General features: G+C 46.1%; 1 protein-coding gene and 2 long non-coding RNA genes across 4 annotated transcripts in view; 2 read left to right on the forward strand and 1 right to left on the reverse strand.

Moving 5' to 3' along the window:
- Nucleotides 1-12811: 12811 nt before the first annotated feature.
- Nucleotides 12812-14565, forward strand: LOC142571242 (uncharacterized). The gene is made up of 2 exons (XR_012825810.1): nucleotides 12812-13270; nucleotides 14441-14565. It is a non-coding gene; the product is annotated as an uncharacterized LOC142571242 (long non-coding RNA).
- A 7427-nt stretch (nucleotides 14566-21992) lies between these two features.
- LOC142570750 (endothelin-converting enzyme 2-like) lies at nucleotides 21993-41584 on the forward strand. The gene is made up of 3 exons (XM_075679092.1): nucleotides 21993-22040; nucleotides 33506-35419; nucleotides 41152-41584. The coding sequence occupies exons 1-3, from the start codon at nucleotides 21993-21995 to the stop codon at nucleotides 41323-41325; spliced, it is 2136 nt and encodes a 711-aa protein (XP_075535207.1). The 3' UTR covers nucleotides 41326-41584.
- Nucleotides 41585-71206: 29622 nt separating this feature from the next.
- LOC142571243 (uncharacterized) overlaps nucleotides 71207-72089 on the reverse strand; it is a 4409-nt gene continuing 3526 nt past the window's right edge. For both annotated transcript variants that reach the window (XR_012825812.1, XR_012825811.1), the window contains exon 3: nucleotides 71207-71472. This is a non-coding gene — a long non-coding RNA (uncharacterized LOC142571243). The remainder of the gene's footprint in view (nucleotides 71473-72089) is intronic.

Genomic DNA, 72089 nt, shown 5'->3' on the forward strand with positions numbered 1-72089 from the left:
AAATAAAGATGAAGGTGCGTGGAGGAGGATTAAGGCGGATTGTGGTGGATTAAGGTGAAGCGTTGATGAAAGGGTATTAAAACCGATTAGGGTGGATTAGGGTGCATGAATGAGGATTAGGGTGGATTACGGTGGATAAAGGAAGATTAAGGTCGATTAATGTAGATAAGGTGAATTAGGGTTGATAACGGCGGATTAAGACCGATTTAGATGGACTAGGGTAGATTAAGGTGGATTAGGGACCATGGAGCTGGATTGGGTTTGATAGAAGCCTATTAGGGTGTATTAAGGTAGATTGGGACCATTAAGCAGGGTTAAGTCGGATTAAGGTGCGTGAATAAGGATTAAGGTGGATGAAGGAGGATTAAGACCGCATAGGGTAGGCTAAGGTGCATTAGGGGCGATGTAGGTTGATTACGGTGTATTAAGGTGGATGAAGGAGCATTAAGGCGGATTAGGGTGGACTAAGGGGAATTGGGGTTCATTGAGTATTAAGGCCGATTAGTCTACCATAATCCTCCTAATGCACATTCATCGACCTCAATCCTTCTTCATTCACTTTAATCCACCATAATCCACGACAGTCCTCCTTAATGCACCCTAATCCACCTTCATCGACCTTAATCTACTCTAACCCTCCTTAATGCACTTTAATCCTCCTTAATCAACCGTAATGCTCCCTCATTAACTTTAATCCACCCTAGCCCACCATAATCCCCCTTAATGCACCTTAATCTTTCTTAATCCACCCTTATCCTTCTTCGTGCACTTTAATCCACCATAATCCACTATAATCGTCCTCAATGCACATCAATGCACCTTCATCCACCCTAATTAACCTCATCGGCCTTAATCCAACATAGACCTCCTTTATGCACCTTAATCCATCTTCATTCACCCTAATGCACCTTCATTGACTTTAATCCACTTTAATTCACCTTAATACACCCGAATTCATCTTAATCCAATCACTAATCAATCATTACTTTGCTAATCATTAATCATCTCTTATACGCGGCTGCACATGCTTTGGTTCGCTTCCCGCCTTTCCTCGGTCACGTGATATTTTCTGTAGCTCACAACCGGACCTTCAAACAGAGGCCTAAGGCTTTCGCTTAATAATCCACACATAAAGGGATGTGTCACAAGCAATACTAGATCAGACGCACGAAGTAAAGCATCTGATCATGTGGCACAAAAATTGTATATCCAGAACTCGCCTCAAAGCTCCCTTTACATCGGTATGCCCCGTTCATACGGCTTTCAGAAAGAAACCAACCTCCTCGTAAACGTTGCCGCCAGCATTATCGATGCTGTTATTAGCATTTCTCAAAATTTTCAACCCCCCTGGGGCGCGCAACTGGCCCAAAATAACACGCCTCCATAGAATCCTGCGGCCCGTCCGCGGAAGCCCAGGAGGAATAGGGCACCATGCGCAGCCGGCGGGCGAGGAGAATCGAGGAGGGAAGCGCCGTGAGGAGGAGAGTGTCGCTACTTATTATCAAGGGGTTTTAGGTGGCAGTAGGTGGCAGTAATGTCCCTTGATGATTTGAAAGTAGCGACACTCTTTCAACTCTGCCGCCGCCCCGCGACCACCTCGCCTCCTCCTCGCCCCTTGCGCGTTCCCCCGCGGCAACCGGTTCGCGTATTTGGAATATCCAGAAAGTACAACGCATGACAACCGCAGCACCACGCTATTGGCTTACGAGCATGCGGGACGCCGTGATGTCACCCCTAGCAACGGCGCCAAGCGATAAATCTCGTTCCCGGTGCTCTCCGTATAAAAATACCTCACGTGACCTGATCATAGGTGCCTAGGGACAGGATCGTTTAGGGATTTTTGAGAAGGCATGATGGTGGCGCCGAGCGGCGCTGTGGTGTGTTCGTTCTCGGCGTGATCGTTCTCCGGCTCGCGCGGACGGTGCGTTGTTCAACGTTGCTTATGTGATCGTGCTTGCGTTGCTTGTGTGTTGGTGTTATGTTCTGTGTTACTTGGCGGTAAGCCGCGAGTAGTGGTGGTGCGGCAGTGCGACTTTCGCCTCGGTGAGCTCTGGCAGTACAAAATCTGCGTTGTGTGACCCGTGCTTCCTTGACAATTGAAATGTCGAACTGGCCTAGCGCCTCGGCAGCGAAGTTCTACGAACCGCGATGTGGCGTCGCCGTGTCCGACTTTGCTTAACGGACATCGAGGGATGTGCTGCTCGCTACAAGTCATGTAAATGCGACTGCGTCGACCGCCCATGCACTGTTCAGCGCTGAATGTGTGTTAGGTGTGCTGTGCTTGATACGAGTGGTGCAGCCGTGCAGCAGGCGGTGGTGGAAGAACAGAGTGGCTTAGGGGTCTCCATTTGCACGTTCACAGATATGTGCTCCCGTTTTGGTCTCATTAGCGGCTGTCGCGGGATTGTGGTGTGCTCCTTGCCTAGTATGAAGTTTACGATGCTAACACACAGCATGTTCACGTTTTTCCGTGCTATATGTCATTTGCATGACGGCCGAGTTGAAAACAAGGCATATGTCTGTGTTGTTCGCATTTGTGTGTTGTAAATTACTTCCTACTGTGGAGGTTCTGGTAGTCATTACGCAAGGAGTGCGAACGTAAACATATAAACATATTTCTGTGTGTCTGAAATTTTGAATTTCCTATAATAGCCCTTACGACTGATAAGCGGGCTACACAGCCTGTGTGAATCAGCTACCTTTTGTTGCGACCCTCTTCCATGTGGTAGACTGATGCATGGTGCGCGTTTATTTCTGTACTGTTGTAAAAACCATTGTTTATTCACCCAATACAAATGTACTGCTTCTTCGCCGCAGTACATTTTAGTTACGCGCTGAAGGATACTAAATGTGGGAGGGGACCGCTATCACCCAGCATAGTATGTCCACTCAGGCGACCTGAGAGGCGGCGGTTGCGCGAGTGTATAATTAAAGAACTCTTTTTATGTCCAGTGACAGTGGCCCCTTTCCACTTTTAGTATGCTTCACCGCAGTACATAGGTGTATTGCGAAAAAGGTAATCTTAAAAAGCTCAATTATGCAACGTTTCTTTCGTAGCTTGCTACACTGCAATACAGGGGTGTAGCATCGTGCAGTAAAGCATACTAAGAGTGGAAAGGGCACATAGGTTTACTCATTATTTTCAATTGTGATATAACTTGCAAGTGCATCTGTGCTCTTGGTAAGCTTTATTGACAATTCTTTGTACATTACAAATTCATATTGCCGGGAAGCTTACTAAGGCACATTCGCCATTTTGTAATGCATTATTCACCTTCAATGCAGGAGCACAATGCGGATTCATGCCTATGCTTCTGGCTGGACTGCACGTGCTCTTTGAGAATTGATTCGTTGTTCATAAGTGCACTGGTACTTTACTCTACACTGGAGGGCTGAAGTTGATACGGAAGCACAATTTTTATTAAGGGGACAAGATGTTGCCAAGGTGGTTGTAGCACAGTTTTTTTCTTCCAGGTACCTTTTCTAGTAGAAGCTTCCATTGCAGTGTTTCGAGCCTCTTTGAGCCAGCACATAGTGTATATAAAAATCGGACGCCGATTGGGAACATCACCTATGCTCTCTGCAGTAAGCTGCGCACAGGATAAGTTCATGCCTATCTATAGAAAAAAATGTAGCATGACCAGATAAAATAAAAGGGGGTGGGCTGCAGCAATACTAAGTGTTAAATGGTGCCTTATCCTTTCTGTTGAGTTTTCTGTTTTGTCCTTTTTATTATGGATCCTCCACAGTAACCATTAGATTGCCGAACGTGAGCTTGTTGGTCTCAGATCTCATGGTTGTTACTAACAAAACAGTGTGATAAATAAACAAGGGCTTGGAGGCATCCTGTCACCGTGCTTATCTCATGGTGTTGCTTCATGAGCACCGTGAGCCTCCAGACCAACTAGGAAGGGAAATTTGTTGCAATCACTTCTGAACTGTATTGCAACCAAACGAACAGTGCACTCAATGACAACTTTTGGACAGTAGAATGCTTGCACCCAGCAAAGTCTAAGAAGAAAGCATTCAGGATGTGCAAGTGGGCCTTTTGAAGCTGGCATCATTGCTGAAGGGGCTTTGCCTGCTGCCCTCTTTGTGGATACACAAAGATGATTTCCTCTTTGAGAGGGATTGTTTCACATGTCGTTACATGGCAACAATGCTGGGTGTATAGTAGCAGAGATGCTTGTCTTTGCCCACTGTCAATAATATGTTCCTTTTCCAGTGCCCCTGTGGAAGTGCCTACTTTTGGACACAAAGTGCTCTCCATGCATGCATGCATTTTTAGCTTTTAAAGATGTCTATTACCCCTTGCCTCAAGCTGGTCCTTGTTGATGTCACCCAAGAAGGCATTGCGGAGAATGGCGATGCTGACTTACATATCAGTGTTAATGCCAGTGAAACCAGATTAATAGAGCTGCCGTTTATTTCTGTCCACTCCATCTTCATCCAGTTACAATGAACAGTTCTTTGTCCAAACAGAAGGCATATGTAGTTGGTCTTGCATAGCCTGCGCACTAAGACTTGTTGGCGTGCCTGAGAACCTTAGCAGTGTCTATATGCAAAAGCATTCTGATGTGTTGATGACTTTCTTCTCTTTATCACACTTTGCCTGATGAAGCCAGCAACTTGGTCAATTAGATGTTCAACAGGCTTCCCATTAGTTTTCCCAGCGTCTCCTTTACCAGGGTGTTGCTCATAGATATCTGTTTTCTTGACCTTGCACTGCACTTAAACCATGGCCACACCTGCTGAACCCATAGTATGCGAACAGAAAAGTGCTATACATCACGTTGCTCCAAACTCATGACATGTGCTACAAGGCCTTGAGGAACACCCTCATTGATTTCCGCCCTCATCATACTGTATGAAGCTTCGCATGACAAGTGTGACAATTAACATCTGCTGGTTTTTCAGTGCTATTCCTGTCCAGCTTGCTAAAAGCTATCCCGAGTGTTTCAAAAGCAGGACTGCTGCCGGACAAGAAATGCATAAAGCAAGGGCAGCTATAACCATATATGTCACACAAAATGAAGAAGGCCACTGAGTGTACAGGTGGTTTAATTCTTATCCAACAAACTTGGTTCTCCCTTTGCAAGTGAGTAAACCAACTTGCCCCAAAGACATGGCCTGTGACAAACTATGTGCCAGATGCTGTGTCCCCTGCAAAGCCGAAGATGTGTACAACATCCTGATACCCGCAGTGGCTTCTACACTGGGCAAACAGGCTACTATAAGAACGACTGCCTCTACTAATATGCTAATAACATGAAAACGTGCAGAAATTTGGCTATTCATTGGGCCCAACTGCAGCTGAAGCCACTCTTCCACCATATGTGTGTTGTTCACAGGAACTGGAGCTATACAAATGCAGACAAAAACAATGACGTTTGAAAGTAGTTGAGTTGAACTATATCCTGCACAAACAGTGCTACTTGCAGCACTGGTACCTTGTAGCTACAATTCATGGCTGTCCCACCATGCAAAGGCACTATTCTTGAATTATTAACTTCTATTTATATTTATGGTGGCCATATACTGCAAGTACATATCCACATTGTGTGCAATATGGTTAAATGATGTCAACTATGATAGCCATTCCTAATCTGAGATGCAACAAAAGAACTAATATAGGCAAAAATTGTAATCCAAAAAGACAACCTGTGCACAGGATAAGTGACAGACTTCCTTTTATTGAACAAAAGTCACATGTGTCACACGTCACCAGCAGTGGGTAGCGAACTTGCAAGCTTGGGTGACAGAGGCAAAACTTAGCAAAATGCTACACTTATACTCAAATGTAAAACGGCCTATGACACAATAAACGACATTATATTGTACTGAATGAAAGGGCAAGACTCCATCCAAGAACACATTATGGCACCACATAATTGACATGGTGTAAAAGATGTTAACATGCCCTCCCCATAAAAAAAGAAACACTGAAAACATGCCTTAAAAGGCAATGTGCAGCGTCTGAAAGCAAGAAAAAACAACCCAAAAAAGGTTTAGCTAAGTCTTTCAATGATTAAAATTGTCAAACTGTCTTGTCACTTCCTAATGAATCTGCATTGTGTACTAGGGTGTTCTGATAAGGCAGTTTCAGCAAGTGTATTGGAAAACAGTGTTCCCAGTCTGTGTCCAATATTTCGAATTTAAAGAGGGTCAGGCTGCCTTTCAAAGATGTACATTTTAGTTTATAAAACAGAAAAAGGCAAGCAAAATTGCTGTGCTTTAGAAATTCACTTAAAGCAGTGCTCTTAAATTAAAGTATTAGCTTGCACAATGCCATTATAACAGCTTTCCACCTCTAACATTATTTATCCCAGTTGTAAAAAGATGGGAATTTCTTTTTGAACAGAACTTTTTAAACTATATTTAACAGGCGAACCAAATACATTATAAAAGTGGCATTTCGCATCTGCAACAACTTCAATGTACTTGAAATTTAGCATATTGGGACATGGAGGAAGCCATAAAAATGCAATAACGGCCAGAGAGGGTTCTCTGCAATTAGGTGAAGAAATTGGCACATACCTGCAACATTTATTGATATCTAGAGTGAACTTTAACTTCCAACACAATATAGGCTCTTTCGGGACTGTTTATAACGTTTTGTGCCAGAGCACGTGCTTTCAAAAACTATTCAGTGCTTTCACGCCGTGTCGATGTATGCCGAATTGAATTAACAGGACGTGAGCAGCACAGTAATCACAAGGGCGTTTTGTTTCCACTTGAGGGCATCGCGCTGCGTATCATTAGTAGTAGTGGTGGAATACGACTCCATCTCACAGGTTCCGATCTTGTCGGCATGGGTTTCGCCCAGCGATCCTCGCAGCTTAAACTGTCGCACCGGCGTAGGTCCCGATTCCTATCAATCGGCAGGGCGGAGAGGGCGCTTCGATGGATGGGACGGAAAGTCGCGTCACCCTCGGCTCGCGACCGCGCCAGCACACAGTTACGCCAGTTTCACGTAGCCGCGTCTGCGTGCCAGCCACGACAAAACGTTGGCCACGGCGTTGGCCACGACCCACAACAAGCTACGCGAAACCGCTGGTGATGAGAGTACGTTGTTAGGCATGGCGCCACGGCGCGTCCCCGCAGGCGGCAGCCAATAGCGTGGCGCTGCGGTTGCCATGCGTTGTCCCTTCTGGATTTTCCAAATACGCAACCGGTTCTGCCCCCGTTTTTCTGCACGACGATTGGTCTCCCCGTCGTTGCCCTTGGAAACGCGCGGATCTTGAGTTTTGCTTGTGTTTTTCTTTTTCGTTGGCGCCATTTTCCTCCTGAGCACGGCTGGCTCGGCGCTTTAGCTCGGCGTAGCGAACGTTGTACGCTGTGTTTCCTGCTCTATGTGCTAGCGCTATGCCGGGCTGTTGCGCATGTAACTGCAGCAAGAAGCTTCACGATGGTTATGCTGTTTTTATGATACCACAAGGAAAGCGTGACGGCTTGTGCGGGAAGCAATGGCTGCATAAAATTGGCCGAAAGAACTTTGTTCCGACAAAGAACAGCGTTGTTTGCGAGCTGAGGCGTTTCTTATAGCTCGTAGCAAAGCATCTCGTAATGCTGCATTTTTTTTCTCATTCTTCCGGCCTGCTCACCAACGTTTTGTTGTTTAATATTCTTAATATGCTTAATATTCTGGGGCGGCTCTATCACCTCGCACGTCGCTAACTGTTGTTATTCGGTCGGAAGTACAGCATTATAGACTGCTTTGCGCCCTGAAAAAAAAATTAGTGGCAAATATACCCGTGGTATTTCAGGTGATGAGCGTTAGCTGGTCAACATTGAATTTTTCTTTTAAATGGACACTAAAGGTTACTATTAAGTGAACGTAGACTGTTGAAATATCATCCCAGAAACCTCTAAACGCTTGTTTCGTGCCAAGGAGAGACTTATTTTAAGAGAAAATGCGTTCTGAAGCGTCCGCGTACCTCTAGCGCAGTTCAAATCGCCCGCCCTCCGATCGAGGAGTACTGACATCATGGTCTCATAGTGACGTTGCGCCATCGGTGAGTAGAACGGCGTCCGCAGACGGCGCTACGGATTTTCTGCGCAAAACGCAAACGCGCGGCCAGAAACAGAGCGAAGACAGAGCCGACAGCAGAGCGAAAGCGGGAGTATGGTGGCTAGCGGAAGGAGAAATGCGCGACCATAAGCTGTTACTTTATTCTATGACGCAAACTTCGACGCTCGACCCTGACAACGACAGAGTGGCTCGCGATGCTGGGCTCAACTTCAGCGATTTGAGCACTGACGAGCGCGACCTGCTGCTGAGGGCTCACGCTGCCGGCGTCGTTGCGTACTACGACGGCGGCCTCGACACCGGCTCTCCGGAGCGGGAAAGCAACGAGGGCTTCCCACGACATCACAAGGACGTGGCATTCGCACTGTTTGTTCGAAATGAAAGTTTCGCGAGCCAGCAGAACCCGCACAGCACGACGAAATAACGAAACTACTGAAACTCCAAAGCGTGCGCGGCGCAGAGTCGAGCGCGCAGAGTCGAGCGAAAACGAAACCTTTCGACCACCCATACTACAGAAGGGTAAAGTCAAAATGTTTTTTCTTAGAATCGAATAGACGTAGACAAGTAGCATTTTCTTCCGTCTTATAATCGAATGAAATTATATTTTTAATACGAGTAGTTGAGTATTGGTAACACAAATCATGAGGAGTGCTTTCGTCATCGGGCTAGTACCTGAATGTCGCTGGGGGGTCTCAAATAGTGTAATGCATTTACCTCAATTTCTCGGTTACTAAAGCTCTGTCCGCGATTAGATTGATGCCTTAGACGTTCTAGGACATTGCTCTACAACTTTAACTTGACTTTCTGGTAACCTTTAGTGTCCCTTTAAGTTTTAAGGCGAAAGCCTTTAGATCTCTATGTTTCAAGGTCGCGTCGTAAACTGGAAGTATCACGTGAGCCAAGGAAGGCCCGAGGTGTCCGAAAGCATGATTACCCAAGTTAATTAATGAATCATTAGTGATTGACATAAGGTCTATTAAGGAGGATTAAGGTTGATTAGAGTGCATTAAGCAGGATTAAGATGCATGAATAAAGATTAAGCTGGGTGGAGGAGGATTAAGGCGGATTAAGGTGAAGGGTTGATGAAATGATACTAAGACCGATTAGGGTGGATTAGGGTGCACGAACCAGGATTAGAGGGATTAAGGTGGATAAAGAAAAATTGATCTAGATTAAGGTGAATTATGGCTGATAAAGGAGAATTAAGACCGATTAGGATGGATTAGTGTAGATTAAGGTGAATTAGTGACCATGGAGTGCGATTAGACTTCATAGAGGTGGATTAGGGTGTATTAATGTAGATTGGGACTATTAAGCAGGATTCAGTTGTATTAAAGTGCATGAATAAGGATTAAGGTGGGTGAAGGAGCATTAAGGTGGATTAAGGTGAATTAGGGTTCATTGAGTATTAAGACCGATTAGTCTACCATAATCCTCCTAATGCACATTAATGCATCGAATCCACTATCATCGACCTTAATCCTCCTTCATTCGCTTTAATCCACCATAATACATGAAAGACCTCCTTAGTGCACCCTAATCAAGTTTCATCGACCTTAATCTACTCTAAGCTTCGTTTATGCACTTTAATCCTCCCTAATGACCCCTAATGCTTCCTCATTCACTTTAATCTACCCTAATCCGCTATAACCGTCGTTAATTCACCTTAATCCACCGGAATCCACATTCATCTACCTTAGTCCACCCCAATCTACCTTAATCCACCCTAATCCTCCTTCATTCACTTTAATTCACCTCCTTAATCCTTCTTAATCCACCTTTATCTTTCTTCATGTACTTTAATCCACCCTAATCCTCTATAATCGTCCTTAATGCACCTCAACGCACCTTCATCCACCCTAATCCACCTTCATCGACCTTAGTCTAACCCAGTCTTCCTTTATGCACCTGAATTCACCTTCATTCACCCTAATGCGCCTTCATCGACTTTAATTCACCTTAATACACTCGAATTCATCTTAATCCAATCACTAATCAATCATTACTTTGCTAATCATTAATCATCTCTTATACGCGGCTGCACATGCTTTGGTTCGCTTCCCGCCTTTCCTCGGTCACGTGATATTTTCTGTAGCTCACAACCGGACCTTCAAACAGAGGTCTGAGGCTTTCGCTGAATAAGCCACACACAAAGGGATGTGTCACAAGCAATATTAGATGAGACGCACGAAGTAAACCATCCGATCATGTGGCAGAAAGATTGCCTGGGGTATAGAACTCGCCTCAAAGCACCCTTTACATCGGTATAGCCCGTTCATACGGCTTTGAGAAAAGACCAACCTCCTCGTAAACGTTGCCTCCAGCATTATCGATGCTGTTATTAGCATTTCTCAAAATTTTCAACCCCACTGGGGCGCGCAACTGGCCCAAAGTAACACGCCTCCATAGAATCCTGCGGCCCGTCCGCGGGAGCCCAGAAGGAAAAGCGCTCCGTGTGCAGCCGGCGGGCGAGGAGAATCGAGGAGGAAAGCGCCGTGAGGAGGAGAGTGTCGCTACTTTCAAATTATCAAGGGGTTTTAGGTGGCAGCAGAGTTACTGTATATGCTACCGCAGGTAGCAGAGTTGCGCGTCTGTTTTATCACGCCGCTAGCGCCCCTATTGGCAGAGCGTCATCACGTGGTAGTCAAGCAACCGTGCATTGCGGAGAAGCAGATGCCCGGGCCAATTTTTGTATTTCCCGACGCCGCCGCTGCAGCGAACTGGATTGACACAAGTTATCGCCAGTCTAATTCAAAGCGAATCCGGCCGATCTTGGCGTTCGCTGTTCGCGTGCGCACTAGCTGCGGAGAAACAACACAACGTGCGCAGCGCATCTCACAGTTGGTTCATCGCAGTGTCCGCGCAGTCCCATCGGAATGATATAATGACCGGGTGCTCTGCTCCCGTCTGCACGAATCGCTCTGAAAGCGAAAAAGCTTTTTATTCGAACCCATTTAAACCCATGCACCACACTGCTTTCACAGAACTGTCATAAAAGATTCAGCTCACATTTTCAGGATAATGCACTGCTTTGGTTGCTGTTTCTGAACATAAAAAGGTTACACAACTAAGTAAAGATATTTCATCTACTACTGCTTATGTGAAGCAGGATGCAAGAGGAATTAATGTCGTTATTTACCATACGGTAAGGGCCTTTACTGTGTTTTGCATTATTACTCATATTGTAGACGCAATCCTGTGAGAAGAAAACTTCACTACACTCCCACAGAAGGTTACTTTTCGAATCCCTGCAGTAAAAAGGCACATAATGAAGTGGCACTTGAAGGTGTGGCTGATATCCAGTGCCTGCTAGTAGGTGGGTACATTTCTACAGCAAATTTAATGGGGTACCAGAGTCGAAACACTAATGGTTGGTCATTTATTCACCAGTAATATTTAAGACTGCCTACACGTTGAGAGCTTTGGCACATAAGCAGGTATGCCTATTGCAAAACCCAGTATCCAGTGTCCAGTTCAGCGCCAGATTATGGGCCCAGTGCCGCGCGCTAGATGCTGGGGTGCTGGGCAGGCGTCGAACCTGCAAATCCCAAGCCCGGTACTTAACCACTACGCCACGCCAGAAGCCGAGCATCGGCGCATGATTTTCTACATCAAGGACCAAGAAGCAGTTTTAGTTTCACAGAGAGAAGTCTCGCTCAGTCATGGTAGATGCGCTATCGCCCAGCAACTAAAGCTCACGCCAGTACCACAAAGAAATATTAGCTGTCCATATTCAGCAGCTTGCTCGGAAGTTCCACAACACCGATTTTCACTTGCGATTGGCATTTTAATTTCGAAAAAAGTCCTAAATGAACCACTGACCCGGGACGCTGTATGGGCTGTTACTACCGATTTGGATAGCCGTTTGTTGTTCTTCACGCGAAGGATATGCAACGTTTTATTAGTTCAGTGATGCCTTTCAGTCGACACGTCTGTCTATTCATATATCTTCGTCAGAGAAGCGCAGGCTAGGACTGTGATCCTTCGGCGACAGCACATATATACCTGTGTTCATCACGCGTCACATCGGCGCTCATCGCTACTTGTGCTGTTTGTGCGCTCATGCTACTTGTGTTTATTTAAGGACACTGATGCGAAAGCTGAAATATGGTGATTTATCCTTGTTAGACTTCTTGATTCCTGAGCCTAGACGCGCCGAGAGCGTGCAGATGGACTCGGCGGATACGCTTGGCATAAGCTTCGGTGGGGACCGATCTCGGCGCCTTTTCTTGACGATCTTATTCAGTCAGCTGTTTCGATGCACTTTGTTTGCGATTAGGCGGAAAAGCAGTCTACAAGCGATGCAATAGCGCCCACGGTCGATCGACAATACGGTAGGCAAGTCGCCTGCAAAAACAGAGTGCGGCGAAGCCGCATAGATTTGGTTGCTTGCCAGGCAAGATGGCGGACCTCCGTGCAACTCTGCTACCTGTGGTAGCATATACAGTAACTCTAGGTGGCAGAGGTAATTGGCGCCATCTATCAGGAAGGCGGGAAAGCAAATCCGCTTGCCTTGTATGAACTAGATCGACGCGCGGCCGCGCGTGCCCATCAAGCAAGCCATGCCCTTTCGCCCCTCCGCTCAACTTCTCTCCTTGCCCTTTCTCGCAACTCCCTCAACTTAGGCTGTCTCCATGTGCGCCCGCCGGCCCGGCGCCAGATTAGCCCGCTGCATCTCGTTTCATTTTTCGTTATCTGCTGTTATCAGGAAACGTGCGATGGGGGGGGGGGGAGGGGGCTGTGCGTTGACCGGCGTGGGCATTCAGTCATAGAGAAAGAAATTCAACAAGAGGGGACACTCTTCAAAAACTGGCAACAGGAAAGACGTCACGCCTAGTTTCAACAACATCCGTTAGTTGACGCGAGCATCAGAAAAAAAGAATGTGAAATAAACTTCCAGACAACGTCTTATTTTTTTTATTCCTTCCCACTAAATGTGATAAAGTTTTGCGTGTAAATGAACTGATACTTTGCAACTTTTTGTTGCGTTGCCTAGCAACAAGCTAGCGGCACGCCAGACGCGCGTGCATACGTCATACGCCAGACAAGCCGCAGGAGTGAGCGTGGCCGGCTGCGCATGTGAAGCTTGCGTGCTCGGCGACCCGTCTCTTTTGGATGTAGCCCGTTTTTTGGACTCCTGGCGTTCTCTTGTGTTCCGTCTGCATTTGGACACGGCACCGCTGCACTACTGGACTACTGCAAGGTGAGGAATTTTGTTTGACAGTCTGCGACGCACTTCAAGTACATTTAGGCTTACTGCACAAAACTGAACCTATATAGTGACGCAGTAATCGAAAAACAGCTCCGCAGTCCAAGCCTAGTTAACATGAGTTAATTACTCGTACTGGTGGATGTTTGCGACGCTTTCTATGAGCCCAAGCATAATTAGAACCTATTTCGGTAGTTTTTGGGCACGCTCTCCGCACCTGGCTTTCTGACGAAAAACACCTTGGCCGTGTGACGCAGTTTCGCGTGTACTGAATCTTACCGGGACAAGTTCTGACGCTTTCTCTGACCCAAGACATTATTGTAACTAATTTCACTACTTTTTGGGGTACTTTTCAAGCACAGTGGCCGCGCTCGGCGTAGTGGCGCAGTTAGCAAAAAGCAGCTCGGCTGTGTGCCGCAGTTAGTTTCGCGTGTACTGAATCTTACTGGTAGAAGTTCGTGACGCATTCTCTGACCCGAAAAAGTATTGTAATTTATTTGGTAACTGTTTGGGATATCTTGAGGCTTGCTCGCCGCGCCTGGGGTTGTGAAGCTGTTAGCTAAAGAGCAAGCCGGCAATAGTGAGTTAGTTTTGCGTGTACTGAACTTTAGTGGGACAAGTTTGTGACGCATTTTATAGCCCTGCAACAACATACACCTTATTTCGGTACTCACACTTCTCGAAAACGCGACGAGCGATTGCCGAGAGTGATAACACGGGAGTGTTGCATGCGCCGGCAGGACGCGTAAAACATAACACGGAGGAGCTCAAGAACATGACATTTATGTATTCTGAGCGACTGAAAACAGGCTTTGCACCCACGAATCCATCGTGAGTGCGACTAGAAGGCATTCTGCGAGCGTGTAACATGGTCTGGCTGCGCCTGTGTTGTAGCCATCTCTGTGTACTTGGCGTACCATCCGTCGACTGAGGCCAAATTGTTTTGGAAAGGCGCAGTCACCCGTGTATTTGCGCACTTAAGGTGCAGGAAATAATGCCCGGGAAGGGAGGGGTGCTTGAGATCGGATGTTCAGATTTTATGGCATTGTTTGGCAGGAGTCTTTGCTGCAAAATGTATGTAAAAGTGAATTTATCTTTAATGCCGCTCATTCACCACTTACGCACGTTTCGCCTCTACACGCAATACTCCTGTTAGGTGAATATACCAAAATGATACATGCTTGTAATTTACTTTCTTTCAGCTGATGGCATACGGTGGAGCTTCGTACGGCAACGACTGCTGCTTACCTGGTGCCACAACTTTGGATGAATGCAGAAGAAGCCCTGAACGAGCATTTATATAGAGCAAAATAAACATTTCATCATTTCAGAAGGCGTTTTTCGTTTTCTTTATGAAATTGCACCTGACAGATTCGGCGCAGTCTTGTAAAGGTCAATCGCAATCATTTCTACTTAATAATGAAACGGTTCCACGCCAAGGCCACGCGAGGTTCAGCAGAAGCGAAAAAAAAAATGAATGCCGCGCCGAGCAGCGGAGCCGGCGCGGCGTGTACCAACTGGTGTTCAAAACGCGCGCACCCAAAACTGAAACCGGAAGGAGTCAACAACATCCGCTTGGGGTGCTACAGGCAATTCGGCTGCTGGGCTCTATGGGAGTGTCCGCTCTTGTTGAAATTTCTTTCTCTATGATTCAGTTGCGTGGTCCTCGATAGACGTGTGCTTGTGTTCCGCGATGTTTTACCCTTTTCATGCACGAATACTTCAAAAATAAGCCCTGCAAGTTGTTCCGGGTGCCTAAAGACAACAGGTGAGCGCGCAGACCCAAGGACATCAGAAGGCGCATGTACACGAACACGGCCCTGATTGTGCTTCACTTCCCTCTTGCCTGTAGGGAAAGCTGACAAATAGATGTTCCCCCTGATTGTCACCTCATCCATGACTTGTGTTTTTCTATGCCAAGTCTCAGTCTGCAACTTCAGTAACTTGCCCAGCTTTCCATTCCGGCCTCAATACTTTTTCTGTCTGTCACGTTCTACAAACGTACTAACAGCTGAAAAATTACTGTTCGTGTTTGTTTATAATCTGAGTAAACAACGATCGGAAAACCGTGCGGGCAACCTTCATGTGTAGGCATGGTGCGCTTTCTTTTTTTCTGGAAAGCATGAGTATTGCAAGTGTCCTAAAGGCAGATTTTTTCAGTTCGTCTTTATTGCACAAAGGAGCGTTGCACTGAGTGCCTTAAGTGACGTAATTTTACTGCTAATCATTGCATTCTAGGTGAAATAAAAGTGTTGTTGGCTTATATTACCTGGTTTTTGATTGAGTAATATGCCTTTCTGCGAATGTTTTCTATGTACGGCTGCAAAGGCTGACTGCATTTCTGTTTCCTCTTGCCACCGGTACCCAAGTTGTGGTCAAATGTGAAATAATGTGATAATGTGTATTTCTGTTTTAGTGCAAGGATCTTTTTGTTCTGCCATGTCTTTTACATTTTGTCCAGTAGTAATGACCATGTCATGCAGTTGATATACTTTTGTGCAGGTTTATAAGCAAGCTCTCTTGCTCTGGTATGACTGTTAATCAAACAAACTTAGCATTTTATTTTTTTTTCGGTATATTGCATGTCATGGTTTTTGCCATTACCAGCTAATTTTCCCTTTCTTTAGTTGTCATGACTATTTCATACATGTCGTCCAGTTTTGTGCAATATCTCAGTGTGCATATCTGAAGCTCTTCTACACTTTGGTCTTTAGGGCATCATATAAGAATCTCTTATATGTGTGTACACGAAACGGCCTTCGTGTTTTCTTGAGTTTTATTTTTTTTGTTATTTCATTGTCTGTGAACTTTTGTGTTTTTCTAGTAATCATGTACATTTCATGCATTTTTCACTTTTGTTCATTTTCTGAGCATGCACCATACCAAGCTACGCGAAAATATTTCTTTTCGTAAACCGAAGTCAATAAAACGAGGCCAAAGATTTGTTATGTTGGAAGTGAAATTTATATATGTTCTGGCATATGCTGGCATACTCAAAAGTATGGACAAGACTGCGTGCGTGCTAACACATAAAGAACCCACGGTACACCACGCGCCAGCTCACACGCACACGCGCGTTAACACAAATGTATATATATATATATATATATATATATATATATATATATATATATATATATATATATATATACGCGCGCGGACAGGCAAAAAGAAAACAAAAGTAAAGGTCGCGCGGGCATGGGGAAGGGTAGAGAGGGAGCGGAGCGGGTCCGTCATAATAAAAACAAAGAAAAAACCACGAGTGAGGCGGTCCCGCCTGCTTGCTGTTTCTCTTGTCATGACAACGTAAACAATCGTGTGCGCTGCCATTTTGCAAAAGTATTGCCCTCATGCCAGGGCCGTAGCTTTGCACTAGCTTCGAAAGAGCGTGTGCTCAAAAACAGCCAATGGCAGTCATGCGGCCGTCCGCTACTGCGCGACAGCGCCATGTGCTCGACTACCGGCGATGCACTGTCCCCGTCAGCAGCAGAGCAACCGAACGGTGCGCTAACAATTGATCAAGTGTAGCAATGTCCTGCGTGAGAGTGATGGTGAAGCTTTGCGTCGCTCAGCACTTTTGTCGACAGCGAGCGAAGCTCGCCGAACTTAAGTGCTTGGATGTAGCGCGCCGCAGTAGAGGGTGGAGACACTGCCTTCGTGACCGCCATATTGGGCGAGCGCAGATACGGCGGGCAATGGAGCGTCGGCCGGTATTCTTGTTTAGCATGCGCTTGCGCCAGCCAATTCAGGTGTATAAAGGTCTTGCACATTTACGTACAATTCTAAGCGCTTCTTGTACGTAGAAATAGCGTGTGCTTCCATACATAGATCTCAGAGAAATGACTACTGTGCATCTAGGTCTGCGTTGGCCAACTGGGTTGCTCAAACCGATGAATTACTTGACTAGATTGACTGACTGCTTTATAAAGGAACGCCTTAAGTTGCTGTCAGGCATGAGAGTTTATAAGGTGCATAACATGCAATATGTTTCAATTTTGTCTCTCGCTACAAATCAGTAACCAGTTGACGTTGAGCACAACTTAGCGGTGGTGATAGGGCGATAGCAGCAAACTTGCTCGGCTGTCATCGATGAACAAGATGCCCGCCGCTCTCGGCCAAGCTCAATTTAAACCCGGTGAGGAAACTTCGAGATAACATGCTAAAGACAACGACAAAATTCTGGAACCCGACATAGTCGCGCATTGCTCGGATCAATCGAGATAAATTTGGGGCCGTATTCTGTAACGGTTCGCTTTGGAACTGGTTCGCTCTCACAAACGCCATTGGTCGGCGCCTCGTTGTTGTCATCCCTGGTGGATGTGATAACAAATTTTGTTGTCGTCACACAGGTTGTGAATCATCTGGAAAGGAAACCATCGTCTGCTACGAGAGGAACTACGGAGAAGTTCGCTTGAGAGTCGCGCGCGATGGCGAGCATGATCTTGATGGTTGCAAGGGCAACCGGGGCCGTCTGCTAGTCTCGCGCTGGCCGGCCCGACGAGGAGGCCGATAGTGGCTTGTTTGGTTGTGTTGCTAGCAAGCGTTGGCCTAAGGCAGCGACGTGACGAGAGGCAACGGTGCGACGCGTACGACATGAGCGAATGTAGTTTAGACGCCCCAAAAATAATGCGACGGATTTGCGATGAGTTAGGGGACCACAAGATTTAGTAGTGTTGACTCCTAAATCCTGGGCCTCGATTATCTCGTCCAATGTGTTGTGCACTCCTAGTTGCATAAGGAAGTCTGTGCTCGCCCGTAGCGGACTGCGTAGTACTTTTTTGATATTTTTCTGATGAGCGTGTTTAATCGTTTCTTTTCGGAGTTATACCAGTTGTACATTGCTACAACATAAACTATATGACTCACGAGGAAGGCGTGGAACAACCTGAAAAGGTTGTCTTCCTTTAAGCCTCCACGCTATTCGAGACTTTGTTGATGAGTCTGATCATGTTCTCAGTCTTGGCTGTGAGCTTGTGGAACGTCGTATTGTTACTGCCATTCGATTTGACGAACATGCCAAGGACCCGAATGGTGTCTACTCTGGGAATGGTACATCTGCTTTTAGTGTGGAGTTTGATGTTTATTTCAGACAACAGTTTCCAGCCTCTAGGTTTGGGACCTCTTCTGACTGGCCTGTAGAGGAGGAGCTCAGATTTGCTCGGGGAGCATCTTAGTCCCGTATTTTCCAGGTACATCTCTGTTTGATCTACAGCCTCCTGTAAGCCTGATTCAACAGCTCCTTCGCTTCCTCCGGTGCACCAGATTGTGATGTCATGAGCGTAGAGCGTATGATTGATCCCTTCTATGTTGGAGAGCCTTTGGGATAGTTTCTTCATGGCGATGTTAAAAAGCAGTGGTGAGACTACCGCTCCTTGTGTTGTGCCTCTGGGGCCCAAACTGAAATTGTCGGACTTGAGGTAGCCGATTTGGATCGTGGCCTTGCGATCCCGGAGGAACGAGCTTTTTTATCTGTGGAAGGCGTTTCCCAAATTGAGCTTCGAGATGGAGTTCAGAATGTGAGCATGGAATACATTGTCAAAGGCTTTCTTCAGGTCTAAGCCTAGGATGCCTCTTATATCTCTTGTGGCGTTGTCAATTATTTGATACTTGATGAGCTTCATCACGTCTTGCGTTGACAGGGCCGGACGAAAGCCGATCATGTTCTACAGAAACAATCCTTGTTTCTCGAAGTGCTTGGAAATTCGATTGTGTATGACATGTTCCGCTACTTTCCCCACGCAGGACGTGAGAGAAATGGGTCTGAGGTTTGAGAGACTCGGGGGCCCTCCAGGCTTTGGAATGAAGTTTGAAGTTTATTTTTCTTCATTACAGAAAGATGTAACAAGAGCTAAAGGCCGTATGGCCTGACAGGGGCTCTTCCTCCTAAGCGCGTTCGGCTTACATGATTATTGAATGTACGAAAAAAAGCAAATATAACAAGCAATGAGCAAGTACGATGTAGAAAATACAAATCAACACGATAATGTGTACATTATACAATGACTATGTGAAAAAAAAACATTTATGCTTGAATTCTTGTTTATACATTCACAATAGAGCGCAAATTAAGGCGTATATATGCAAAAAAATTTTAGTGCGATAGCATTTTATGTATAAATAATTTGATTGTGTACAAGAAGGTTTTTTATACATTGCTTAAAATGAGGTGCATAGAAATCAATTTTTTGCTCAACGATGTTTAGTAGCCTTGGTATTTTCTTTATTTATTCTTTATTCAGACATATCCCCGCTTATCCCGAAAGCGTTGCAGCAAGGGGGTTACAATAATGAAATAAATACATCTTGATTCTCACTGCACACCTGTTCACATGACAGTCTATTCTACGAGCGATAGTTTTTACAAAAAAGAATTGGCATACAGGCCCGTCCTAGCCCGGTATTCTCGAGTTTTGCACTGGTGGTCAATGCGTGCCGACATATAGTTTGGTGCTTTGATGTACATTTCCCAATCAATTTCAGTTTTGTTGTGATAGATTTCATAAAGAAGCTTTAGCCGCAGCTTCTTTCGGCGAGACGACAGGGACTCCCAGTTGAGCTCTGCTTTCATTGCTGTGCAACTGTACTTCCTCCCGTACCTACCCGAGACGAACCTGGCTGCTCTGTTTTGTATTTTTTCTAGTTTGTTTATTAGACATATCTGTGACGGGTCCCATAGGGTACAAGCATATTCTAAAATAGGTCGTATACAAGTAAGGTACGCCGTGCTTCTTAGGTTAGAATTTGCGCGCTTTAAATTTCTTTGAATGTAATTCAATGCAACTGCCGCTTTGGCTACTACATAGTTCACGTGTGCCCGCCAAGAGCAGTCGCCCGACAGCATCACGCCGAAATATTTAGTCTTAGATTTATTACGTAATATATTATTCATTAGACTGTAGCTGGCATCGATTACTTTTTCTTCTTTGTAAACCGCACATGGACGCACTTTCCGGTATTCAAATTTATTTTCCACTTTGAGCACCATTCGCAAATACGATCTAGGTCGGCCTGCAGTTTGAGGACATCATCTTCATTATCGATTTTTCTATACACAATAGAGTCATCTGCGAAGAGCCGCATGTTAGATCTTTCGTTTTGATCTCTGCAACCACAACCCGATGGTCACTGATACCTGGAATGATATCAACATTACCAACTAAATTTGGCGAATTACAAAGGAGAAGATCTAGGGTACTATTAATTCGTGTGGGTTTGAGGACATACTGAAAAAAGCCAAAGCTATCAACCAGGTTCCTCATTTCTAGATTAGTACGGTTTGCATTCATTAACTCGCAGGTACCGTTTTCCGACTTTAGGTCGGGCAAGTTAAAATCACCCGCAATCAGTATTATTTGGCCAGATACCTCCGAAACGATATCGTACAGCATTTCCAAAACACTGAAATCCGTGTTTGGTGATCGATAAAACGCTCCAGTGACAAAAGAAAGATTATTAGCCAGTGTAACTGTGCACCAAACCGACTCGTCCGAGTCATGACCGATGTTCAACATCGAATACAAAAGGAACGAATGAACTAATATAAAAACACCACCGCCATGACCCGGCCTGTCGTTGCGATAAGCAGTATAGTTGCAGGGGAACACCTCGCTATCAGTAATGGATGCGTTTAGCCAGGATTCAGTACCAAACACTATATCTACCTTTAATGACTCAACCAATCCGGCAAACTCATCTATCTTGTTGACTATGCTACGGCAATTTACCACCGCAATAACTAAATCACGATAAATAGAGCAAATATCATTTGTACGTCACCGTTTTGACAGGGCAATAACTTCTTCCTTCTCATCGTCCCATGTAAACGCTCTGCCATTTATGATCAGTTTATCGTCCTTCAACTTAACCTGGTTTTTCTTATCCGCCTTCTTTGCTTTGCCGTATTCCCAAAGCTCGAGTTTCAAATGAAAAGTCCTGTTCTACACTGTAAGAGGAGCCCTTGAATTTGCTTGCATTCTTCAAAACGGCCATTTTTTCTTTATCGGATGAAAAATTTACAATTATAGGTCTTTTATTCCGTTCATAAAAGCGACCAATCCGATGTGCCCTTTGAACCGACTGCAGTTCGATTCCCAAGTTTGTAGCGCAGATACCCTTAACCAAGGCTTCAGAATGTTCCCACGTTTCGGATCGATCATTGTCATCTATCCCATAAAACACGAGGTTCGATCTACGGCTTCTGTTTTCGAAGTCAAGATTTTTCTTTTGCAGAATTCTTACTTGATGACTCAGATCCCTAATTACAGTTGCTGGTTCTCGTACTAGCTTCATAACGCTTCCTATCTGGTCTTCGGTTTTGTCAAACTTGCTGTCCATTTCAACCATTTTGGCATCATGACTAGTTATCCTGGCATCAATGTTTTCTAAGTTATTCATAATAGTATCCTGCAGTTTCTTCAAGAAATCCATTTCTCCTTTATCAAAAGGCCCAGGGTTGAGCTCAATGTCGAAAGAAAGAAGCAAGAGCAAAACGAGCCATAAAACTCGGTTCACAACTAAACGAAAATGTCTATCACGTCCTGTGCACTGTACTCGCGCTGTACATGAAACACTCGCCCGCGTGGGAAGAGCCGGCAACGCCATGACTGCTTTAGAAGTTTCAATTAGGTGAACAGTAATAACCTGCAGAAACAACAGTGGCGTAAGCTGCATGTCGGCAAGCGTGCCGCCTCTAAATCCCACGCAGTCAAGGGGCTGCGCAGCTATATAAGCCAGTACCGGGTCATGTGTTTCGCAATGCTCGACGAGCCTGCCGTCGAAGTCATGGTCGAAGAAACCATCCCAGTGAGCCTTGCAACGTTCTTCGTACAGCGATGAGCTTGCGTCGATTGTCGATATGTGCCATGATGGGTCAGAAGATTGCTCGGGTTAGCACGGATTAACCGCACACCCACCCAGCGGTCGATGTGCGATCACCGTCCAGGAAGCACCGAAAACCTCCAGAAACAACAGTGGCGTAAGCTGCATGTCGGCAAGCGTGCCGTCTTTAAATTTGACAGTTTATATCCTGACGTCCATAGTTAGTACGCGTGAATAGTATTTTTCCGATTTGATAACGTAGAAGGTATCGAGTAATGGGTATGCTGACAACATGGAGCCTGTGTTTTTCTATATGTAAGAGTAATCTATGTTAAAATACTTGATTTGCTCGGATCAGTAAATGTTTGCCAAAGATATTGTGTGTGGGTAAATCACGCAGCCTACCATAGTAGTTTTCAAAAAATTCGGACTACTCGTTTTTGCAAGCTTCACAACTTATCATAGTTTTTTGCTGTAGCTGTTCCGCAAATCCAAACACAATAAGTTAGCTTCCAGTAAAAAAGGGCGTAGAACATTGCTTTCGTTAGCCATAATTGTATTAGATCACCTATTTTATACATACAGCCTACTACTTTGCTAAGATCATTGCTAAGCTTATTGACATAATTGTACCAGGAGAGGTTCTCTTTAAACCAAACCCCCCAAAACTTTTGCGTTGTTATTGTTCTAGCCTGTTTGCTTGAAATATAACAGTTATATTTACAGGCAATGGCTTATTTATTGGTTTATTTATCGGATGACCGAGGCCATTTTGCAGGACTCCGGGACAACCCTTCGTTCCCTTGCTACGTTAATCTTCTCTGTCAACCATTCTATAGAGCAGTTGTTCAGGTTTCTGAGGGCCCGGTTGGGAATGCCATCAGGACCCGGGGCCGACCTGCCATTTAGATTCAGGAGAGCTTCCCTCACTTCGCATGCCTTGAAGGGGTTATCTTGCTCGGGGCAAGATGAGCCTTGGTAAGGGTGATTGTCTTCGTCACTCGAGTTGCCCCGCGGCAGATACTTGTGAGCGACTCTGTCGAGTACGGTCTTCAATGTATCTGATTGTGATGCCTGGTGTGGAGCCTTCGCTATCACTTGTCTTTTCTTTGACTTGGTGTTGGTATCATCGAGCAGATGCTTGAATAGGTTGCATTTAGCTCCAAATCTCATATGGCCATCCACGGAATTGCAGACCTCATCCCACTGTTGTCTGCTCAAGGTTTGGAAGTGATCTTGTATAGTTTTGTTGAGCTCCGCGATCTTGTTTTGGAGCCCTCGGTTGAGCTTCTGCCCTTTCCATCTGTTCAACAGTGACGTTTTAACTTCTAGAAGATGAGCCAGGCGGCTATCCATCCTGTCCCACCTCCAGTTCAGCCTCGACTTTCTTTGTCGCTGCACTGATATCCTCTTTTAACTGTTCAGCCCACTGCTCCAGGCTAAGTGCTGAGTCATGTGTTTGTGCTCACTCTTCCCTAATCTTGAGAAAGCAATCCCAATCTGTAATATTCAACTCATTGAGGTCCCCGCTTCTCACGTTGACGGAGAAGCGGGGACCTGACGAACGGTGCCCAGGATATTGCCATCACTGCCAAGGTCTACTTGTTGGTTGGACGAAGATGCCGATTCTAGATTCCGTATGAAAAAGAGGTCGGGTGTGGTATCCCTAGAGCAGGAGTTGCCGATCTTTGTAGGAAAAGCCGGATCTGTTATAATCGTGAGGTCATTATTGACTGTAGTATGCTATTGGTCAACGCCCTTGCAATTAGCTTGTTGATACCCCATGCTTGATGCGGAGCGTTGATGTCTCCGGCTACCAGGAGCGGGAATGTCTTGGCCTTGCTTGTAGCCTTGTTGATAATTGCCGCGAATCTTTGCCTGAGGTCTTTGGGTGTACTATATATGTGCAGTATAAATGTACTTGTCTTGAACTGACCGCTGGGGATGATTTCAACGAGCGAGTGTTCAACCTTATTGGATTCATGATTCATATCGTGGGCTATGAACACACATTTGTTGGTGACTAATGTGCTGACGCCCCTCTTCCCATCACCATATTGGGTATGCGATTTATAGCCCGGTAGGGTGACCGTATCCGTGAGGGTTTCGCGTATTAGGATCACAAGTGGCTTTTTCTGGGTGGGTCCGAATGAACTGTTGGAGGGCATTCCTTTTACGATGGAATGCCCTACAGTTCCAGTGCCAGATATGAATTACCCGGTGATGTGCCGCCATTGTGGGACGTAGTAGTTAGCTTGTATTATAATATGCTGCGGAGTGCAGCCGCTGCCGACCTTTGAGTGTCGGTGTTATTCACTTTGTCCAATGATGTAATTGTAGCCGTTGTAGAAACGTGGCGCTCCAGATTATCGCATCTGACCCCTAGTGCTCTGACCGCCTCCGCGAGTTTGTTAATAACAATTTGAACCTTTTCGAGGGATTAATCAATTTTACCTATCGTTTTTTTTTTCAATTTACGAACACTAGCGCTCTTGTGTGAGGCATGAAAGCCCACGCCCTCTTTTTGGGTAGACCATTGCCAGTCCGTTCCGCTACGGGGATCTCCATGACTTTTTTCTACCACAGGGGCCTGAGTGGGTTGAACTTTCTTTCGCTTGCTGGCATTTTTAGTTCTGCAATTTCTGTTGTAAGCTGCTCCATTGCGTTTTTGATGAAGCGTTATCTCTTTCCAATTGTGCAATCGTATTGTGCTCTGGCGATTGCCCCCCCGATACCTTTTTCGGTGATTCCTTGACCCGGCCAGCCCATGTGGTACCACGACCAGCAGGCTCCTGGATCTGAACTCCAGGTTCCCCGGAACGAGAGTGGCCCCTCGAGCGGGAGCGGGTACTAGGGGCCTTGCGGCCCCTGGAAGGGGCACGGTCCTGGTAGCCACCATCCTCGCCGCCGGGGTCTCGGGATCGGCTCCTGGATCTGTGCGAGCTGCTGAGGGCCGGCTTGAGAGGGGGTTGGCGACCCAGTTGGTTGGTTGGATTGTTCGCGGTTGCGCCGTTCTCTTCTCCGTTGTCTAACTACAAACGGAATTTGGAACCTTTGCTTGCAGTTTCTGTCAGCCGTGGGATGAGGGCCTCCGCAGAGGGTGGTGCACTTCTGTATACATTCGAGCTTATCATCGGGTTGCTCGCACTACAGCCGCGGCAGATTGCATTTTCAGGGGCTGGGCAAACATCAGCTCTGTGGCCATGCCTTCCACATGCATAACAAACGTCAGTTTGTCTGCGATAGAGTGAGCATTTGACCAAACTGGGACCACATTTTATGTAGTCCGGGACTTTGAGTCCATCAAACAGGGTCACTACCGTGCTTGTGTTCTTGATTCTTCTCACCCCGAGGGCGCTTAGATTCTTGGGTTGAATGAGGAGGTGTTCGAGCTCCTCTCGATCGATGGTGGGACCAATGTCGCGAATAACCCCGTTGCATGAGTTTTCGGGGGCTGCGATGTATGTACTAACTTCGTGGCTTGCTGGTCCAATAAGTATCGCTTTCACATCGGCGTAGGCCATGACGTTGTGCTTTGATGGTGTGCTTGCCACCAATATGCTTTGCACCACGTTCGGACATATATCCTCCGCCGTATCCACCTCCGTAAGTCTAGCAGCGTTAGTGAGGGCTTGGGCAACTCTGAAGTTGCCCATCCTCTTGATGTTCAGTCCTCCACGGGGTTGGACTATGATTCGAAAATGCTGTAGTCGAGGCAATCTCGAAGCTGTGGTTAGCCGTGTCTTGACACTTGCCGGATCCTGGCTTTTATTCCCATTACGTCGCGTGCCGGTGACTCGGCCGCCGTGCCCGATCGAGTCCTGGATGATGGGTTTTCGCTTGTGCAATGCCGTAGTCCACCCAGCACTCTCGCTGACTTCCTCGGGAGAGATATCCTCACCGTCAACGGTGATATGCATAGCCGTAAACATCATGGCTTTAGCATGTGGAACCGCGCTGAGCTCGCCCGCCGAGCTTCTGCCGGGGAGAGGTCGCACAGAAAAGTCCTCGAACGATTGGGAAAATGTCAACCCACCGTTGAAAACTTGGTATCGGCGTAATCCTTGCAACTTGTCGATTGATGCCGACTACTTCAAGATTGAAGCAAATTTTCGACCTCAATTATGTAGGGAAGCATAACTTCTTCCTGACTGTTGGAAGCGGAATTTCGGTTTATGGTCTGCATCATGTGAAAAAATTTTCAAAAAATTTTCAAAATTCGAAAGTTCATAGACGAAGTTTATAAATTAATAGCTCTGCATGAAAAACAGATACCGCGGTTCTGTAAATGGCATCCATTAGGTCATTCAAAGCGGGCGAATTCGATACGTCAATCTATATCTTACGTGAATATGTTGCGTTGTGTACAAGGGTTCAGCAAAAGCTGTATTTCCATATTACTGAATTTTATTTAGATTCATGTAAAACATATAAATGTTGTCCCCTTTAGATGTACATCAGATGTAATTCACATAATTGTGATATTATTTTTCCTTGCTGAGTTAGCGAGTTGTAAACTTGATGGTTCTGATTTTTTTTATTTTTGCCAATATTGAAATAAATACATTATCAATATAAATCAAAAATTACAAACCGACAGTCACTAGATTTTAGGTTTCCTTTAAATGCAACAAACCTCGTCAAATTTGGTGCCCTAGTTCCCGAGAAAAAGGAATTCTCCTTTTACGTGTGTTTAGATAGCACCCGAGCTAAAGCTTCCTCTTAAACCCATAAGCATTAAGACTGTCACCCGTTACCTCGTCTAGTTTTTCCATAATTGTACAGCACTTTCCGTGCAAGATTGGCAACAGGAAACAAGAGTCGCAAGCAGTTGAGAAATCAAACGACCTACTAAAGAAGAGAACCAAGGCAACAACCAAACAGGAAGAAAAAGCGAATATTAACAAATTTACCCGTTGTTTATGAAAATCTTTATAAATCTTTTATTTAAAAAGGAAGCAGCGAAGACGCCGCCGGGAGTGGAGAACAATTCTGTGTGTTTTGAATGACGCTTCTACAGTTATCAGAGGAGCCGCCTGACGTATCCACTTCTCTGCTGTGCTTATGTATAGGTGTTTTTCTAACCTTCCGCGGTGAAGGCAGTACCTCTATAACCGCAGCGTCCTGCGCTCTACACGGCTATACGGGACTGGCGGCCACGCAACGTTACGCAAGTTCCCAAATAACCATGCGAGTTGGTTGTGGAACCTGTCTTGGTAGGGCAGTAAACGAGGGATCAAAAGACCTGTGATGGTTCTGCAAATGTATGTTCCTCAAATGTAATTCCGCAAATGTAATTATTCCAGAGCCAATTTAAAAAACGCTGCTATAGTCGGATACAACTCAAGTCTACAGTGAAGCCCCGCCAGCCACTGTTCGTCCGCGAGGCTGCAAATAATTCGTACTTCAAGCTTTTTCTGTCACCCAAATTCGGCGGTAACTACAAAAATAAAAATTATTAGCGCGTAAATTTATACGTTTTCCCTCGCCTATTATAATGGAATAGCGAATGTCTAATTTTTTATTCAACTGAAATAAAATGCTTGCTTCGCTGCAACTATGCAGCATATCGTCAAGTTGCACTTCAGTTGGCAGTGAAGTTTTATCAGTAAAACGGGCTCAGAAGTGAAATCAACTCTACCGCAGGCTTTTGAAGATTTAATTAATTATGGAGTTCCGCAAATTCCGCGAATGTAATTATTCCAGAGCTAATTCGAAAAACGCTGCTATAGTCGGATACAACTCAAGTCTACAGTGAAGCCCCGCATACGCCCTCATAACCGCCAGCCACTGTTCGTCCGCGAGGCTGCAAATAATTTCTACTTCAAGCTTTTTCTCTCACCCAAATTCGGTGGTAACTACAAAAATAAAATTATTAGCGCGTAAATTTATACGTTTTCCCTCGCCTATTATAGTGGAATAGTTTATGCCTAATTCTTTATTCAACTGAAATAAAATGCCTGCTTCGCTGCAACTATGCAGTATATCGTCAAGTTGCAGTTCAGTTGGCAGTGAAGTTTCATGAGTAAAACGGGCTCAGAAGTGAAATGAACTGTACCACAGGCTTTTGAAGATTTAATTAATAATGGAGTTTTACTTGCCGAAACCATGAGGCATGCCGTAGTTGGGGATTCCGGAAATTCGGACCACCTGTGGTTCTTTAAGGTGCACCAAAATCTAAGTACATGGGTGTTTTAGCATTTCGCCCCGATCGAAAATGAGGCCGCTGTGGCCGGGATTCAATACCGCGACTTCGTGCTTCGCAGCCCAACATCATAGCCACTAACCAACCATGGCAGGTAGACTTTTGAAGAGTGAAATTGAAAGACTCCATACATTTTGTCCATGTCGGTTGCACACCTCATTGCTTCCGCCGATGCAAAGACTTCGAGAACAGCAGACGCTCTGGAGGTATTGCGTACGAGGCCATTTTGAAAAGACCACATGACGACGATCATGTTTGCTTCTCTGATTGGCTGGCGAAGTAGCAAAACCCCGCGTGGGCGGTGTGCCTTGGTTGTCAACTGCTGTTCTTTTGAGGTTGTATGCTACCATAGAAATCTTTGTTTTCCACTTTGTCTATTTAAATAGTTCTTGGCAGTGTTCTTGCTACGCTTCTTTCCTGTGCGAGTCCATTCGGTGTGATTCCTTGTTTGCCAAGTAAAGAAGAGGTGTATCTCACAGGCGTACCTGTGAGATACACCTTATTTCATTTTTCTTTTGCGGGTTTACGCGTCTTTATGGTGAATGGCGGGCGTTATTGACATTTTTTCTAGTAAAGATACCCCCCCCCACACATTTGCATAGAGTTACCTTGGGCTGCCCCCCTCCCCCCGAAAAAAAATCCTGGGTACGTCCCTGGGTTGAGGAAAAGAAGAGGAGGTGGTAGATTTCTCTCCGCGCTGCAGGAGAAAGCCGCATTCAAGAACGTTTCCTTGACCGCGGCAAGATTCTGGAAGTGATGCGTCGACGGAACGCTCATCGCAATCGTCCACCCTAAGAAGTTCAGCCACGGCTAAACGAAATCCTATTGGAGCCGCGGCCTACACACTGCGGCACCCGAGTGGAGCTTGATAGCAGCGCCGCGGTGGGGCAACGAAGCCGCTCCGGCCACCTAAGCCGTGGTCTGTTTACTCTTTTGGCCGACAGTACTTATAGGGTGTTTCACGTAACTTGATAAAAAAAACTTCAAATACATGCAGATGCCATGTAGGTGGACAGAACCAAGATAATCCTGTTTGCCGTCGCTTGAAAATAGTCCGACTATTTTTTACACTCCGTCGAATTAGATTATTACTTCTAAATAATTATTAAACTACGTATCATTTGCATATGTTTAATGTTTGGCTCAAGTTAAGAGAAGCACCCTCTATACACTCAATATTTATCTAATTAGACTATTTTTGAATAGCACACGCTGAAAAACGCACTAAACAGATACCGCTCTCCTCACGGTGAATGATATGTACGTTGCCATGCTCATGCAATTTGCGTAAATTACATTAACTTCGTGACATGGCAAGTTTAAAGGGCTGCTCACCAGGTTCGGTCACTGCAAACAGACAAGGGCGGCGCGTAGATCACGCGTTATGCAGTGGTGTCTGAAATGTATCGAGCGACTGCACGGCGCAATAGTCGCAGAAATTACGAAGAGAAGGTCGCTGAACTTTAATTTCAGGGAGCACTGCCTTCTGCGAGAAATTGAAGCTCACACGCAGAAATGTCTTTACGTAAGAGGTACTGCATTCAATGCCGCCGATTATGGCACGTGACCTCGGTGAATTGTCTAATGCAGAACGCGCAATAGCACCACTGGCAGTAGGCTGGGCAGCAAAAGAAGGAAGAGAAGAAGAAAAAGAAATCTGTGGATTCCACGCGCTGTTAGAATTGGGTTAAGCGAAGCTTTCATCGCAGTTTTTGAAAAAAAAAACATGCTTCCGCTTAGTAATCACTTAAAGGTAGAACTCATAAGACCCAGCTGGAGAATGTTTCAGTGGGAACGACGTCGCTCAACTAAACATGTTGCGCTCGATCACGCACATGCAACTGTTGACGACGAAATAATTAGGATGAAAGAAGGACCCCAACGGCAAAAGGATGACTGTATTATGATGACCCAACGACAGCGCTAGAATGGCGACGGCAGCATGGATACCAATGGATGAAGACACTGGAGTGACGACGACACTATAACGACGACAGCGTTACGGCAACGTGACCTGATGTTCGAATGGTGCCTACGGTATGGCAATGACGCTTTGACGAAGAAAATTGTTTAAGTGAAACAATGACGACGTTATGACGACAATAAGGGACGATGCTGCAATTATTATAATAGTCTGACAAAGACGGCGTGACGACAATGATGCGGCGATGCTAGAAAACGACAGCGTAACGACAATGGAAATCACTACCATAAAATGACAACGCAACGACAACTACGTGAGAGTACTACTGGTGACAACGATGCAATGTTGCCAATGATATGACGACGGAATGATGGCAAGAGTGGGACAACAATGGCTTCACGTCCATCGGCTGACGTTGCTGGAGTAACGACAAAGGCGTGACGACATTTCAATAGCAATGTTGGAATAATGCGGATATTACGAAAGGACAGCATGAGGACGAGAGTGTAAAGAAGGGAATGACGGAGCTCGAGAAACAACGACGGCACAACGACTATGCGAAAATTATTAGTGTTCTAAAAAGCTGCACTGACGACGTCTGTGCGATGGCGACAGCACTACGACAATGGATTGACAAAAGTCAAAAGGTCATCGTCTTGCATCGTGATGAGAAATGCATGTCGTGAGAGGGTGGCGACAGTGTAATCACTACGACAAAATGACGACGATGAGACGACCACGGCGGCATGAGGACGATGAATTGTTGACGACAAATCAATGACTACAAAACGCCGATGATGGCATGGCTGTGGCGGCATGTTGCCGTTGAAGCTCAGGTCCATGTTTACGTGCATCACCTGCCGCTGTGAGCCAGTATGATTCGCACTATATCGGGGGCTCCTTTGTCCAATCTCCGGCACCGGCCGATCGTCCAGGATTGTATCCAGGACCCAGCATAGAAGATAGTGGTGCGATGATGACGGCGTGATGGCGGCATAACATTATGTATCAACAATGCATTCGTCAAGAGACCCATCGATTCGCTCTATAACCGGTTATTGTAGGACTATGTCCGGTGCCGGCCAGTCATTCAGAACTGTAGCCAGGCGGCAGCGCGTATGACAAAGGAATGACTACGACGTCATGGCGTAGACTGTGACGACAATGTTATGACGACAGTGGAATGATGACGACGCGCTTATGGCCGTAGAATGACGACGACGAAATGACAAGTACGATGTGTTGGTGTTGGAGATTACCTGCGCGCTTAGGTGCATCACCTGGCACAGTGGGCCGCCTTGATGCGCAATATACAGGTGTCCCAAATATCATGCACCAAGATTTAAAACTATGCAAATGCCACGTAGTGGTACAGAACCAAAGTAGTGTTGTTTGCCGTCGCATGGAGATACTGATAGTATTTTTGGGCAATCTGCCTAATTACATAATTAGTCTTAATTAATTAACCAACTTCTCATTTTATAATTACGGGAAAAAGTGTCAATCACAAAATTGTAGAGCAACACAAAAAACGTCCGATAAAGCTTTCTGTTGTTCAAAACGTTGTTATGGTTCACTGTGTGCGGCGGTGAAGGAAACGGATGCCAAGCGCCTGAGGCACGACGTGCCTAATCGTCACGCTCGTCGACACGAAGAGACTTGTCCGTCGGTTGTGTCCAACGGGATTATTCACCAGTGCAAATCCTACTCTCTACTGTCCTCCGCTAGTGAGTGGTTTTTTCACCGAATTCGTGTGTGTGAGTTGGCCAGTGTGTTGACCCGACGTTACCTGCACACCCCATTTCCACACCAGTGAGTGGCTATTCTTCGTATTCGTCTATGTGCGCTGACCAGCGTGCGTACAAGTCCCTCCACCGGGGAACAAGAGAGTATATGGTTGCCCGGATGGCGCAAGGCTTGAGAAGGCCAGCGAGACGCCACGGATACATCTTTGCTGCCCTTGCGTGCAGGAGCACACAGGCTGAACGTTTCTGCACTTTTTTTATTATTTTGGAGTGCGCCGCTCACCCGTAAGGATGTATTAAACTTCTGTTATTTGTTTTTACATCATCTCATGTGCCCTGCCTAACCATCTCTGATGGTCAGTATGGTTCGAGCTCCAAGCAGACACTGTAGAAAGTCGCCTAAACCCCGCCCTGTACAAATTGGTACCAGTTGGTAACAATTGGTGGTAGCCGTAACAACGTGCTACATAAAAGTGCTTTACCGAGCCTGAAAGAAGTCCACTAGTGCGCGCAATGTGCCTCGAGCGGCCAGTCGCGCGGCAATGTTTCGCATATTAGCAGACACCAGGTGCCAGATAATGCAACTCTTGTTTGTTCTTATTATTTTCTACGGCCCATAACAGTGATGCACATTGCCAGCGCATATAAACGTACATGCTTGAATGTGGGACTGGGCAGTCTATTCTTTCCCGTTATACACAGTTCACTTCATGATTACATTTGCACAGCAATACAGTCGCTCATCACACGTACTAAAAAGAACAATAAAAAATGTTGGCAACAAGAAAGCAGGTTCCGAGTAAATCTTTCCATGCCATGAAAATCACGAACTAGTGAATTTTACTTACCGAGCAGCCGCTTGCTCATTCCTGCATTAGGGAAATACATTTCCTTCTTATAATGAAGATTTTGTACATTCGTGTAGCTTACAGACACACTAACATTAATAGCTTGACAGTCGACAAAAGATTATCGCGTGTACTTTTGAGGTATGAATGATTCGTAGTTGGTACAATGTGCACCAAGGCAACATTGTGAGGAGGTATTGAGACAACATCAGTGGACACAATAATATTTTAAAAGAACAATGAGGAAACCAATGCACTTTGATGCATTATAGATATCGGTATGAAATAACCATTCATAGACAATAACACGCATGGACCCGACCGATCAAAGCCGGAAGATGCTCATCTAAAACCTCACTCACATAACTTATGTAAGCGTTTATGCTCACGTACGTACAAATAAAAGGCTTCAAGCACGCACATTGTAAGGTTATGCAGATTTCTAGCGTAGAGCATGCGCAAGAGGCTTAACACTATCCTAAACCACCTATTTCACTGTTGCTGCCATACATTCACCAGCTATCGCATTTATATTTGCCTCGTAGAGGTAGAAATCTGTCGCTATTTCGAAGGAGCAGAATCGTTTAAAACACAGCTAGCTAGTTACTTGGAATTAAACTTTTAATGACGTATATGAATCAGCGTATCGTACTCATCCTTTTTGGTTTACCAAGCATTACAGCACTCATCGCATTGATTTGACACTACTCTTGACCTTCCTTTCGCAGGGCCACGACCAGCTCTTGCGTCAGACTTTCACTTATGCGGATGTCCTCGTGTCCATTGGAATCGGCTGCCTTCTGCTCTTGCTGCTCTGCTTCGGAGCCGTCGCTTTCACCTGGATTAAGCGCGGCTCGCCTTCCCGATACAACGTAAACGAGGTTGCTGCCGTCTGCGCGTCAGAAGGCTGCATCCGCCACGCCCGCCTCATCGCGGCCAAGGTGAACGTGAGCATGGATCCGTGCGAAGATTTCGAAGCTTTCGCCTGTTCCAGGTGGACTGCTGCGACGGAACACTACGACTACGCCTCGGCCGTCACTTCGGCGCTCGCAGGACACTGGTTTGACGACTTCCGCGCGTCCATGGTGGCTGGTGCAGTGCAGATTCCCACAGGTCGAAGGGTCATTGCAGCCTTGGACTCGTGCACTGCCGAAAGCACATCCAAAGGCTTCGCCGAAGGCCTCAAGGTTCTTAAGGCCTTCATGAGCAGGCTAAGAATATCCTGGCCGGAAGAATCTTTTCCGAAGGCGAATCCTTTGGGCGTACTTCTCGACATGGCATACAACTGGCGTTTGGGTCTCTGGTTCGAAGCTGCTTCCGTGCACAACAGCACAAACAATGGAGAACGCCGACCCCTCGTGTTCCTTTCACCGGGCACATTCGTGATATTCTGGTACCCATACCAAAGGAGTGTCAGTGCTCTAAACTACGAGGACTACTGGAACCATTTCTACAGAACGATAGCACCAGATCAACCTCAGTTGACCACAGAGGAAATAACCCGAATTGCGTCTGTCGAGAATGGCGTCTTTAGCGAGCTCATTGCGGTTTCGAATTCAACCATCAAGGAGCCTGCAGAAGTGTCCCTCGCAGACATGGAACGATTTACAAACACTGTGTCGCCGAACCAATGGATCGTGGAATTGAACAAGGCAATAAGGCCAAGTGATTTACTCACAACAGCGAGCACAGTAGTTGTCTCCGATGTGGCGCTGTTGCGTACGATTGATAACCTCTTTTCGCGGTACACGAGGAGAGAACTTCTACGGCACATCTCCTGGTTTTTCATTCAAGTGTTCGCCGGCCTCGCCGACCGACGCCTGCTAGTTTCTAAGGTTGGGCACGAAGGAAGGGCCTGGCTGTACAGGCACATATTTTGCGCCACGGAAGTGGAGGCGGCGTTCAAAGCGCTCGTCGTAGCGCTTTATCTTGTGCCTCGTTTTGCCAAACCCATGCGGCAAGAAATCAACGACCAGCTCTCCGAAGTCGTCACCAGTGCTATCCACCAAATTTCCAATGTGTCCTGGGCTGACAAATTGTCGAAGGGGGCCGCCGTCCGTAAGTTACAGTCTATCAAGACGCTTTTGTGGCTGCCGGACAGCTTGCTGACAGAAGACGCTCTCTCTGTGATGTACAGCAACTTTTCCCTCAACGAGAGCTCCTTCATTTCGTACTTTTTAAACGCGTACGAAAACTCAGGCAAACTGATCAAGCGGGACATGTACGCCGAGGCACTCTCTCTGCCACTTAACTTTGTGCTGCCTTTCGTGAACTACGACTACATAAGGAACGCCGTGTCGATCGCCATGGCTGCGCTGTCGGCGCCTCTATACGCAGCGAACGCTACTGCCGCCATGTTTTACGGTGGCCTGGGCTTCTCCTACGCCATGGCCGTTGTGCGTGCCCTGGACGACACAGGCCTCAGGGTAGATCCGCAGGGCCGTGTCCTCAACTCCGACGATTCGTGGGTCTCCGTGCGGTGGAAAGACGCGGTGGCCGCCAAGACTTCCTGCCTGGGGGTGCAATCGGCGACTCTCTTTCCGGAAATTCCCGCCGTAGAGATAGCGTACGCGGCATTCCAATCTGCCCTGGCAAAAAAGGATCGTCCAAAGCGGCTCGGAACCAACTTCACGGAAGAACAGGTACGGTGCGATGTAAAACCATTCATCTTTAGCATGACGTAATAATACTACATTCACAAGCTCCTTGACAATTACATTACAAAATTTACTTCCGCTATGTTTGTAAAAGTGTCAACGCGTTAGCAATAGGCAAAATTACGGCATCTTAGTGGTGTGTCTATGGTTGTAATTTAAAACAAAGTGTCATGACACCTCAGACACGTTTCATAAAAATGAAGTTGCAGCAGTTCCTTTTCCAACATTTCCAGTCAGTCAACGGCCTTTGCATTGCCTGTCCAGCGTGGTCGGCCAGCATGTAGCTTTTTTCTTACTATTTATTTCGTTCTTTATCAGTAATTATATCCTTTAGCCAATGACAAGTAGGACAGGAATGTCTATGTCTGAAGCTTCTTTTACTATTGCCCTGCAAACACACTTGCATCCGTGTACACCATGCGTGTTTGATGTCCCGATCAAAAACGATAGCCGACAGTTGAAGTACTTACATTTTTAGCACAACCTGAGAAATAGTAAAGCATCCAATATGGCCCTATTCAGGCTTCAGCATCCAAAGCAAGCTGTATGCGTTTGTCACATAAAAGCAATCGCCTGTGCAACATGTTGCATTTCTTCACTCCGGCAACAACAGCTAGTCTGCTCGATCACTAAACCACCTACACGTGTCTCGCGCACGCGTGCTGCCTACACCGCGTAAATTTGCAGCAGCAGCTTGAATAGCACGAAGGTTTAGGGGAAACTTGCAGCAACGGAAACCGATGCAGGCTCTACTTCGGGCACCCCCAACGAGAAAGCAAGAAAAATAAAATGAGAAGGCAGGGCTCGCGAGGTGTTACAGTGGCTTTTGTCTCCGCTATGGGGAAGAATAACTGTAACGTCAACGGTCGAGGCAGTCTGAGAGAGTCCCTGATGCGGGATAAGTATGTCGGGCTTTCGCACCATGTACTCGCTATAAATTCTATCATTCTATATATCCGAGATTGCTGAACCAGAATATAGCAAATCAGTTGTGCGGTAGATGGCAAGCTGGAGGAACGTTCGCGAAATGGAAAATGCACAACCACGTGACTTGTACCTCCGTGCTGTAAGTACGGTGGGTGTTAATTTCTCCTTTTACGACCAAGACGAACAGCTCTGGGCCGTCCAACAGGTCCTCAGGGCGTTCGAAAGGCAGGGACCCATCGAGCCGGCAACGGCGAGCGGAGAACCGCGCCGAGTAACGGCAACTTCGTTGATGACGTAGGCCCTCGTCGGGACGCGCTAGCGCCCAACTGCAGGCACAAATAAAGTTGGCTCCAATCCAATCGCAGGAGTCTTCCTGCAGCTTGCGGGCTTGCAAATAGGCCTGCGTCTTGCCTCTAGCTTCAAACCAAACTAAACGGCTAGAACACAGGGCACACGAAGCTATCATCCACCGGCACACTTAGACGTTGTAGGCCGCCCATCGTAGGCCGCTTTCTAAATAAGGCCAGCGCAGCCGCGCAGGAGTAAAATCCTCCATCTCCCCTCTCTGCCCGGAGCGTTGTGCACAAATAAAGACGCGCGCTTCCTCCTCGCCTAACTCCCTCCGAGGTGGTGATTGAGCCACCGTCCTCGGCTACTCTTAGCAGGCTTTCACTAGCAGTACAGCATACGGCGCGCGGCCGTGGGGTTATTGCACTTGGAATTTATAGGGAACATCGCGGCGACGCCGACAGCGGCAGTGCGTCTGGAGTGTCCATATAATGGCTATCGCAATATAGCAATAAAAATGGTATCGTGGGCCACTTTTGCGGCACCGTGCCAATTGGTATTGAGCGAGCTGACTCTCATCCACGGACACCTGCGCCGAGCTATATAACGGCCACGTTGAGTGCGGAAAACGTTCACACGGCGAGCGCACACCGTTTTCTTCCGCTTGCCGCAAAAGGCAGCCACACTATAGCGTTGTGCCACGCTTCTCCAGGTTGCGATATAATCCCTATCTGTTAAACAGCGGCTAGCAGTAAACGACCACTCGCGAATCGGTGGCTAAGGAATGGAAAGAGCAAAATTAGATGGAAATATTTTTTTCTTCTTTGCAATAAAGTACAAGATTGCATGCCTCATTGACGAAAACTATAAATTGTAATGACCAATTATAAGCGCAGCAGAAAGTAAAAATAACGAGCTGCAATACAGTAATCTCCAATGGTCTTCAGTACAAACAAAACGAGAACTGAAGAAATCACGCATAGAATAGGACATTCGTTATGTGAAAGCGCGTGAAAGAAGACCGTGAATACATGCACAGTGCCCCTAGCTGCCAGTCGCGCAGCCATTTTGCGTCATTCACAGGTGCCCTTCACGCTCGGAATTTTTTTGTACCACGTATTAAGCAACATAAAGCTGTATCAGGACATTGGCATCATGCTCTACAATTTTCTCATTGGCACTTTTCATCTAAATATAATATTTGCGAATTAAGTAATTATTAAGACTATTTATGTCACTAGGCGGTATCCAACATATAATCCGAGTATCTCCAAGAGACGCCAGGCTACATTACATTGGTTCGGTCCTTGTCCTTCCATGTGTTCTGGGCACGAAACTCTGCCGTCACGCTATGGGAGAGGTTCGTACGCTTCGCAAAGCTGCTGCGACGGGGCAGCACTGTGTGGTCATGGTTCGCGTACGGAAGGTTTACGTTGAGCAAGACGAGCTGATTGGTACGGTGCGTTCTGTGCATGTACTGCCCTATTTTTCGAGTTTTGTAGGCTGTTTAGCCGAAGTGGTTAAGTGGGACAACAATGCCCAACGTGATGCGTGCCGGGGTGCCGTTTCATCTGCGAAGGAATGGCAGAAAATGTTTCGTTGTTTTGTTTACCGCGTAACAAGGAGCAGCGCGAGAAATGGAAGCAGGCCGTACCACGGCAGCAAAGTGGCCGTTTCAACTACGTATGCAAATATACGCGTTTGTGCGCGAAACACTTCGACGCCTCGGACATCATCACTCCCTACAATTTCGATATCAACGTCGAGCCCCTGGAGCGTGAAAAGCCGATGCTAAAGACTCAATCCGCCACAAGGATTTTTCAAGGCCTTCTAGCGTATCTCACTAAATCGAAACCTTGGTTCCGCTCATCGATAGTTCGGCCCCCATGCAAACAACCACGTGAGTCGTCGGGTTCGATTCAAGAGCGCTCATTTCTTTATCTTTAGAAAGTGTCTGAGTAAGAAGAGATTGCTGGCTCTCCGGTAATCGAGAGTATACTTAAGGATGAAATGGTAACCAGTAAAGCAGAATGGTTGGAGGCGATACTAGCCACAACCTTAAAATGGGTGGAGTGTGTGATTGCAACGGCACACCCCACCACACCAGAGTGCACCACACCGCGCCACGCCATACTGTGCACTGGTTCATATGGACGCTGACCAGCTAGAAGAAAAGCGGCTGAAGACCACACGACAGGCAGCGAAATACGCTCGGGAGACAGAGCACACTGCCTACCTAGAAGAAGAATGAATTTACTTCTGGGGCTTTGCGTGCCCAAACCACGATTTAATTATGAGGCACGCTGTTGTGGTGTACTCCGGATTAACTTTGAACACCATGGGATCTTCAACGTGTCTGTAATGCATGGGACACGGGTCTTTTTTTTTGCATTCGCCTCCATTGAAATGCGGCCGCCGTGGCCAGGATTTGATCGCACGACCTCGTGCTTAGCAGCGCAAGACCATAACCGCTAAGTCATCGCGGCGGGTAGAAGCACCTCTTTGCGCCATCTCTCGAGGCGTCGGAAAAGTCGTACCGCGAAACTCACGGACGGCTGGCGTTCAGCGCTCAGCGCCAAAACATGACAATGTAGCATATGGTGCACTGTACCTGCCTTTTGAACGTCGCCCTCGGAAATGAAAAATACCACTTCAGCGTACTAGAACTTACAGTTTGAGTGATACTTGAACAAACATTAGGAAGAACTCAGGAGCAATATGTTTTGCAACTCTTCTGGGCAAGACTGCAAGTCGGCCTAGTTGGAACAAATTCATCTTGTGCGCAAACAAACAGGGACGAAGAATAGAAGAAACACAAGGACGAGCGCTTTCTAACAACTGGTTTTATTTTTGAAGAACCACCTGCTTATATACCCACAAACCTGCGCGATCTAGTCAAACAGAGCACGCCTATAGCGCATATAATACACTATTATATGCGCTATACGCGTGCTCTGTTTGACTAGATCGCGCAGATTTGTGGGTATATAAGCAGGTGGTTCTTCAAAAATAAAACCAGTTGTTAGAAAGCGCTCGTCCTTGTGTTTCTTCTATTCTTCGTCCCTGTTTGTTTGCGCACAATAAATTTAAAGATGTCTTCCGGGCAGTAACTAGCTTATGTAATGCGTACCTTTACAAAGGGTGGGGGGGGGGGGCAAGATGCTGCATTATCTTAAGTTTGGCTGGTTGCGTGGGTCTCGTTTTGTTCTCGCGACTTGCCGGGATGTTCTAGTTTATGTGCCCGGATAAAGACTCTGGCTTTTCGCTTAAGCCCACTTGAAAGTCGCCGACAACGGGAGCTAAAAGTATTTCGTGCCTAACAATGCGGTATTGGTGCTGTGGCAACTTGTGTTCGTTTAGGAGTTCATTTGTGATGTGTTATGAAATGCTTATGTTTTACGCTTTAGTGTTCAGCAAGAATCGATTATGCATTCTGTATTTATTGCCATTCATTTGCTGGTGTTTCCTGCGCCCCAATGCATGTCTCCCTTGTTTTGATGTTCTTTCTTTGTCCTTCTTATATCTGCCCCATGCTTTATAACAAACTTCTTGCATCATTGAGAATGGTCGATCTGTCGTTACCGGATGCCTCTTTGTGTTATCTGCATGACACTTACTTTAAAGAATGCATAAATGATCGTCCTTGTATGTTTTTGCACCAACACGTCTTATTTCTTTCTCTGATTGAATTATAAAATTCTAGTGTTTTCTAGTTTTTGACCATGACAAAAATACCAGAACTGATGATCAGAACATTTTAACCTCTTGCAGATCGTTGCAAAAACACTCATACATATAATTTAGGTGCGCGTTGAAGGACCGCAGGTGGCTTAAATTAATCAGGAATACCGCGCTACGCCGTGCTTCATAATCATATCCTAGGTTTGGCACGTAAAATCCCAGAAGCTTTTTTTTTTTTTTTTTAGTGACACACCATGAGAAGCAGCATGTTTTGAGAGGCTATTTTTTTTCCGGAGTGCTCATTTCATAGCAGGAGATCCGCTCAGGCAAATATTAACGAGGAAGTAAAGCGACGGTTGGGGAAATTCAGAAAGGTAGATTACCGAGGCGGCCCCAGACACAACCACAGCGGTAGCGGCATTCGCATGCCCTCTCATGCACAGTTACACATCTTGCGGCGGGCGCTGGCTCTGAGGTGGCACTGAGGTGGCAGTTTCGTGACCAGAAAAAAAAAAAGCACGGAAAAGCTCTGGTTCGGTTCAGCTTCGTGCCATTTGCATATTTTAAATCCTTGGTGCATGATGGTTGGGACACCCTGTACAAATGAATGATAGTTTTATATGGGCACATTGAGCACGAAAAAAGACGCCGAGCCAGAATTTCGTCAGCTAACGGTCATAAGACAGTAACGTTAAGAGTAGCTATAAACTCCACCGACATCTAGTGCTGTTGATGTTATTAGTGTTGCTGTGTTTCTACACATGTATGAGCAGAGCGAGGCAGTGTGGTTTCATTTTATTCAACTATTTTGCTTCTTGCAGGAGTTTTTTATCACCGCCTGCTTCAGCCTTTGTCGTTTGCCCCAAACAGTTTTTGGATCGCTGGCCGGGAGCTGCAACAAGGCCGTTATGCATTCAGCCGCATTTTCCGAAGCATTCGGATGCAAGAATGGAAGAAACATGAATGCATCCCGGATGTGCTCGTACTTTGACTGACATTTCGAAAGCGTGTTCGAGTTTAACAAATCTTTTCGAAGATATCGCCTAGTATGCATGCTTGATTTACCGTTTTCCACGTGAGAGGTAATATTTCAAGGAAGGTTGTGTTTTTATGAAGCTGATCACATAGCATTTTCTCTCATAAAGTGGTAAACAGACTGGGATTTAATAGAGTTGAACAATTATTAAAAACAGGCTGCCCAGCATGTGAAAAAAATGCGGCTTCTTCTTTCTCTTTCCTTCTCAGTCCTCATTTACTTATGAGGGACATCTATCTGAGTTACTGCAAAACTAGAATCACTCCACGTAACCTTAAAATACCCGTTTGTATTTCCATAGAGATTTCTTACTCAGCTTTTAGGCGATTCCATCGACGATTCAAGTTGCAGCTACAGCCAAAACATTCGCTGATTGTTATACCTAGCTGTTTTCATAGGTCGTTCGAAGATGTGCAGTATGCATATGTTCTCCTAAGCATGAGAAACACACGCCAAAATATCACTCAATAAACTGTGTACCCGAGCTCATCGTGCAGTGTTAAAAAGATTATTGCACATTCAGCCACCTCGTTTGTAGGTGCTGCGAGTTTCAGCCTCCCGAAGAATGTTCTCAGAAATAAATGGTTAAGGAGGTTTAGCTGTAGAAAACGTCAGGATGACAGCGCAGGAGCGAACAAGCCACTTAATTCATACTTTTAGGGTACATTATGTTCAATTTTCGTCAAACTATCAGACCATGCTCAGCATAAATTGTGGCCACAGACAGCAGGCTGAAGCTTTCGCTTCGGCGACGCATCTCTGACCACACCGGTGATGTAGACTGTCGGCCACCTCAAAGGCACTGAAGCTTCCGCCGCTCATCATCATCATCCAAGTCTGTGCCCCATATGTCAGCACCGGTAAAATGCACTGATTGCACACTTTCCTTTTCAATGATAATGGTAAACTTCCAGTCAGGAGCCGACACTGCCTGCCCTATGCGTGTCAACCCACTTTTATTCTCCTATGAATTTACTTCTGATGACCAGGGTTCCCTGAGATTAATTGACCTACGTAAACGTACTCCTTCACAGACTCTAGAGCCTGACTGGTGATCGCGAACTCTTGTTCCCTCGCCCGCCTATTGATCATTATCTTTGTATTCTGCATAATAATCTTCAACCCTACCTTTGCACTCTCTCTTTTAAGGTCCTCAGTCATTTGTTTTAACTCATCTGCAGTATTGATGAATACAGTAGAACAATGTCATCGGCAAACGGAAGGTTGCTGAGATATTCGCCGTTTATCCTTACTCCTAAGCCTTCCTAGTTTAGTAGCTTGAATACTTCTTCCAAGCACGCAGTGAATTGCATTGGAGAGATTGTCTCCCCTTCTCTGACCCCTTTCTTTGTAGCCAAATGTTAGACGAAAACTCGTCTGGCGAGGAAACATAATGGTGCCAAAAAACGTGCACTCACCAAGAATGAAACAAAAATAAGGAACCGACGTTTCGGGTCCCGTACGGGTCCCTTGATCACAATGAAGATGTAAGCATGAGCGCGCGGCTATTTATGGGTGTGGTGGCGCAGTGATCGGGAGTATATCTCCGGAAGATTACCCAGCGTCCTGTTTATTGTGTGTCTAGTTGATTGGATGTGAAATGATTCTAAAAGCAAACGGGCAGATAAGTGTTTTTCTTTTGCGATGATGGCTGCGGAGTCCCAGTCAATGATATGTCCAGTTAGTTCGTGATGTTCCACCAGGGCGTTCGCGACTGTGTGGCCCTTAGCGACGTCATTTGTGTGTTTCAAGCACCGTTTAACATTTCCGCTCTCGCCGATGTACGACGCGTCACCCTCCTTGCAGGGTATCTTGTATATCACACCCCGGAAGTCCGCGTGTTACAAAGGGTCTTTCGTGCGTACCAGCTGTTGGCCAAGTTTTCGGGAAGGAACGTGGGCGATTTGAACACCGTAGCCCTTAAAAATTCGTGCCAGGGCTTCGCTTGTTCCCACTGTGTAGGGTACTGCCGCGCGCGTCACTGTTTCATTCGCCGTTTCACGGCGGGGCTCCGCTGCTTTGCCCTCCTGCGTTCTGAGCAGTTGTCAAAGGTAGCCACTGTTCAACAGGTCCCTTTTTACAACCTGCAGCTCTTGCCTAGGTTTCGTGGGGCTGGAGCAGACGCGGAATGCCTGGGAGAAGAGCGCTGCTGCGACGGATCGCTTTTGCCCAATTGGGTGCGCCGAGTCAGAGCTCAGGTATTTTCCCGTGTGCGTTGGCTTTCTGTACAGACTAGTCCTCAAGCCGCTTGAAGTCCTCTCTATGAGGACATCCAGGAAGGGAATGCGCCCATTGTTTTCCTCTTCAGCCGTGAATTGTATACTGGGAAATGCCATACAAGGGAAATGTACACAAGGGAAATGCCACTGTGGTTTTGGACCGTGAGGACTACGTCAACAAGATAAATGGGCTCTCCAGGACATGTCGACCTATCCCAAACTGGCTAGGGATCCAACGAAGAAGGTGGAATCGGAGCTCCAGAGGCTGCTTACTGAAGTTTTCAAGTTTGACCCCCCCCCCCCCCCGCCCCGAGAGCAAGAATCTCGACTGCAGGTTGCCCTGCTACAACGGATCGGCTCCCGCGCTCTCCGAAAGTCCCGGTAAGACCGACTGTGGACTACACACGCTCGCCGCTGTACGAAATATCCACCTACCTGCACCCTATTCTTAGGCTGCTTGCAGGACTCACCCCCACTTTCGTCAAAGACTCCGCTCAGTTTATTGAGCTAATAAGAAGCACCCGCATTGACGATGACAAAGTCATGATCTCCTTTGACGTAAAGTCAATGTTTATATGTGTGCCTATTGACTACGCGGTCGAGTGCTGCAGGAAACTTCTCGAGGCTGACTTTGTTGCCCGAACGCACGCCATTCGAATCCCATGACATTTGCCGCCTTCTAAAATTTTGCCTTGAGAATACGTACTTCGTCTTTAAAAATCAGTCTTACAAGCAAGTATTCGGCACAGCGATGGGAGCCTCTGTATCCGTCGTTTGCGCCAACGTTGCTCTAGAGGATCTGGAAAGTTCCGCCTTATCTTCATTCGGGACGCGGCCAAGGCTATTTCTAAGATACGTGGACGACTGCTTTTGCATTTAACTAGCCGGCACGCAGCACATTTCCTCGAGCACCTAAATTCCTTTAAGCCGAGTATACAGTTCACGGCTGAAGAGGAAAACAATGGGCGAATTCCCTTCCTGGATGTCCTCGTAGAGAGGACTTCAAGCGGCTTGAGGACTAGTGTCTACAGAAAGCCAACGCACACGGGATAATACCTGAGCTCTGACTCGGCGCACCCAATTGGGCAAAAGCGATCCGTCGCAGCAGCACTCTTCTCCCGGGCATTCCGCGTCTGCTCCAGTCCCACGAAACGTAGGCAAGAGCTGCAGGTTGTAAAAAGGGACCTGTTGAACAATGGCTACCCTCGACAACTGCTCAGAACGCAGGAGCGCAAAGCAGCGGAGCCCCGCCGTGAAACGGCGAATGAAACAGTGAAGCGCGCGGCAGTACCCTACACATTGGGAACAAGCGAAGCCCTGGCACAAATTTTTAAGGGCTACGGTGTTCAAATCGCCCACGTGCCTTCCCGAAAACTTGGCCAACAGCTGGTACGCACAAAAGACTCTTTGTAACACGCGGACTACCCGGGTGTGATATGCAAGATACTCTGCAAGGAGGGTGACGCGTCGTACATCGGCGAGAGCGGAAATGTTAAACGGTGCTTGAAACAACACATGAATGACGTCGCCGAGGGCCACACAGCCGCGAACGCCCTGGCGGAACATCACGAACTAACTGGACACATCATTGACTGGGACTCGGCAGCCATCATCGCAAGAGAAAAACACTTATCTGCCCGTTTGCTTTTAGAATCATTTCACATCCAATCAACTAGACACACGATAAACAGGACGCTGGGTAATCTTCCCGAGATATACTCCCGAACACTGCGCCACCTCACCCATAAATAGCCGTGCGCTCATGCTTACATCTTCATTGTGATCAAGGGACCCGTACGGGTCCCGAAACGTCGGTTCTTTATTTTTATTTCATTCTTGGCGAGTGCACGCTTTTTGGCACCACCCCTTTCTTTATAGGTATCTTCCTACTTGTGCAGAATCAAGGTAGCTGTGGTATCTCTGCAGATATTTTCCAGGACATTTACGCAGGCGGTCTGTGCTCCTTGATTGCGAATGCCTCTATGACTGCTGGTATCTCCACTGAATCTAATGCCTTTTCGTAATCTATGAAAGTTGCATAGAGAGGCTGATTGTACTATGCGGATTTCTCGATTACCTGTATAATGACGTGGATGTGATCCATTCTAGAGTATCCCTTCCTGATGCCAGCCTGTTTCCTTGGTGGGCTAAAGTCCAGTGTTGCCCTTATTTTATTGCAAATTATTTTGATGACTATTATATATAAAACTAGAAGTAAGCTAATGGGCCTATAATTTTTCAGTTCCTTAACGTCTCCCTTTTTGTGTATTGGTATGATGTTTGCATTCTTCCAATTTTCTGGGACACTTGCAGTCAATAGACACTTCGTATAGACAGTTACCACTTTTCCAAGCATTACAAAGTATAATAGAAGAGAATCTTGCACAAGAGAGAGAATGAGTAAGCTTTTATTCGTGTCAGCAATCACGGGGAGGGACGCAGCCTTCCTCAGTCGAGCAGACGGCCGAGGTCCCTTAGTTCTTAGTGGCTCCCTCGGCTACCTGGACGGACAAGACCTGTTCTCGCTGTTCTGAGCGGAGCAGCGGGGTCTGCCACTGCTGCCGGTAAGTTTGTGAACTTACGCACTTGACAAAAAATTACAAAACTTCGCCCTACCGGAAAAGGGGGGAAAGCGAAGCTTCTACTGCGTGCACCTGGCCTGCGTCACAGTTAAGTAACCCACAAGTAATGGTACCGGATCGCTTCAGCCTCCTGCTCCCAGAGCTCGGGATTTTCTCGTTGCTGTCGGATTGCCTGCGCTCGGGTGGCTTTAAAGGTGCGTTAATAGTGCGACGTTATCGGCTGTGGGCGAGAGTCATTAGACACCGGGCGCGCGCGTTGGCCGCGTCCGGTGGCGTGGGCGGCACCAGTGCGTTGAACCATCCGTCGAACTATAGACTATGTTGTTCGCGCCAATCACAAGTCGAGAGCTTAAATTCATAGGTAACACGGTGAAAGAAGATCATACGATTTTATGGTGTTCTGGCCACGAAGTCACCTCAGGAAGCGAAGGCACACACTCTAGCTTGAGTCTTTACTAACCTAGCTGGAGATGCGCACAACGATGACGATTACTGTATTACTAGTGTCATTGATTGCTGGTCTGCAGTGCTGATGCTTTTGATGTCAGGTGACGTTGAGGAAAACCCCGGGCCAAAGACAGCTGAGATGTTGGAGCAAATCTTGCAAAATCAGGCTACATTTGAATCTAAGATAGATGCTGTAAAGGAGGACGTATCCGGGTTAAATACTAAAACTGACAAGTTGACCGGCTATCTTAAAGTTATTGAGCAAATGGGTGAGCGTATTACTAGCCTGGAAACTATTGTTCGGCAACAGGAACAGAAATTAATTGACTATGAAAACAGGAGCAGACGTAATAACCTTATCGTTTTCGGCCTACCTGAAACTTCTGGTGAAACCGAATCAGACTTGAGAGGAGCCGTTGTTAGTAATCTGTTCGAAGTAAAATTGGGCGTTACAGTGAAATCAGTAGACCGAATTCACCGGCTGGGTAAGGAAAAACCAAATAGTTCAAGACCAGTCATTATGAATTTTTATAATCACTCGGAAAAGGAAAATGTTCTTAAAAACTGTGGAAAGCTGAAGGGGTCTACCATTAGCATCAGCAATGATTACGCGAAGGAAACCGTCGATGTCAGGAAAAAGTTGTGGCGAAGCGGCGAAGCAGAAAGAGCAAATGGCGCAAAAGTGAAGCTGATTCATGACAAGCTTAAAGTAAACGGTGAGCTCTACGAATGGGATCGAAAACAGAACATTCGTTGTCAGTGCAAGCATAGACAAGATAAACGAAAACGTCACGACGGCTCTGAAGCTTCCGCTCATCGCGGATCGCGTATGTCTGGAGCCGTGGATAGCGGGGGCGGGATCCCACCTCAGCCGGCGCGATCATAGCTCAAAATTCTTTCAATAAATTCGCGAAGCATTGTAAACAAAGTAACAGATTTAGAATACTTACTTATTACATACAGTCCCCATATTATGGTCATAACAGAGACATGGCTGAATAGTGTCATAACAGATAACTCCATTGTACCGCCGGGCTACAACATTTTTCGATGGGATAGGGACACTCGAGGTGGTGGCGTAGCGGTGATAACTAAAAGCACAATGGTGGCAATAAAAGTGGATTGCCATTTACGAGAAACAGTGTGGTGCAAGGTGAATTACGCCAACATTACGTATCTTATTGGGGCCGTCTACAGACCGCCAAGCACTCCGCCCGAGTTTCTGGAGGACTTAAATATGTTTTTGTGTGATCATGTAAATGGAAACACAAGACTAATAATGGCTGGAGACCTCAACTTACCGCATATTAACTGGGAAAGCTTTTCAACTGGTCATGTAGAAACCCGTAGCGCTGATAGGCTATTAGAGCTAATGTTTTCTCATAATCTCACACAAATTGTAAAAGACTGCACAAGAATCACCCCTACGTCACAGTCATTGTTAGACTTGGTTTTCGTATCAAGTAAAGTGTCCGATTACGCCGTATCAGTTGAGGATGGTATATCGGACTACAAAATGGTTGTGGTTGACGTGTTCTGTGCCATCAGCATTCGAGCAAAGCGTCACGCTCATGCACATGTCAAAGACTACGGTCGTGCTGATGATACGACAATCATTGACTTTTTAGAAACATCGCTTAGCGAATTTGAAATGATATCAAGGCTTGAGTCGGTTGAACAGCTTTGGAAACGTTTTAAGAAAATTGTGCAGTACTGTTTAGATAACTACGTACCTACTCGCACTAAAAAAACAAAACGAAGAAACCCATGGATAAGCCGAAAAATAATTCAGATGAAGCGCAGAATAAAAAGATTGCGCAAAAATAAAAGGTTCCCGATGGAAATATCGCGTGCAAAAGAAAACTTGAAGGCAGAGATGGCGCAGTCTAAAAAACAATTTTTTAATAACACCCTCACTAACTTTCTGAAGAGCTCTCCACGAAAGTTCTGGCTGTTTTTTAAGGAAGCGAATGAAGGAATTGAACAGATTGTAGAAGGAACGGAAGTAATTACGGAAAAGCCTGATATCGCTGACAGATTCAATTGATATTTCCAGTCAGTGTTCTGTACGGACCAGGATGATAACAAAGAATATGAATCGGCTCCTACATTTCCACTTCAAGCTGGTAATATTAATATTAACCGAGAAGGCATATTTGATCAGCTGCTCCTTCTGGACACGAAAAAGTCATGTGGGCCTGACGGTATACCGAATGAATTTCTGCGACGATTCGCGGAGTGGTCGTCGTATTACCTAGTAATTATATTTCAGAAGTCTTTAAAATGCCACTCGCTACCTCAAGATTGGCGTAGAGCAATTGTGGTCCCAATTTTCAAAGGCGGCAATAGAACAATGTTGAGCAATTATAGGCCTGTGTCTCTCACATCGGTGTGTTGTAAAATATTTGAGCATATAGTGGCAAAATACATCGGACAATTTCTGGAACAAAATGACTTATTATGTCCGTTTCAGCATGGATTCCGCAGTGGCCTTTCAACTGTAACGCAGTTGACAGAAACGATTCATGATTTCTGTGTTGCTATAGATGCCTGTGTACAAGTCGATGTTATATGCATAGATTTTGCGAAGGCTTTCGACAAAGTTTCACACCGTAAACTGCTCTACAAGCTTCGCAATGTCGGTCTTAGTGAGGATGTTCTCGATTGGATAGGAGCGTATTTAACTGATCGCCAACAAGCAGTCAGAGTGGCAGATACTATTTCAGGAAATCGTGAGGTGTATTCGGGCGTGCCGCAGGGTTCCGTACTAGGGCCACTACTTTTTCTGCTATACATTGTTGATATCTCAGCGGTTGTCCAATCACCTGTAAAAATTAAGCTTTTCGCAGATGATTGCCTAATTTATTGTCCGGTAACATGCAGGGAAGATCAATTTAAACTCAACCAGTGCCTTCAAAACTTAAGCTCATGGTGTCAAAAATGGGGTATGGAAATTAATTTTAAAAAAACCACTTACACACACATAACAAAAAGAAAGGAAGTGATCTCGTTCACATATAATATTGCTGATAATATACTGGTAAAAGTATGTAGCTTCAAATATTTAGGTATAACCATAACAGATAAATTGAACTGGCGTCCTCATTGTTGAAAATATTTGTCAATCAACGTACAGGAAGTTGGGCTACTTGCAAAGGAAATTACGCCAGGCGACGAAAGAAGTCAAGTTGATTGCATATAAGACATATATCCGTCCGAGCCTAGAATACGCTGGTGCTGTGTGGAGCCCCATCAAAAGGTTTTAAAACATAAACTAGAACAAATTCAAAGAATGTCAGTTCGCTTTATCTGCTCTAAATATCGACGACGTGACTCGGTAACTGAAATGTTAAAAATATGTAACTTGGAACCACTGGAATCAAGAAGGCAGAAGCAGCGATTGAAATTGCTTTTTCAAATACTATACGCAGATGTGAAAATAAACAAGGATGATTATCTGACGCTCTTTCACAAAAGGTTACCACGAACAACACGCAGTACATTCGTGCAACCAATAGTAGCTCGAACAGACTTATTCCGCTTTTCTTTCTTTCCTGACGCTATTAAAATGTGGAATGAATTACCGAATGATGTGGTACAAAAAAATGCTATGAGTGATTTTGAGGTTGGCCTTGATAAGTATTTCGCTCACATTGTATAGCTTATATTTGTTCCTTGCATGTAGCTGTGTGTTTTTTTTCTACAAATGTTCTATGTATTACAAATGTTCTACTACAAATAATCTTCAGTGTTTGTTCTATGTACAATTCAATTACCGACCCTCCCTGTAACGACCCTCAAGTGAGGGTTAACAGTATGACTAAATAAATAAATAAATAAATAAATATACTGGAGCACAAGCGAAGAACCTCTCTCGCACAACGTGTACGGCTTCCTACAACATCTTTCTACACAAGAGATATTATTTAGCCTACGAGATGACGTACCGCAAGATATCCTTACAGGGGGAGAGAACGTCATAGCAGCACTTGACTTAAAAAGCGCTTTTGATACAATCCCTCATACACACATAAATGAAGAGCTCTAACGAATGGGCTGTGGAAGTAAGATCCATAATTACATCCTCTCTTTCCTTACTTAACGTAAAGCCACAATATCTAAGGAAAATATTCGATCTTCCAAACTACCAATGCCTAACAGAGGCACACTACAGGGTGCCATCCTCTTGCCACTGATATCAAATGTCGCAATGAACCATGCTTGGTACGACAACTAGAGATAACTAACGACCTACATTTCACGTTTCGCGCAGACATCACCTTATGGACCTGCAGGGCTCGTTAGGGCAAAAAGAACAAGCTACCCAAGAGGCTATCGACTCGGTGAAGGACTTCGCAGAACAAAACGGTGTGCAATGCGCTCTGGAAAACTCTTAGTTTATTCGGATCCACGGGTGGAACTACAGAAGCAAACCGGGCATCCACCTAACAGTGGGGGACCAGGCGTTACCAGAAATATGATTAGAATACTAGGACTATGGTTACGAAGCAACAAAAGAGCCACTCACACCATTGTGACTCTAAAGTCAAGCACGAGGAGCATCGCTAGACTAATAAGCAGAATTCCAAAGAAAGGTAAAGGGCTCCAAGAAAATGAAATCATAACACTAAACCAGGCTTTTATTCTTAGCAAAATAACATACAGGCTACCACCATCAAGAGCTAACCCCATCCGAAACTAAAGAAATCGACATACTAATAAGTGGCGCGTATAATAAGTAGCGCATAATAAGTATACTAAGTAATAAGTATAATAAGAAGCGCGTAAGTGGCAGCCCTTGGACTTCCTACGAATGCGGCAAACGAGAGGGTGCAAGCTCTAGGCATATACGGCACATTTGAACAGTTAAGAACAGCCGTTCTTATGACACAAAGAGAACGACTATGACTTACAAGCACGGGTAGAAACATTGTCGCGTTTAGGCTACGCATTGCGGCCGCAATACTGCTAGGAACAAACGACCACGTGCCGCATCCAATAGGCGAGCGCATAATGGTCTCCCCAGTTCCACGCAACATGAAGAAAAATTATCAAAGCGAGACGACAAGCTAGAGCTAAACAGCCTCAGAAAATCTTCGGCAGTAATCAAGATGTAATGTAAACAGGTGCAGGTAGATTTAGCAAAGGACACGTAATAGTGGCAGTTCAATGCACACGCAACGGAACACTTCACACATCTACCTCGATACGCACTGAGTTCACTGCTACAGCGGAAGCAGCGATGATCGCACTCGCTATTGCGTACAAGGAAAAACAGAACAGCTGAGCTTTATTAATGTCCGACACAGAAGTAGCATGCAGAATGTATCTACAAGGCAACATACCACAAGTTGCCCTTAAAATCATAGGCGACACATTGAAAGAACATGCAATTTTGCGGTGTCCTGGCCCCGAGGGTATCTCGGTAAACGAACCGGAACACACTCTAGTTCGAGGCTTTACTAATCGAGCCGGAGATACGCACAACGACGAAACAGATGACCCCTTACTGGTCCGCAATATACTGGAGCACCAGCGAAGAACCCGACTACAGTGCGCCCCAGACAAACTACTCCACGTGGAGGAGGCGCAGAAATATAGAATACAGGCGCGTACCTACCCACATTTAGGTAGATACCATGAACTAAAGCCAACCATGTGCAATAACTCTAGCCCGTGGTGCGGGTCCTAGCCTTCATTGCCTCACGCAACATGGGAGTGCGCCCAAATGCCTCGTACTGATAATTTCCTTTTGGCCCTAACCTTACTAAGGGAGCCCTGGAAGCGAATCCTCGTTCTTACTAACCATGAGGCCCAGAAGGACCTCCCAGATGAAGCCGGATGGGTCGCGGTGGCCACTAGAGTCTTGGAATAGGGACCCACCCTGTACTGCTCCCTTTCCCCCATTTTCCCCCATTAATAAATGTTTATTCCTCCGTGATCTCACCGATCCTTTTCAACACTGCAATGATTGGGATAGCCCGGAAGCTGGAAGAGGTCGACGGCATACATCACGCCATTTATGCCGACGATATCACCGTCTGGACTAACCAAGGCTCGCTCAGCCAAAAAGAAGAACGACTACAAGCCGCAGCAACATGCGTGGAAGAATGTGTTAGCGAAAGAGGCCTCGCCTGCTCGACGGAGAAATCAGAGCTCCTGCGAGTCAGAAGAAGAAAACGGTCGGAAGAACAAATCAGCGTCTCCCTAGAAGGACAAAAGATACCAGAAAAAGAAGTCGTCAGGATTCTGGGAATGTGGGTGAAGAGCAATCAACGCTACACACACGCCATAAACCTACTCAAGCAAGCGACAGCACAGGTGGCACGTATGATCACCCGTGTCTCGCGAAAAGAAGTGGCATGAAGGAGGAAGATACAGTCAAGTTGCTTAAGAGCCTCATAATCAGGCGGATTACGTACGCCCTCCCATATTACAACACAAAGGCGAGCGGGACCAGGCGACGCCATCATAAAGAAAGCATTCAAAACAGCGCTTCACCTGCCGGCCAACACCTCGACAGAGAAGTTGCTGGCCCTTGGACTCCACAACACGTTCGAGGAGCTCAAAGAAGCACAATTAGGGTCGCAGCTACTCAGACTCCAGCAGTCTACCACGGGCAGAAAGCTCCTAAAAAAACTGGGGCCGAAAGAAATTGAAAGGGAAGAACAAAGAACGGCAAACCTACCCGATGAGTATCGCAGTACCATCAAGGTAGGGTCCCTGCCAAGAAACATGGACGCGAATTTACACACAGCCAGACGGAACGCTACGGCAAAATATGTAGAAATAATTGGAGGACGCTTAAGCTCCGCCTTCAAGAGTGGAACGCGACAGCGTTGCCGTCGACCCGCCAAGGGGTGTAAGACAATGCGCTCAGACAGTGATCACTTACGAGGCGCCCCGCATCGGACTCTGCGCCCACCTATCACGCGGTGAGCGTCGAGCAACGCAGCGTTCGGCGCGGCAACGAAACGCGCGCCTGAACAAACGGAACGAAGCAAAGAACTCGGTGTCTCGGAGGGGGAAACGATCTACGCCAGTCAAACGTCGTGATCGGCACGGGCAGAGAGATAGATAGATAGTAATCTAAAGAAAGGAACGGCGCTTGATTCTGCAACCCGTGTGGGAGCACGGCGAAGCGTCGTCAGGGGAGAGGGAGTCGGGGACGCGAGGCGCCTGGCACCGGTCCGCGCACAGCCCCAATGCGCGCGCGGCGCGCCACCTGTCGGGGCAGCGCCGTACATTGAGAGGAGGGGGTCTATTGTTTGCCGCAAGATGGCTCTGCGTGTGTGGTAAGCGCAGAAGAAATGTAGCGGAAACGTACTTCGCTATTCGTGTAAATGCGACTTCTGTAAGTTACATGCTCATAATTACCGATATACACCGCAGTATAACTTTCTACGGCTCGTTTCTAAGGCAACACCGCATTCACTAGACGCGCTTTTGTACCGCTTTCAAGCATCGAACTCGTGGCTGAGTGGTAGCGTCTCCGTCTCACACTCCGGAGACCCTGGTTCGATTCCCACCCAGCCCATCTTGGAAGTTGCTTTTTATTTATGAAGTGCCTGCCATGATTTATCGCTCACGGCCAACGCCGCGGACGCCGACGCCGACACCCGACACCGACGCCGACGACACCGGCTTTTCTGCGACACGAGCTCCTTAACGCTATCGCGTTAAAATTCCTAGCAACCAAGGCGAACACGGTATACACGGACGCCGCGGTATATCCTCGAGAACGAAGGGAAACAGAACAAAGAGTCGTCGCGGCAGTAATGAACTCGGACTATAGGGAAACCGCTTGCGCGTCGGCACGGGATTGTACTGTAACCGAGGGAGAGGAAATGGCTGTTGCTCTAGCAGCTGTGGAGGGCTACCGCACAAATGGATCCCTTATAATTCTAACTGACTCCAAGGAAGCATGCCGAAACTACATTAACGGCAGAATCGGTCAAAAAGCGCTCCAAATCTTCCTCCGCGCTGGCCAACAGAATAAACGCATTAGACACACCATCTTTTGGGTACCGGGGCACACTGACATTGAGGGCAACCAAAGAGCCCTTTCCACCGGCGTTTTCGCCGCAGCTCGTCCAACGCTCCCAGTTCCTCGGGAGAACGCATCAACGCGTGGCCGTACCATCAGATTTCCGAGAATTAATGGAATGGAAACGAGGCCGGCGGGCAGCGCGCGCGGAACCCTTCCCTGCCATTTCCCTTCCCGGTGGAAGCGAAACGGCTCTGATTGATTGCCGATTCCTTACTGATGACTCACGCTCCGGCGCTGGCGCAGCTTTCAACTCATCAAACCGCCCTTTCCCGCAGCTGCTCTGTTCTGGGAACAACTGGGTTTTTGCGTGACCACGACAACGCCACTCGTGAGCCAATACAAGCTTCGCTTGAAAACGCTGCGCCAACAATGACAGGGACGAAGAAATTAAGGTAGGCTGACACGTAGCACATCTGCGTGTACCTACCTTAACTCTTCGGCCTTGTCATTGTTAGCGCTGTTATTACAGCGTAAGCTGTCACGGGTTTCTTCCAATACAGTTTCGATTGGCGATGTTGCCCACTGCCGCCGCCGGTATGCGGTGTCCTTCGCACCTATCGCCAGGCTATGGGGGATTCCGAATATGGCTGGATTGTCTTGATGAAGAAACAAGTCACAGGCCGGTGCAATACATAAATTTATTTATTTATTTAAGATACCTTACAGGCCCATTTAAGGGCATTGGGTAAGGGGGGACACAAAGTGTTTCAACTGGAGTAAACAATATAAATGTCAATACAGGCATTCACAAGATAAGTAAAGCGAAGTTCAATAAATGTTTGTCTAGGCTAAGCTTTAGAGAGCGTAAACACAGTAATATACTCATGCACACAAAAATGCAAAAATACAAGTGTGACAAACAGGGAAGGAAAGCAGGTCAATAACATCCTTATACAATGTTTCTACAGGAAACTTTGCAATTCTTCGCGAAAACCGTCACGATCTGTTATGCTCGCAATGTTATGAGGAAGACTGTTCCATACGGTTATGACACGTGGCAGTGCTGATGCGTTAAATGGCAGTGTATTGCCGAATATGCGCATGAAACTATGGCTATTGTTAAGTCGACGTGACGTGCGCGCTGGTACTTGAAGCGGCAACACACGAGGTCGATTACCATGGGCGTATCTATGGAAAAGGCAAAGAAGACTTATCGTGCGACGAGTTTTAAGTGGCTGGAGTGAAATATATGGTTTAATCTTAGTTACGCTGCAAGTTCTGTCGTAGTTACTTGTGATAAAGCGCGATGCCCTGTTCTGAATTTTTTCTAGCATATCAACAAAATAATTTTGATGTGGTGACCATACTGATGACGCAAATTCTAACTGTGGGCGAACAAAAGTCTGATATGCTAATTTACGAACTGTAGCAGGGGATTTACGCAAGTTCCGTCGAAGATAACCAAGAGTTTTCGAAGCTCTTGCGCAGATAGCTGTTATGTGTGTACTCCGGGAAAGATGAGTTGTAAGTTCAATGCCGAGGTACTTGGACGATGTCGGAGGTACGGCGGTGTTATTTAGGACGTAAGAAAAGTGACAGTTTGAATGTTTTCGGGAGATGGACATAACTTTACACTTGTCTGAGTTCAGGGTCATCTGCCACGTACTGCACCACAAACTGACAAGGTTAATGTCGTTCTGCAATACTAAATGGTCATCAGATGTTTTTATTGTACGGTATAAAATGAAATCGTCGGCGAAAAGCATTATCTGCGATGATATGTTTTGTGGAAGGCCATTAATGAAAATTAAGAAAAGAAGAGGACAAAGGACACTGCCTTGCGGTACGCCAGAAGTAACGTCAGAGGTAAGCCATGAGTGGTTATTAGCAACAGTGAACTGTTGCCGCAAGGAGAGAAAGTTTCGGAGCCAAGATAAAGTAAATGAATCCAGCCGGAGCGCGGATATTTTTGAGATGAGGCGACAATGAGCGACACGATCAAATGCTTTGGAAAAATCTAAGAATACACAGTCAGTCTGTTGTTTGTTATTCATGCTGGAATGTAATTCTGTTGTAAATTCAAGCAACTGAGTTTCACAACATAAGCCTTTTCTGAATCCATGCTGGTTAAAATAAAAAAAGTCGTTTCATTCTGAATGGCGGTAGATATGCGATGTTATGATATTGTTACGCATGAATAAAACGAAGACGAGTGAACGTGCTTGCGGTCCCGGGTGGAAGAAGAAAGAAGAGAGCGACGCTCAGTTGATAAACCAGCTGACCGCTCTTGCGCTCACCTTCGCGACCTAAAGTAAACGGTCCCCTTCATCCGTAAGGGTTATAAACGGTCTCCTTCACGCGTAACAAAGTGGTGGAGGTGCTGGGTATCGCTCACAACAACGGAACCATCACTGCCGCAGTTCGTCGAAGCCGTCGACTTGCCGGCCTCCCGCCATCAGCCGTGACCATCTTCGACATGCCAGAAGAAGGAGCCACTCCGATGGCAGCGCCTAGCAGTCCGCTGCCATACTACCGAGTTCCACCCACCTACGGAGGCAAAGCGAGGGAAGATGCCGACGAGTGGCTCGTCCACTACAAACGAGTGAGCAAGTCCAACGGGTGGGATGCAACCGCTCAGCTCACCAATGTGGTGTTCTCCCTGACCGATACCGCCCTCGTGTGGTACGAGAACCACGAGGACGCGCTTACGACGTGGGAACATTTTGTTGACGAGTTAAAGGCGTGTTTTGGGGACTCAGTCGCCAAAAAGAAGCGTGCGGAGCAGACACTGTCGCAACGGGCGCAGCTACCAGGTGAGACATGCACAACATACATCGAAGAAGTGTTAAAGCTGTGCAAGGTGGTCAATGCTCGCATGTCGGAAGAAGATAAAGTTGGGCATTTGCTGAAAGGAGTGGCTGAGGATGTGTACAATTTTCTAATTGGAAAGGAGAGCCTCAGTTCTGTGTCCGACGTCATTCGGCGCTGCAGAACTTTTGAAACGCTCAAGATGCGTCGGATTGCGCCAAAGTTTGGTCGGTTGGCAAACGTTACGACGGTTGCCAGTGTGGACACGAGTCCCTGCCTCGACCTTCCTTCGACCATCCGACAGATTGTCCGCGAGGAACTTTCCCGCCGCGAAGGGTCGTTGCATGCAACTGCTGACCACCATGGCGTGTACACGTCACGTGAGGCTATGACGGCGCCACATTCGGCCCCTTGGCAACCGATGGTTACCGCAGCGGCCGTTGAGTACAGCGCAGCCCCACAATCGAGGATGACAACCCGTCCGCCGACTCCGCGCTATGACCAACGCGCTCAGCGCACGCCTTCTCGACGCCCGATGTATCGTCGTGACACACTCCACGAACCAACCCACTACACATGGGAAAATGATACTATCCGCTTCACCGACGAACGCCCTAGGTTTAGACCTCTCCCGGTGTGTTATTCCTGTGGTGTCCCGGGTCATATATCGCGGTTGTGCAACCAGCGTATGACCACGTGGTATGGCCAGCCGTCAGTTTTCTCGGCCCTCCGAACGGCCACACGGTGCCCCGTGGCCAGCACACGTATCGTCTGGCGACGACTATTGGCCGAGCAGCTCCCGGAATCGCTCCCCAGCATCTGACAGAAGTTTGACACCCCCACCGCAACGTCGTGCTCCCCGTTCTCCCTCACCGCAGCGTCGCACCGCGTCCCCTTCGTCACCGGAAAACTAGCTAGCGCGGCCGATGGAGGTGAGGTCGCTGGAGACGTGCTACTGACAGAAATACCTCCTGTGTTGATGCTGAAAAACAAAGTGCGCGTGCTTGTAGATAATGTCCCTGTGATGGCTCTGGTGGACACAGGCGCAACAATTTCGGTCATGAGTGTCTCTTTTAAACACGTGATAGGGCGAAAGGTTTTCTTTAAATGGGACGAAGATTCAAAGTTCTGTGGAGTGAGTGGTGAGCCGTTGCGACCTATTGGTGTGTGTAGTGCTGACGTATTTTTGGGAGGCCATGTTATTACGACAGAGTTTGTAATTGTTCCTCGCTCGACCCATGATGTTATTCTCGGCATGGACTTCTTGCGGGAGTGTGGTGCTACTGTCGACTGCCGCACAGGAAAAGTATTCTTAAGTGGTAGGATTCCATCAGGACTCCTGGAGAACCCTGTAGATCGCGAAACTACACTGTGTGTTTGTGGTGATACGGTCATACCTGCATCATCTACCGTTTGCGTTCCCGTTGTCTGTTTCGGCGCCGATTCCGACTGCTTCGAAGCTACCGTAGAACCGATGCACTTTAACTGTATGAAGAAGAATGTTTTGGTGCCACATTGTGTGGTGTCGATCAAAGGCGGACGCACTGGCTTATGGACCGTAAACTGTTCTAAGGAGCCCGTTATACTATCAGACGGCATGAAATTAGCCTTCGCCAGGGAACACGCGTCCTTATCAGTGGCTGAACTTACAGATGTGCCGGAAGAACCTGACGGCGACTGTTCGGAAACGGCCCTTTCGTCGATGGTAAATAAATGGCTCAGCACGAGTGAACGCCGAACGTTAGTGGGTGTGCTTTCGAAGCACGTTTCGGTATTCGACTTTGTGCATAAGGACAATATACCTGCAATCCCTGCGTCTCGAACGCGCCATACCATCAACACGGGTTCGGCAAATCCGATTAGACAAAAGCCATATCGTGTTTCACCATCAGAGCGCCAGATTATCAACGAACAAGTGCACTAAATGATGAAAAAGGGAGTCGTACAAGAGTCAGCAAGTCCGTGGGTAGCTCCAGTAATTCTTGTTAAAAAAAAAGATGGATCTTGGAGATTTTGCGTCGACTATCGCCGTTTGAATGCTGTAACAAAAAAGGACGTGTACCCACTTCCACGTATTGATGACGCAATAGACTGCCTTCATTCCGCCTCTTACTTTTCCTCAGTAGATTTACGATCTGGCTATTGGCAAATTCCGATGCATCCTGACGACAAGGAGAAGACTGCCTTTGTAACCCCTGACGGGCTCTTCCAATTTAATGTGATGCCATTTGGATTGTGCCACGCTCCGGCAACTTTCGAGAGATTTATGGACGCTGTATTGCGTGGCTTGAAGTGGAACATCTGCATGTGCTACCTCGACGACGTCGGCATCTTTGGCCGCACCTTCAGCGAACACAACTCGCGTCTGGATATTGTCCTGAACTGCATCAGAAACGCTGGTCTAGTTTTAAACTCTAAGAAATGCCACTGCGGAGACCGCCAAACCCTTGTGCTTGGGCACCTCGTCGACAAGGATGGCATCCGCCCTGATCCCCAGAAAACAGCAGCCGTTGAAGCGTTCAGTGCACCGCGCTGTGTCAAGGAGCTCCGTAGTTTTCTGGGGCTTTGTTCCTATTTCCACCGATTTATTCCGAAATTCGCCGACGTTGCGTATCCGCTGACATGCCTGCTACGAAAGGACACCCCCTTTGAGTGGACTCCGGAGTGCGACTCTTCTTTTCGTCAGTTGAAGTTCCTGCTGACGTCACGACCGGTTCTTCAACACTTCAGTCCTTCAGCTCCGACAGAACTCCATACGGATGCCAGTGGCATAGGTATTGGTGCCGTCCTAATTCAACGCTACGGTGAACGCGAACACGTGATCGCATATGCAAGCCGCTCATTAAGTAGGCCCGAGCAGAATTACACTGTGACGGAACAAGAATGCCTCGCGGTAATATTTGCGGTTCAGCGGTTTCGTTCTTACCTGTATGGACGCCCCTTTACAGTGGTCACCGACCACCACTCGTTGTGTTGGCTTGTGAATCTTCGTGACCCTTGTGGCCGCCTTGCGCGCTGGGCGCTCCGACTGCAAGAATACTGCTTCACCGTCTCTTATAAGAGTGGTCGACGACACGCTGATGCGGACTGTCTCTCGCGTATGCCACTTAGTACTACGGACTGTGACGCCGACGACTTCGATCACCTCGTGGCTTCTGTGTCACCGCGTTTTCCAGACTTCGACTGCTTCAAAACCGAACAGCGAAAAGACGATAAATTAACACCGCTCTTCACCGCTGCGACCGCCTCGACGACAGCAGACCATTTCTGTGTACGTGGACTCCTCTATAAGAAGAACTTTTCCAGCACTGGCGCACGTTTTCTCCTAGTGGTGCCGGAGAGCCTTCGCACAGCGATTCTGAGTGCTATGCACGACGACCCTACGTCTGGCTATCTGGGTTCGGCGAGGACGCTTTACCGGATTCAGGAACGCTTTTATTGGCCTGGAATGCGACAATCTGTTGAGACGTATGTGGCCAGCTGCATGCAGTGTCAGCGCCACAAACGGCCATCTACTGCTCCGGCAGGTCTTCTGCAGCCGATCCCGCCTCCAAGCACGCCTTTCCAACAAGTGGGCATTGACTTCGTAGGCCCATTTCTAAAATCAGCCAAGGGAAACCGTTGGATAGTTGTTTGCGTCGACTACCTCACACGCTACTGTGAGACGGCGGCCGTGCCCTCCGCAACTGCCACTGACGTTTCAACATTCCTGCTCCAATATGTGATCCTGCGACATGGTCCGCCCCGCGTGATCATCAGCGACCGTGGACGACAATGCACAGCGGACGTCGTAGAGGAGCTGCTTCGTTTGTGCGATTCCCACTTGCGTCACTCGACACCATACCATCCACAGACGAATGGGCTTACGGAGCGTACCAACCGAACAATTGTAAACATGCTATCTATGTACGTTTCATCCGACCACAAGAACTGGGATGGCGTACTGCCTTTTATCACGTACGCATTCAACACCGCCAAGCACGAGACTACCGGCTATAGCCCTTTCTTCCTGTTGTACGCACGGCCACCCCGGTACACAATCGACACTGTTTTCCCCTTCTGCAGTCACGAAAATCCCACTGTCGCCGAGACTCTCTGCCTCGCCGAAGAAGCTCGTCGTATTGCTCGTTTGCGCACTTTGGCATCGCAGGACAGATCAAAAGTACGCTACGACATTCGCCACCGTCCGGTAACCTATCGCCCTGGTGATTTAGTCTGGCTGTGGACTCCAGTACGGAAACGCGGGTTATGCCAAAAGCTTTTGGCCACCTACGATGGACCGTTTGTGATTATTAGCAGACTCACGGAAGTGACGTATAACATAGCTCGCCTCACGGCGAGTGGTAGAAGAGCTGCCAAGACACAAGTGGTCCATGTCGCCCGCTTGAAATTGTTCCCGTCAAGACCCATGGATTGACTTGCCCGGCGGGCTTCATCTGCGACGAGAGGAATGTTACGCATGAAGAAAACGAAGACGAGTGAACTTGCTTGCGGTCCCGGGTGGAAGAAGAAAGAAGAGAACGACGCTCAGTTGATAAACCAGCTGACCGCTCTTGCGCTCACCTTCGCGACCTAAAGTAAACGGTCCCCTTCATCCGTAAGGGTTATAAACGGTCTCCTTCGCGCGTAACAATATGTTCCAGTAGTTTACAGCAGGTGCATGTTAATGAGCTGGGACGGTAATTTCGTGGAGAGTACTTGTTATCCCCCTTGAATACAGGGATAACCTTTGCGATTTTTCAGCCCAGGGGTAGTTCGCCAGATAAGGATTTCCTAAAAATATGACACAAAATTTGGCTTGAAATTGTAACGGTATATTTTAGTATTTTTGACTTGATGTTGTCTATAACGGAAGATGTGGATAATGTCAGATTATTTATTAAAGACAAAATGCCATCTGCTGTAATATCTATTGGTCCCATAAAAGGATATTCAAAGTCGGGAACTATGGAAACAGTGGAACAGTCTTCCTGTGTAAAAACAGATGTGAAAATATGGGCTTTTACGTGCCAAAACCACTTTCTGATTATGAGGCACGCCGTAGTGGAGAACTCCGGAAATTTCGACCACCTGTGGTTCTTTAACGTGCACCTAAATCTAAGTACACGGGTGTTTTCGCCCCCATCGAAATGCGGCCGCCATGGCCAGGATTCGATCCCGCGACCTCGTGCTCAGCAGCCTAACAGCATAGCCACTGAGCAGCCACGGCGGGTTGTGAAAATATTGTTAACGCTACTGGACAATCAGCGTCAGACAGAGGGCTTTCACCATCATCAGGTAGCACAATATTGCGGACAGTGTTACCTGGTGATATGATTTGCCAGAATTTTCTGGGATTGTTGAATAAAAGAGATGGCAGGTCACGTGAGAAATATTTGTCTTTGGCTGCGCATAGCTCTTTGCAGTAAACTTTTAGAAAATCACTGTATGCTGCCCAAGATGAAGCTCGATCGTCCCTTCTGGCCGCCCGACACAGGCGCTTCTTCTTGTTTCTTACTGTTCGTAGGTGCTTTGTAAACCAAGGATTAGATCTGTCATTTGCTATAACGATTTTTGCCACGTAATTTTCTTCAAGAGCTGTTAATTTTTGCTTAAAAAGTTCCCAGCTGTCGTTTACCGATCTTGAATTAAAGACTGGCAGAAACACTTCACTAAGAAAAACAGCCAATTCAGCTTTAATGTTTTTATAGTCGGCCCTATTGTAATCTCTAATACTTTTAGTCTGAACCTGATAGAAAGTTTGTGGAATATAAATGTCTAATTGAAGAATTTTGTGATGGCTCAAGCCATCAATGTAAGCAATAGGCCCGGCGGTATCAGGCGCGGAAGTTAATAATAAATCTAGGATGTTAGGACCACGGGTGTGTTGATCGACTGTCTGGGTTAGATTGTAATCTAGTGTTAAGCTAATAAATTCAGCAGAGGAACGGCATGATGATGACAGATTTGGCCAAGCAATAAGTGGAAAATATAGAAAAATGACATAGATATATGGCATCTTAATTAAATCAAGCAGATTAGGGGATTCTTTGTCACCAGCCCATTTCAAAGGGGTCGTATCATGATCATCATTACCATAATATTGTGTCACTTGTCACACAATGTGAGATGCGCCCCGCGTAGCGTCGATACCCGTACACTTTGCATTGCATTTGAATATCATTACACCAGGTCGCGCGCCATGTAGCAGTTGCGTAGGTAGCGGTACAAGCTTGCCTGGGTTTCCTGCAATCTATGTAGATCCTGCCTATTTTGCGGGATTGGTAACAACTAATGGATTGTGTAGAGGAAGAAAAAGAAGACTAATAAGATGTATATAAATGCCACAATGAAAAACACGTATAAAATACTTGATGAGATCGAGCAGGCTAGGTGACCGTCACCGCCCAGGTTCAAAGGCGATTCCAATGAATAATTATCCTCATGATCATCCAGACGCGCCGCTCGTCACGTGATGTGACATGCGCGCCGCCTAGCGTCGATATATGCAAAATTTGCATTGCAGTTGCGTTGTATTGCACCAGGTGTCTCGACGTGTGGTATTTGGACGAAGCAGTTGCACATTGGGTGTTCCTGGACCTGGTTAACTCAAGCAGGCTGGATCACCATTTCTCACCGCTTCATCTAAAAGGGGATGCCATCAGCGTCATCACCAGCGGCATCAACGTCACCCTATTGTGCCACCGGCGCGCACATCACATCCGGCTATCGTGCCAACGGATGTGATATGTGCGCCGCGTTGCCTCGATACCTGTGTTTATACTTCGGCAAACTTTATGGTCCGTCCTCGCAATATACGAACCGCTGCTAAAGAAGCGACTCGTAGAATTGTAGAACGCACGGGGCTACAACCAGACGACGTCAGCCTAAACAGACAACTCTGCAGAGAGCAGCACAAGCCGCAGCTTGCCTTCGAAGCCCGGCGGAAAGTTCAGATCGTTCTCGTGAAAATGCAGACTTCGCCGCACTGACCCTGTAGTGCTCGCTGCTAAATATGAAGCTCCTCCGGAGCCGCTTCTCCAACTTACGCTCTCACTGTGCCGCGCCCGCCTGTGGCTTGTTTTATTAAATACATTCTTCAACATTGGGACAAGTGCTCGATCAACTAGAAAGATTTCGAATCGCCTCATGAAATGTGAGGAAAATCACTGTATAGCTGTATTTGCATGCACTTCAATAAGAAGGAAAAACAATCAACCAATCTAGATATTGAAATCGTCCACATGTTTGCGGACTGTCGAGTATGTATTAATACATGCTGCTCCTTGACTTGGGCGGTTTCTGTGATGTCGCGATTCTCACGGCTGAGTGGTCAGAGGATGTTGTCAAGCGCATGCGCGCTAAGTAGCACATATATTGCTGGGTGCTACTGAAATGCATAATTGTAGCATATTTTAGCAAATGCATATTTCCATGTTTACTCTTACGTCATGTGTCTAGTCTACTTATCGCAGCTTGTCAAGTTATACTTGCTTTTCTGTTCATCGATTCCTTTCTTTATTTCTAATTCTTTTTTTTTGTCGGGCAGGACAGGATCCAGCTATCTGGTCTTTGTGTTGTACATCATTGAGCCTTGTAACTGCTGATGTATCGACCAGCTGCCAGGTCAGCCGACAAGCAGTATGTGCTTAGGCCGACCAGCAGACTCATGCGTATAAAAAAACGGGCGAATAAAACTGTATTGTATTGCGTTGTACTTCAAATATATATATATATATATATATATATATATATATATATATATATATATATATATATATATATATATATATATATATATATATATATATAATCTCTTAGTCGGCCTCGTAATTGTCTAGTGTTGGTTTCTTTTGTCCCAAGTTTCCATAGTTGAATGCTGACCATCTTACATTGCCGCCGTTGTCTACAAAGCCCACGAAAGCTTACATTTCAATAAGTTCACAATCTGAAGATACTGTTTTTTACTACAGAGACACTATGGCAAATAAGATGCATAGGTAGATTCTGACCGCCTAGATATCTTTGGACACTAGAAAAAAACAATCATGGAGCCGAATATATTAACTAGAAAGTTAGAAAAATATGATATGAGGATTGTCACATTACGAGTTAGTGACAACTAATGGCGTGATCGCAAGCAGTCCTCTAAAATATGCAGAAATCGTCTGAACCTGCGCATTATGGCTACATAAACACATGAGGTACAAATCCGTAAATGCTGGTTGATACATGTCGTGCTTTTTTGTGCGTTCACCTGTAATCACGAAATTGTACGCATAGGCGTTAGCTGTAAAGTATTTAATTTCGGGTTTGCTTAAGCCTCACTTCGCTTAGATTCCTACGCAGTTGTGCGCTAGATCTACATGCCATTTTCGGGGGGACATTTTTATTGCTACTGCACTTCACCGAGTTTATCAACATCACCCTGGCGCAGAATGCACTCTCTATGCGGATAACACAAGCACCTCCGGGATTTTTTTTTTATTTCGCTACACTAAAGCCTCAGAAAAAAATATCATGCCAATCAAAGTCAACTTTAGTAAAGTACGTCAAGTATCTTCACTTACCATATTACCGGCAGCAGTATAAAGGAGGTTTATAAATATAAGTACCGAGGGGTGACTCTTACCAGTAATATTTCATGGCGTGTACACATTTCAGATATCTGTGCGTCAGGTTTTCAAAAGCTATGTTTTCTGAAGAGGCAACTTAGAAATGCTCCTGTAAGTGTTCGGCTTCGAGCTTATAACGCATCTGTCAGGTCGAAGTTTGAGTACGCATCTGCGCTGTGGGACCCATATGTTGAGAAACATATCATAAAACTTGAGGGTGTTCAAAGAAAGGCTGTACGGTTTATATTCGAAAAATATAGAAGGATGGATTTTCCATCGTCATTAATAAAACATAATAAGATTACAGCGTTGGAGTACGTAGAAAAATAAACGGACTTCTGTTACTTTACAACTTTCTCTCCGGAATAATAGCCCTATATGAACCAAGTTATGCTCAACCTGCTGCTGCTAGGAAAACAAGGGACACAGCGGAACATTCACTGAGGCCTATTTTTGCAAAATTTAATTTCTACAAATACAGCTTTTTCCCTAGAACAATGATCGAGCGGAATGAGTTGCCGCCAAGTGCTATCAAGTCCGAAGACTTTTCAGCAGAACTGGAACGTTTCTTTTGTGAGCTATAGATACTTGCAGTTCTATAAATGTACGTATTTTCTGCTGGTTTTAGTTCCGTTCTGTCTGTTTTTTTTTTGTAATATTGAAAATTGCTACTCCATTGTGTTAGCGTTGTTACTTTTGCCCTTTTTACATGCTTTCGAGTTTATTGCTGTTATTTGTTGTTTGTCATTCCTAAAATGCACCTCCTGCTAGGGTCAATGAATTGGCCTGCAGTATGGTTAAATAAATAACTAATAAAAATACTTACGAGGTGTTGTTTAGAAATTCACATATCATCGAGCCATAGGTATGAAAAATACGAATGAAAACGTGTGAAATAAAAGCCATTTCTTGGTGTAATTGTTGATAAGCATCTGCGCTTGAGTGCACGAATTGTTTCTGAAAGATCCTTATAATGCATTATTATTCTAGGGTGTTTCACACAGTTTCCGGGGTATGTATGTATGTATGTATGTATGTATGTATGTATGTATGTATGTATGTATGTATGTATGTATGTATGCATGTATGTATGTATGTATGTACACACTAAACATTTTAACACCCTTAAGGGTGTAAATCAGTTTGTCGCCAGACGAACACCCTAAGGGTGCTGTTGTCTACACCCTACAGTTGGGGTGCCATTATAGCACCCTAGAGGAAGGGTGTCCAGCAAAATAAATTTAGGGTGTAGGGGTGCAAGTCCATATTAACACCCATCTATGTGGGTGTTGGAAGGGTGTACCCCTTTTATTTCTAGTGTGTATGGAAGGCAGGTTCGGCAGTACACGCCTTCAATTACTACTATGTACAGCGATCCACGCGTAACTCTCGCGTGTGTCCGAAGGTTCAAGTTCGGCTACCAAATGCACCATCGAACAGCCGGCCTTGAAGCTTCGATGGGCACACACACACCTATACGTGTGGATCACATTACATATTAGTAATTCACGGTGTATATTGCAAAATCTGTCTTCGCTGCACAAATACAACCTAGCAAATGTCACTTTTGAGCATGTATATCAACACCAACGGTTATCACGATTTCCAGATCTACATAACATGCAACACAGACTGGTACGATATATGCTGTATTTTCAAGAAAAATGGAAATATATTTATTGCATGCTGCAATACAGAGTATAAGATATACATAAATCACAGGAAATATAAACATGCACAATCACCAAACACATCGGTAACTACAAGAACATGTACATTTCCCACAAAGGTATCTAAAATATATGTATTGATCAAATCAGTTATTAGTGAAGAAACTATGTATAGCGGCACTGAAAGAGCCTGAGTTGACCTCGCAGTGTTTCTGGCCACATAAAGGAATAAATTTTTAGTATAAGGCTCAATGAAAGAAAATTCAAGTTTTGATGCCTTGAAAAAAAAAGGGATATTGCAAAGGTGAATTAGGGAAGCAATTGAAATGCAGAGCAAACGCACAAGACACCTGTTATTTTGTAAGCTAATGTAATCGCAAAGCATTATGAAAAGTTTGGAAAGTCGATATAAGCATAACTGGCCAACATTTTTCGAACTGAAACAATACTTTCCAAGCGTAGACGTGCTTTAAGTGAGGCTTAAGCCAGCAGCATCATTGCTAATTTTCTCTTTCTAACAAGATTACTTGAGCACGAAAAATATGTAGAATTTTTTAGTGCCTACATAGTTTGTCCTCTTTTGTGAAACGAGAGTTCTCTGTGCTAAAGGTGCTGTGTAGCAGATTTTCTAACTACAATTGCAGTTTCTATAAATTTTTGTCTTGTAACCCGAAGGCACTGGTACATATACAATATGTAGTTTGAAAATAGGTTCTTTTCTTACTATAAATCAAGAGTGAATATTCCACATTTGCTATTGTGTGGGTGCAAAGTGCAGTAGAAGGCCTGATAAAAGCAAACCACTGTTGAGTAAACGATTTTGCTGAGCGCGAAAGCTGGACAGTGTTTTAAAATACATAGTACATTTCTAAATTATTTGCACTTAGATGCAACAATACAAGATTAGGGCTTGCTGTAGCATGTGAGTATGCAAATTAGCAAATATGGTTTAATAAATTAGCCATACTCTGGTTACTAAAAGAACACAGGCAGTCATGTAAAAGATCAAGTTAAATATCACAATGTTAACATTTGCCAGCAAATGGTCGTATCAAACATTATAAATATACTGAAAAAGGTGCTTTCTTGGGATAGTTGGCAATTAATGAGAAGAAATTACGTACAGCGTGAATTACAAGGTCTGCGAGAGACGACAGACTGCGCTGACTTCCAATAATATTTTATTGCGTTGCCACATTGTGTGTATGTATACAAGAGCGGGCATGCGCAGAAAATGAGTCACAAGGGGCGTCTAACAGCAAGTCATTGTACTAAGCACGTGGTCACCTGAAAAAAAAAACATTATAATTTCTATCTCATGAAATACAATACTTCACTAGGGTCAGCGTGATAGAGGGGGCACTAACGCACACACTACCCAGTTTTCTGGTGAAATTTGCTTCTATAATTTCCCGGATGACCTGTGTCTCGCTAAAACTTCCGTATCTTCAAAGAGGGGCACGCAGCCAGTTCCAGGGCAATGGATGCCGAAGTGGCCTTGAACAGTGTTATGGACGTTATATAGCACTCTTAAACGATCATTTAGGCACCCGCCTGTCCATCCAACGTATTTAATGCCTCAAAATAGGGGAATATGGTAAACCAAATTCGTTGCGCATATCTCAAAACGTTTTCTGTGCCCGACAGAGCAAGAACTCTGACGCGATCCAGGCGCGTTTACACACTTACAGAGCTTTGCAGCTTTTCCGGGGTTGAGAAAAGAACTGTGATTCCTGGAGGTTGCCGAATCTTTTTTAGCCTATCGGAGACATCATGCACATACGGTGGCACTGCGAACCGATGTCTTTCAACCGGCTGGTTCCTTGACTGAGCAGGCTCATCACGGTTTGTGCCCCTCAGAAGCTGTTCCGCTATGGCTGAAATTAAGGCCAAAGGGTAGTCAACCCTAGAAAGGCGATCAACCTGTGCGGCAAGACTATGTTGCATCTCGTGTGAGCAAGATTTATTGAGGCTGTTAAGGATGCAAAACATTTAATACCTCATTTAACGAGGTTTGAGTGTGCAGAGTTAAAGGGCAAGAGTGACTTCTTACTTCTCGGTTCGAAGCACCAGCCTCAGATCTACAAAGCGCGAGGAATCATCAATGGGGACCTCATGCGCTAGTTGTAGAGGCTTTCTTAAACATCTCCAAGACTCCCGAAGCAGCAGGCTCGAAAGCGTGATCAGTGCAATCAATAAATACCAGGTAGCCATTTACAAACCTGCACACTTTGACAGGAGATGCACTAGGTGACCTTCAATATCGAAATCATGAGCTAGATAAATATCACATAGTTGCGGCGTGAGGCATGATCCTATACAAACACCATTTATTTGTATATTGTGAAGGATCATGCTTGGCGCCGCCACTGATATTTATCTAGCTAATCATGATTGAAACATTCGAGGTCACCTGGATGCGTCTCATGTTGTCAAAGTGTGCAGGTTTGTGGACGACTACTTGGTATTTATTGATTGCACTGATCACGCTTTAGAGCCTGCTGCTTTGGGAGACATGGAGATCTTTAAGAGCTGCAGCCCCTAGAACTAACAAATGAGGTCCCCATTGATTCATTGCGCTTTCTAGATCTCAGGCAGTGCCTTGAAAACAAACAGGTGTGCTAGTGCTTTGAACCGAGAAGTAAGAAGTCACTCTTGCCCTTTAACTCTGCACATTCAAAGCTTGTTAAACGAGGTATTGTGAAGTTTTGCCTCATTAACAGCCTCAATAAATCTTGCTCACATGAAATGCAAGATAGTATAGCTGCACAGGTTGATCACCTTTCTTGGGCTGGCTACCCTTTGGCCTTAATTTCAGCCATAGCGGAACAGCTTCTGAAGGGCACAAAACGTGATGAGCACAGTCAAGGAACCAGCCGGTTGGAAGACACAGGTTCGCAGTGCTACCGTATGTGCATGATGTCTCCGATAGGCTAAAAAAGGATTCGGCAACCTCCAGGAATCCCAGTCCTTGTCTCAGCCCCGGAAAAGCTGGCAAAGCTCTGTAAGCATGTAAACGCGCCTAAATCGCGTCAAGAGTTCTTGCTCTGTCAGGCACAGAAAAGATTTTGCGATATGTGCACCGAATGTGGTTTACCATATTCCCCTGTTTTGAGGCAGTAAATACGTTGGACGGACAGGCAGGTGCCTAAATGATCGTTTAAGAGTGCACTATAACGTCCATAACACTGTTCAAGGCCACTTGGGCATTCATTGCCGGGACTGCCGCTGCATGCCCCTCTTTGAAGATACGCAAGTTCTAGCGAGACATAGCTCACCCGGTACATTATTGAAGCTGATTGCACCAGGAAATTGGGTAGTGTGTGCGTTAGTTCCCCCTCTATCACGCTGACCCCTAGTGAAGTCTTGTATCTCCACAGATAGAGATTGCGATTTTTTTTTTCGTGACCATGTTCTTAGTACATTGACTTGCTGTTAGAACACCCCTTGTGACTGCGTTTCATTTTCTGCGCCCCCCATGACCCCTCTTGTGTATAAACACACTATGTGGCAACGCAATAAAATGTTGGAAGTCAGCGCAGTGTATGTCATCTCTCGCAGTCCTTGTCCTTCCCACTGTACATCATTTTTTATACTGCACAGTGAATATTAATTGATTCAAAATTAGAAAAATATAGTACACATCTGAGCTGCAAAAATGCAATTGATGCAGCAAGTGACGTTTAGCTTGCCAAAAGAAAGAAATGTTCACGGTTAACCACGAGGTGCAGGGACTCCATTCTCTGAGCATCTTGACCAATAAATGCAGCGCATGGCATTGCTGGAATCTTGCGTCCTGCATTAGCAAAATAAGAAGAGAATCATGAGAGTTCAGTCTGTGCAATTACACATGTACACTGTGGAAAATTTGATAAGGCAACAAGCTCCTGAAAGTAACAAACTTAATTAATGTGACTGGGAACAATGCACAGCTCAGGCAACTGGGCAAGACAGGTGAAAGGTAGGAGAAATTTTTATTTTGCAAATTTAGGAATTGCATTTACTGTGAACACTAAACCACTATGTCACTTTGAATACTAGGCACATACAGCAGCAAAAGCAAATAAATTTACAGCAGCCTTTTCACCATAGAAAATAAGAGAACTAAATTTAATGACACTACCAATGACATCTCTCAACAGACATTTGTCCAAGAGTGTGTATGTGACCTTAATATAAATTGACATGAAATATGCAATACATCCCTGCATTACACTTTATAAGTACTGCAGCTGAGAACCTTACGGGATATGGCACATTAAGACTGACATGCACAAGACATTAAAATATGGCTGTTTTTACACAACATTATTACACTAGGAGACGAAGAGTAGTTTTACAGAGAGTGCACACAAAATGAAAATGAGGGAACCCCCACTGGCATTCTCATTTGCCCTGCAATACCTGCATCCG

Source organism: Dermacentor variabilis, chromosome 2 (genome assembly GCF_050947875.1).
Source record: "Dermacentor variabilis isolate Ectoservices chromosome 2, ASM5094787v1, whole genome shotgun sequence".
NCBI lineage: Eukaryota > Metazoa > Arthropoda > Arachnida > Ixodida > Ixodidae > Dermacentor > Dermacentor variabilis.

Coding starts and splice junctions, on each gene's coding strand:
- LOC142570750 (XM_075679092.1), top strand. CDS start 21,993: ATGCTCGACGAGCCTGCCGTCGAAGTCATGGTCGAAGAAACCATCCCA. Junction 22,041..33,505: donor TGGTCGAAGAAACCATCCCA/GTGAGCCTTGCA, acceptor TTCCTTTCGCAG/GGCCACGACCAGCTCTTGCG. Junction 35,420..41,151: donor CCAACTTCACGGAAGAACAG/GTACGGTGCGAT, acceptor TGCTTCTTGCAG/GAGTTTTTTATCACCGCCTG.